We start from the raw sequence: 60,948 nt of genomic DNA on the forward strand, positions 1-60,948 counted from the left end.
AAAAGATGCTGTTATTCTTTATGCATGTCAGGTGATGGATAGAATTCACCAATTTTTAGCAAACAAAAAAAAAACAGTTTGGTGCAGGTAAAACTATTTACCTTGATAATCCCATCAACTCAAAAAATACTTTTTTTAACACACTAAACCTGAGCAGGTGGCAATAGAACTTTTTTTCCCCAGAAACTACAACAAAACTGTTAGATTATGAAACACAAAGTTCATCCTCACACACACAGAGGAGCACAGAGAGACAGTGATTGTCTCCTAAATGTTACAACTGAAGAAGAGAAACTGGAGCACTCTAATCTGGCTTTTTCCAGGGCTGTCACAGGAGGACAACCAGCCTCCTTGTCTGCGTGGTGAAAGCCATTGAGGTCCGTCAAGTGGATGGGCTCTCTGTATCACTTGACAGAATAAGGAGAGTTACGGCCTATGGGATACATCTTGGGATTCTGTAAGACATTGTGAATAAGAGTGCTTTGAATAGGAAGCAGAGACAGGGGGAGGAGGAAATTAAGGTGTTTTGAGGGTGAACAACTCTAAGAAAATAGAGAGAAGATGGTATTTACAGGACCGGTTGCATGTGAACAGGTTGCTGGTCTGCTCATCTGGTCACACCCTTCAGTTGGTCACGGCATTCTGTCCTGTTTTATCAAAATCCATTTTTATTTCCTAGATGAAACTCTCTCTACTCTATACAGTAATGCTTACACAAGTTGTGTAAGCATCCTTTTTATTGTTTCTTGGTACCTTTCTGCAGTCATTGGATAAGTGAGTTTTATGTCCTTGTTAAAACTTCTGTGAATTATTTTTCCCACACCTTGGGATGTAGATCCAGGGTTATTTGTGACTACACCATTTGTCATTTCTACTGCTTTTACACTGAAGGAAATTTTAGTATTAAGATGTCAGTTAAAATTACACATTATAGAGTTATTCTTTGAAAAGATTTATATGTGGGTAGGAATTAAGCATTGGTTATCAGGCAGGTGATATAGGTGTGTGTGCACCTCTCTATGTTATCTTCCTTTGAGGTCAGTTTTACCCATTTCAGTTTTCATTGTTTCTATCATGAGTATTCACAGGCACATACTCAGCACACATAAGGTTTCTCCCCATTCTTAGCTACTCACATCTTAGCAGCATTGAAGTGATCCTTCTGCTTCAGACTTCCTTAATTTTTTCAGTCATGAGTACAGCTATACTGCCTTCCAGGATCCCTTTTCTGCCTGCACACGTGTGCTTCCTGAAAGCACTGCAGTATTCAATGACGGGTCTGAGAAGCCTCTTCCCTTGTTGATAATGCTTGGAGGATCACGATTTAAAATAAACTATAAATACCTCCTAGAGCCAGTTTTCCACTTAGCTTTCCTGAAACTTTGCAGAAACTGATGAAATAATTTTCGAAGACTGGTCAGAACTTTGCTTCTATGATGTTGAATTGCCCCAATCAAGGTACATAATAATAATGAGATGGCATTTGTTGTTTACGTAAATTTTAAATTATAAATCATTGTTATGATTACATCTCTATATATAACTTGACAAAATATATGCCTTTCTGTTCTATGGATGAAAATAGTGGCTTTTAAAGTCAATTGGAATTCTGTCATTGACTACAGTGGACTAGAACTATACAAAAAGTGTTGCAGCTGTCAGAATGAGCCTTGGGAAATCTACCAGTTGCTGTTTTTAATGATTTGTCTTTTATAAATGACATGAATTATCAGCAGCACTCCATTGTCCTTTTAAAGTTTGATTTGGGAGCAGAAATACATACTTCTCAGAAGCCTTGAATGCAAAGTCTTTTCCAAGTGTAATAAATAAATTATTTTCTAAATCACCAAAGCAGTGTGATTCCACCAAAGTGATACAATTTATTGCCAAACTTCTCATTATGATATACTATGAAAACATTTCTATAAAGACATTAGCAGAACAACTTGACTTGTTTAAAAATATATGAAGTAAGTTGACACCTTTTGGAAAGTACACACAAATATCTCCAAACAACAGCACTCCAAAGAGTGACAATTTAAGGCACGTGATTGTTTTGCAATCTTTGTAACATAAATCTCTGACTAGACCATGTATTTGTTAAACATAATTTCATATATTTCAATAACTAGGTTCACAGCTCAGAGAGACAGAATTCACCTCAACACAGGCAACAGTTCTTGGTTTTTTTATCATTGCTAGATCATAGTGCAGCATAATAAACATTGTTAAAAACAACTTTATTCATGGAGCAAAATATGTAGAAGGAACAAAAAATATTTCTTCATTTCATGTTTTTTGCAAGAAGGTAGGCCATAGTTACTTATTAAATAAATAGCAACTGTGGAATGCCAAGTTTTCCTTTTTCTTACAGAGCATGTCACAAAAAAATTTACGGACAGAGTTTTCAGGGAAGTAAGAACTGAACTGGCCTCATCAGAAGTGAATGAGTTGTCAACTGATCATTCCAATCTAATAAACCAGAGCAAAAATAGCTGATACTTATGGCTGTATCCTCAGCAGCTCTGAATTTATATTGCTGTGATAGAAATCAGTGGTGCTTGACTGATTAAAATGTGCTGAAGAAGTAACCAAACACTTTCACCCATATGTACACATACCACAAAAAATGTGAATGTACAATGAAAGAGAATGCAAAAAAAGAAAAAATAGACAAATGATCAACTGTTATAACTTGCTTTTTTCTATTTATCCTGGTAGAGAGAGGGAATGTCTATTTATCAATTGCCCTTGATAAAAAAAAGGAATTATAATCCGCTATTATGTATATTATGAGTTATGAGTACATTCTCAAATGTGGAAACTGGGGACATGAAAGTTTTTTCATCGCATTTCAAACTGAGAAATTATGACAAATAAAACCTAGCTGTAGAATCAGTTCTACTAGAAAACCTCTTCCAGGGGCAGAGGAGCTTCAGGAATTATGCAAGCTATTCCAGACATGCAAGATTCTTCGCTATCAGAATGGCCCATTTTATCCATCATTTGTTCAGCTGTAGTGATGCAACATACAGAACATGCCTAAGGTCCTTGAAACAGAGAGGTAAGCCCTTTGTATATAGTGTTTTTCCCTTTCTGCTGTTTGAAATGGTGTGATATTCCTCTCTTTTATAATACTACAGCCCACACCCCTCTCAAAAACATAAAGGGTCCTGCTGACTTTTCACAGAGACTGCTATGTTTGTAAATATGGTGATGTCTATGGATCCTCTTTTCTGTAGCCTAAAAGCTTACAAGAACAATAAAAACATATGATGTGATTTCCAAAATTGCATACTCTTGTCTGTGCAACAGTTATGTGGTGAAAACTCCCATCTGATGATGTCAACTTACAAATGTTTCTTTGAGGTTCCTACCTTCAAGGTACACGTTTGAGGTGTACAAAAGCAGATTGGTAATGGTCTAACACGCATGCAGAAAACAGTCCACAGTGTGGTTCTCTGCAGCTCAGCAATGACTTCTGTGTCATTGTCACCAATTTGAAATTGTCACAAATAAGAAATGAAAGTTTTATTTAAAAGCCAACACCTGATGAGCATCTTGCCAATTTTGGTATTGGTACTTCAGCATTATGCTATGAGAGGGGTAGATTTTCGGCACATTGCACTTTACCTGTACTAACATTTGGGATCAGTCACAGTTCTGTTACTTATCTATGCCAATTACTAAAATACTTGTTCCAATTATACTATCTGGAATGGTATTAATATGCTCTACTTCATCAAAATAGTATGTTCACATGTACTCAGTTTCACAAAAACTGTATTTATATTATTGAAATTTAATGAGAGTAGCTCTGGGTGACGAAGCTTTTCAGTTAGGGACACTGGTTTGAATCATTGCCTACAACGACAACCAAATAGACAGCTGCTTATGGCAGCTGATACCAAAAGAACCACTTCTCTCCGAGTCTGGTATCTAGAGGCGTACGTTTTGTATCTGTCTAGGTTTGTATATGGAATTTACCATCACATCTCTGCAATTTGCAGCAGCCTAACATACAGATTTTGGATACAGGACAAAGATAGAAAAAGGATGTGGGCATGAGTTTTCACACATTGCTCCACTCTTCTTGGGTGTCTGGGTAAATCTTAGTTTTGATATCTGACACAGAATCATCTCAAACCCATTCAAAATCTGGGTAGGTAGAGTGAAACAATCATTAACTTCTATAGATACAGTAAAATTTACCACATAAAGCCACTGTCCAGGATCCAGTCTTAAACAATTCAGATACCTCCCTGAAGGTGACAGCTCATTTACAAATGGTTTACACTGATATTAAATAGAAAGTAGGAACACATTAAGACCACAGAAGTGGCAAAGTACTCTCCTTCTATTAATGTCATAGAGCATTTACAATTTATACCACTGAAGATTTCAAGCCAAAATTTCAAGACTGGAAGCATCCAAGGCAAAATGGCCAGAGGACTACACATGTAGTATTATACATGTATGAGACGTCTCAGAGTTTTCACTTTCATTTATAGTCTTCATCTGAATTGGCTTTCACTGATGTCTCCATCTGTCTTCAAGATGATGTAGATCTAATTCATATGCAGTAAGTGTCTAGTGCAACCATAACTATCATTTGACAGGAAACCACTTACAAAAATAAAGGACATTCCTAATGCAAGTAGGTATATACATGCACAGTAGCCAAACTGCCTCTGTACAATACTTTGAACCATCAACATCCTGAGTCTTTGTGGCACTTAAATCATGTGGCAAAATGCAGAACATATCTGAGAGACCACTATCCTGATCAGCTATTGAAAGTGATACATGAATTAACAGGATAATCTAACAGTATTTGGAAGGTGTCTTACAAAGCAGCAACAAAAATGACAAATATTTACACTTCTGTCTGAGTGAGGCTATTTAAAATAGAGCAGCTTAATTAAGAATATTAAATTATTTGCTTCTGACCACGAAAATTAAAATTCTGAGCTAATTCTGGATGTTCTTTCTTTCCAGTACTACCAAGTTGAGGGAGTGAAGGTGAATGAAGGAAATGGCCCTCCTGGAGTACTTGATTAAATGTCAAGATTCCAGGACTTTCCTCTCCCTGGAAGGTTTTATATGAGAGTCAATATTCTACAGTTACACAGTGACAAAAATATTCAAGAGCAGGAAAATATTTTTCTGTAGCTTGCACTTATAAAAGGCACTGATCCATTTCAATCAGAGTCAACTTAGCATGGAAGAGACTAACCATTGGCTTCTTCTACTTTAATTTCATATAGTATAAATGCTTAATTCCATTACTGAAGCAGCATATGCAGCCTATTCCTTTAAATGTATCTATGGCATAATGGCATAATAAACCATCTCCATGTCAAAAAACATCAAGGATTTACCATTTGAAAAGATTCTTGGTTAAGCCTTCCAGAAATAATAGATTATTTGTAACAGTCTATGTGAAAAAATAACAAGAAGTCATAATTCCCTCTCGATATGCACCCTTTCATTATGAATAAGAACTTAAAAATGTAAGTGCAGCAGAAAAGCTCAAGTGTTTCTGACATCACAGGACCCCACTCCCTTTCCATCTGAAGCCATCCTAGAGCAGATCCCATGAACCAATAGGTTTGCTCTCTATTTTTACAAAAGCCTTTTCTCAACTTCTTTCAATTAAGTTCTTGCTCACAGCTGTGTTTCCTCCTGTTCCAAGGAATGTGGAGGGACATGGCAAGATGCTGGAAGAGATGCCAGCTTCTGAAGCTTCGGGTGATGCAGAGGTTTTGGCCTGTGGAAAGAACGTCGGCTTTGTACACGTCTGGCTGCAGCAGACCTGTAATTCCCTTCTATATCAAGCAACATTATCTTCTCTTGGGGCTCCTTCATGTAAGAGTCTTCCAGTCCTTCAAACATAAGCAGAGTATTCTCTTCTTGAGAATTTTCTGATTTGAAGCTAACTTCAGAACAATAACCTGAGTTTACTGTGTCTTTGTTTTTCATATCTGTACCCGATTCCCAGAAGAGATCAGGTACATTTGGGTCACATGAAGCAATGTACTCAGAGACAGCAGAAAGAGATATATTCCCTCTGTTTTCCAATGAGGAATAGTTTTGTGTCCAAGGCATTTGAAGACAAGAGGGAAAGAAGTGGAGGGGATTCACTGAAACACTTCCATTTTGGTTGAGTTGATCATCTGAAGAGGAGTATTCTGTCATTTCAACATCGTGGTCCATATCACCTAGAAAGCATAATTAAAGAGAAACATTTGTTTTCTATTTGTACACAGTTTATCTGTTAGTATGCTGGCTATTGGGCTTTGCTTTTGGAGTATGCTGGCTATTGGGCTTTGCTTTTGGCTATTTTTATGAAAGTCTTATGAATGTGGGTGGTTAAAGATTTATTTTTTTTTTTCCTGAAAAACTCTACTCTGTATCCAATTCTATCTTGGACAATCTGAAGTGAGTTAATTAAACTTCTTATCCTTGCTGAATGTCAGGCAAAACTTAGTTCAGTGTTTAGAAGAACAACTGCCTGTTTCAGATAGTTAGGAGATGGAGCCATCATCTGGTCACTAAAGTGTATCTTGAAACAGTCCTGATTCTCAGCAAAGAAATATTTCAGAAGTTTTTGAAACAAATTGTACTCTTTCAATCAAGTAGCAGAGGGTTTTACTCCAGGGAATCAATTTCTTATTGATCAGAACCTATGATCAGTTTTCTGTATACATTAGCTATGTAGAGAAACTTAACATTTCTACTCTTGGCTTCCAGTTTCCATTGTTTTTTAAAACGTTTTAATTGAAATTTTAGCATCATTCTCCTATTGGGAGAATTTTGTTAAGGAGATCATTCAGAGGACTGTTTCAGTGTGTATGCTTATTAGCTTGGGAAATCTAATTTTGCAAAACACTTACTAAGAAACACAGTAGTCAAAAATCCAGTGATTTTGACGTATCAAAGATACCCACAAATGAACTTACACACACCACTTCCTAATAATAAAGTTAATTATAAATAAAGCAATTGAATGGAGGAAAAGAACAAAGACTTGCAAGAAAATGTTCTGCAGGTCATATGTCAGTATTCTGTGACTATGTTCTCAGTGGGGAAGAAAAAGTGAAGAGAATTTCAATGTGGATAAGTGTCAAGGTGAAATTTTCCTTTTGGAATGCTGCTCATTGTTCACACTTTTAATCAGGATATTGGACTGTAATTCACAGTCCTTTAACTAATCCAGTGTTTATTTTAAAACATCATTTTAAAAAATAAACAAAGATGCATCATTAAGAAACTCAGTACTGAAACCAAACACAGACCCACAGGCCACTCCAGTAAAGAAAGTTAATTCCTCTAATTAACCTTGAACTAGCACATCTTCTGAAGGGACAGAAACCAGAACAGAAGAAAAATGGAACTACCTTTTCTACTTCTTCTTAAGAGGTGTGAAATTCTTCTTATGTCAAAATTAGCAGTGTTCACTCTTGGCCTGAGGTGTTTGTCTGAACAAAGTTTCATCAACCAGATACAGAATACTTTCAACTCACTTTTTTTGTTGATGCACACTAAGAGGACACTAAGACACATATTTGTGACCATGGATTCCACAAAAGTGTATTCACGATGACACTGACTTTTGTGTTTCATTGCGCAATCCCTGAAGTGCCCTGTGTTCAATTCAATTACATCTGAACTGTGGACCTGACCCACCTCGTTCGAAGCACTACCTGACTTGGTTATGAAAATGAAAGCTGATTTTATGATGTGGAAAATTTCCACACAGCAGAAGTTAAAGGGCAACTGGGATATTAATTTAAACCCAGAGTCAATTTAATTTTAAGCCTCTAGCACATTAGAAGCAACAAGTTATTCGATGCATCAAAAAGCTAAGCCTTTTTCTAGTTTCAAAATAAGGTATGGATTAAGGTAAATTCACAGTTTAATGATAAAGCTCTAAATGAGATTTTGCTTCTCCACAATTCTGTTGTGTAATTATCCCCACAAGGAGAATATGATGCATTTTAGTAAATACAATTAATTTTAAACCCCTTTCTTATGTAACTTAATGGTACATCAGTAGTGTCACTGAATAGTTGCACTGTAGCAGTGGGGCATTTTTTCTTCCTGGACACTGGATAAATAATCTGGAAAAATGTTCACAGCTAACTCAAGCTTCTTAGCAACAGAGTCAAAAAATTTTATTCCTTTTAGGGAATTCTGTTACAAATTTTATCATCTAGGACTGACTAACCAGGAAACCTGAAGCCACTTGAAAATGTATGCCAAATATTCTGGTACTTGGAATAGTATTTTCTTAGTATTTAAAATATTCAAGTGAAAACAAAGAGAAGGACCCTTATCTGCTGTAAAAGTAGCAAGGCATTGGACCGCAAATAATTGAACAGCTCTTCTGCAGAAGGAAAATAGAGAAGTGCTTTGTTAATTAAGTCAGAGGGAAATAAAAGATGTTTAGTTGTACAAAGAAATCAGGAAAGAAAGACATTTTCTGAAAGAAGAAAAAACAGAAGAATTAGTTTACTTCTCAGGATTGATAAGAAGTCTGGTTAAAAAATAAAGGTGATAATATCTTTTAAAATATTACATATGTGTTGATTCTGGGAGAAAAGATCTGGGTCGGTCCTCTGGGCCATCTGCTAGCAGGAAGGAATCTGTTGATTTATTGCTGAGCCGGAGTGGAGTGAGCCGTTTGAAGTTGTCTGGAGAATATGGGATCTGCACTCGGGCCCTTTGTGAGGGTACCACAGTGTCTTCACTGGATAACCATGGTGAGAACTTCATGTAGATACTTTGGTCATCATCAGCTGAAAATACTGGGTTATCAATTCCTAAAAAATAAATCATAAGTGACAAATAAAAGTAATCAAAATAATTTTTTCATAATACAGCAAGATGCTTTATAAAAGGAGAAAGGCTGTTGGAAAAAATGGGCTGATATACTGGTATGTGTGTGACTAAGTCAATATACAGACCATTACACACACATATATCTTGCTTATAGCTAGACATATACTGGATTCCAATAAAGAGAAAAAAAATTGGTTACCACATCAAATTTGCAATTTTGTTAGGGGTATTTTGACACAAAAAATAAAATCCATAAAAGAATCCATCAGTCCACAAGTGTTGAGCAAGAGGAAGAAAAAAAATAGCACAGCATAAAATAAGTGCAGAAAATTCAAATCAAATACATAAAAAATGTTAAAAAACCCCACCTTCACCACTCCATAAACAGATGAGTGTGAAATAGCTATGGCAAGCCATGAAACAGTCAAAAGTAAGATACAGGAGCCTGTTCATACAGTTATGAAGTTTGACAAGCTTTTACATAAGCATTTTGCATCTTACCATCCACTTATTTCTAGGTGTATTTATACATACTCAAACATAGAATTTGTCACGCATAAACTGCATTTAAGACACAGTGTCATGCATAAACTGCATTTAAGGATGTCTGCCACAAGAGTATGGACACAAGTGTTTTTCTTCACTGTAGATACCAATTACACATGGAGAAAACAGTGGCATGCTGAAAAAACTTAAACACAGAAGGGCTAAAGAGAAATACCAAATTTTATAACTCCATAAATCATAGGATGTGGTTCTTGTTACATATAGTTATAAGCTTTCAATGTAATATTTTGGAGTCTTTCAAGGCTGGAAATCAAGAGCATTGAGTGCTCCAGAAATGCTGCAATCTGCCCTTTTCAGTGACTTCTGTAAGCCTGTAAGGATCTGATGGGACTGTGAACATAAAAGTAGAAATCTTGCCTGAAATAAGAAGAACAAAATTTATCACAACGAAGTTCTAATGCAAATGAAAAACAATTCCAGAGGACTAGTATTGACTGGTCTTGTGAGGTAAGACAATTCTAAAATAACATTTTCTGCTGCTAGAAATAATTAGTGGCTTTAAAACTGGTTTAGGTAGTCATATTCACAACTGCTGTCAGTTTCAAGTGTGGTGCTCTCCATACCTCCAAATATCCAAAAATATGTATGTTGACATTAGTATTAAGCAAATGTATTTTGAGATTGAACACATAAAATCACTCAAAACCAACCAACCAACCAAACAAACAAACAAAAAGCCAGGCTAACTCATCAGCATTTATACTACATTTTGTTATATTTGAGGGGGAAAAAAAATCTTTGTAGGTAATAAATATTTTTACCAGCAGGAGCATCTGTGAAATTTTGTTTTGTCACGTTAGCCAGGAAATCAACTCCTTTGCCTAGATGCAAAGTCTCATAATCATTATTTTCTTCTGATTCAGAAAACTCCAAATCTAGGGGGAAAGAAAAAAAATGCAATTTCATTAGAGATTTGTATCAGTTCTGATAGAAAATGCTATTTCCTGCTGGTTTGATGCTGTCATGGTTATTAAAAATACATCTTTAACAAGGATTTTCATCACGTGACACAGGTGAGCATTAGGATAATGACTAGTTTCAAACCTAATGAGGACATTGCTGCTTTACTGCAGTAGAATAAGTTTTGCAATAGCTGCTAAACCACTTGCTAAGTCTGCCTTCCAATTAAATTTTTTTGGTGTTAAGTAGATGATAACATCTCTATGCAGAGTTCTTTAATAAGACAATATTGAATGACCTAATAATGAGTATTCAGAAGGCTCTTCCGAAGCAACGTAGTTCTAGAATATTACACTTGGGGAGCCAACCTGTACTGCTTCTCTCAGTCAAACAAAAATAACACTTAGTAAAGGATTTAAAGGTACATAAGGAAAAATATATTTACTTGGAGTTACTGAGAAAAGATAAACTCCTCTCTATTTTACTTGAGTTATCTTTGAGATCAAGGAGTTACAGGCGTAAACAGAGGAAAGAACACAAATCAAAGTTAGTCCAGAAGCTTTTAACCACATTTCAGTTTTGAAGTGACACCTATAATTTAAAATTTTATAACAAACATGTTACAACCATGGCATCTGGCAATGCCTGACACCAGTGCCAAAAAAAAATGGCTAAAACAGGAAAGAATTTTGGGCTTTATATGCAAAATCAGCTTTTGCTATGAATAGTCTTCAGGCTGATCAGCTTCCAGTTAGACTTCCAAGCCTGATCCATGTGACAGATCTGTTCAGGGAGGGTGAAGCAGTACTGGAACTGACCTCTGACTACATGTTCCTTCCAAAGCTACACCTTCCTTAAGTTATATCATGCTTGCTTAGCCTCAACTCTGATTCAGACCCTTCTAAAACAGTGGACTTTAACTCAGATAAGAATGCAATCTCAGCTACTGAATTTTATATGGCTGATATCTTATGTAGACATATCCTGCTGTGATGAAAAAAAATTAGCAGCTCTATGTACCTTATCCAAACAGAAGCTGAAATTTCATTTATATTGTAGCCACTGCATTGTTTGGTTTACAGAATATAAATGTGATACTTTTAAAATGTGAGCAAAAAGGACAACTAAAATTTTGCTTGTCATCCAGATTCCTAAAAAAACAACTTCTAAACACTACATTTTCTGAGCTATGACTCAAGTTCTGAGCTAAGACTCAAGTTCTGAGCTATGACTAGAAGTCCCTTTTTAATGCCAGATTTGCTATGGCATATCACAAAATCCTTTAGCGATGCTTTACTGGCAATGTAGCTGGTAAAATTCAGTAAATAAAAACAGCCTAAGTGTCTTTTTACCTTTTTCCTTCAAAGCAAAATCTTGTACTGGATTTTCTGGAGGAATGTTTCCATTTAGTATGACACTGCTATTTCTCTGAAAAGAAAGCAAAAAGTGACCAAAAATGCTAATGTCATCAGATAGCAATGGCAGCGATACCCTTTGAAATGATGAGTTCAGCAGAATAAGCCTAAAATCCATTGTAATCTTTGTTTGAAGCTCAATGTGGATGCCACTAATTTCCCACCTGCACCTGAAGTGTGTACAGACAGAGTATAAAAAGAAACTTTTGCTCTTTTTATACTGTGTGTTCTCTCAGTTTCACACAAATTTGGTTGAATGCTCCATGCTATCCTGCTATCTCTATCCTGCAAAATCTCCCCACAGTGTAGTAGCATGGTTCAGGGTCTGTTGTTTTTCAAGTGATCAGAAATCTCTCACCCAGAAGAAGAGTCCCAAAGCACAGAGAAGTGCAGAATGTGAGAAGAAGCCCCTTGAGTTATCTCCTAGTTTTATCTTTTCTTGCTTAGGTCCTCTAAACTCATTAAGTTCTACAGGACAGAGATAAATGCAGGACATAGGATCCATCAGAGTCCTCTCTACCCTTCCCACCCATTAGTTTGTATAATAGGTGGCTACATCTAGGTCCTTGTGAAAGTATTTTTACCCTTTTTTGGCCCCGGTCTCGTTTGTGGATTTTATTGAGCTTCTTGGAATGGTTTATTCCTAGTTTGGTACTCTTGAAAGATTCTAAGCGCTTCCTCATTGTCCTATGGAAAATCTCCTTGTCTTGTTTGTCATCTTCACTGTGCATGATCTCATGTCGACTGTACAGGTGTTTGTGCTGTGGCCAGGAAGGGAAGACAATATTCATTTACTGAGAAATACAGGTGAAAGCCCTGAATCAATGCATTCAATCAGTGTCACAAAAGTGTAAACAACTCCATAAGAAAGAGTGAACTAAAGATTAGCCTGAAGGCGTTAATGAAATTCCCATTTTTCTTTTTTCTTCATGAAACAAGTCCAGGATTTTTAAGTGTGTAAGAGTGGACTGTCATTCAAAGTAAGCTTCTCCCCTCTAAGTGTCTGAATCCCTTCAGTTGATGCACTTCATTAAATCATGATCAGAACTTTTTCTGGACTCATTTCTGCATACCACTGGCCCCAGTGATTTCAAAGGCACTAGTTATTTTAAAATGACATGTTCTTAAATGAGAAATCACACAAAGAGCCTATCTTCCTCAAGGGTGCAGATTTTGCAGTGGGTTCTCTCCTTTTGAGTGTCACTCGCAAGTTTTGGTTCCTATTTCCTCTTAGTTTTAGATTGGAAAAGAGTCCAATGCTAGCCTCTGGCTCTCACCTCCTGCCTGGGTTTATACAGGTACTGCTGTAAGGTGTGATGAGCGAGGGTGTCCTCTGTGTCCCGTATACTTTTCCTTCTCTGCTCTAAAGCTTGCATGTCAAGGCAAACTGGTCCAGCTTTTTCTCTCCTGAAGAAAAACACAAACAGCAGTTTTTAAAATCAGTAATTGCTGAAAAGGAAGAAAAACCAGGAAGACGAGGAATGAAAATGAAAAAACAAGAAGAAGTTAAAAAAAAAAAAGGAAGAGTAAGAACTGGCTAAATGACAATGAGTAAAAGCCTAATGGGAAATGTGAGAAGACCATTGGTTTTTGTCTTTCAGGGGAATGTGGCATTAATTAATTTCACAGTTCACATGACATATGGTCTGTTCAATAACAGATTGATTGAAAAAGTTAAGGAAGGGGCACTTTTTTTCCTTGCCTCTCTCTTTACTTTTTCTGGAGCAAACACAAAAATAATATCTAGCCCTATATATAACAGTTGGTGAACCAAAGGCAAATTAAACAACTCTAATGTGGATGTCTGCTTTATCTTACCAGCCTTTACCGAAAAAAACTGTGTGCAAAATATGACATTATAAATCCATATATACCCATTTTCTGTGGGAGAAAATATTAATTAAATTTCAAAAAATATTGTGACTGAAACCCCTGTAATTTGCATTTTTCAATTTTTTTAGCAGTGTTTCAATTTCCTCTCATACACCACCCCATCAGTCCACATTACTTACAATAAATAAGAGACAGAGCTTTCCACAGCGCTTGGGAGTGGAGTGCTGAAATCCACATTTACCATGTTGTCTGTACTTGGAGAACGTATAAATGCCAGTGAACCTCTACGTTCTCCCTGGTCAGGGAAAGAAACAAGACATATTAGAGCTGTAAAAACCTAGGACAAAATGCATATCAGAATACAGGTAATTTGTGAGATTGTATTTATGCAAATGGAAAAAGAAGCATGGGAGGAGTTATATTTAAGTAACAAATAAAAACCATTTTTAGATTTTATGGTTTCTTTACGTTGAGTGACATTATTCCAACAAACAAAGCAAAGATAAAATCTACTCCAGTCTTAGAAATTGCTTTTGAAGAAGTGAATGATTTCCTGTGCCTCAATAGATTTGCAATTTTACTTTGTACAATGCTGCAAGCCAAGAGCATAGGAACATACATAAAGTTGTTTATGTTTCAACACATTATTAGTAGCATTTTCAAAGAAAAAACCTTAAGTTTTCTGTTCTCTACTAGACTGGAAGCAGCAAATATTAAGTGGTGATAGAAGCCTACAAGTCTATTAAAAAGAGGTTATGGCATGACAAGATGAGATTTTCTTTCAGTTTTAAAATTGGTGTCATTGAAGTGAACTGCTGGAAAAGCTCAGTTTTATGTCTTAATACTTTTCCCTACACCTTAAGTAATCTCTTGCTTAGCTAATAGGTATCTGTATCATTGTGGTTACACAGGCTGAAAACATCTATGGTTTTGAATCAGTGGAGTGAAATCACATAGCAGGTCTCTAGATTTTAAGCAGTAATAATCAAGAAAAATCACCTCCCTTGCAGAACAGAGATTTTATCTAAATTTCTCCATTTTTAACTGTACTGTGTTCCCTTTACATTTTGATATTCATGGAGCAAACCAAAAACATGTTTTCTTTTGATGTGGTAACCCATATACATATCACAGCATGTGAGTTACCAATGGCATTAAGAAATACACTGTGGCCTCTGCAGGCAGAAAACTTGAGGTTAATACAATTAAATTCTGGGAGAACATTGTCCCATCCATTTTCTGAAGTGAATCTGACTTTCTTTTCAAATCAAGTTTAATGTTTCATACATACATCACACCATATCAGCAGTGAAGGTATTTTAGCCAGAACAAGTTATGAACCATGAGTATTTTAAGTCGCTTGCCTTCAGTTAATCTGGGCTATTTTCATTTTTCTTGGCTTAGGTTCTCCCCTCTCAACTGTAAGGATATACTTAAATAGAGACTGAACTCTCTCAATTCTTATTTATTATACAGATGCACCACAGCAGCAGGTTTGAACAAAGAAAAAGATATAAAATAATTTTTAAGCTTCTCAGTTTCTTGCAAGTAAGAAGAGAGTGAGTAGCTGGGGGAGGCAGGTCTTTACTTGTCCTGGAAGAAATAGCTTCAATTTCAATGTCAGCTTGTAATTCATAGATATTTAGTTCAAATATATATTTGCAAAGTGAAGTTTTCTTTTAATACATTCTTTTGATACATTGCTTTAACAATTTTTTAGTTGTTAAAGCAATGTATCATTGAAGAAAATATTAAAGTGAGAAAGGTGAAATTACTTTAGGATTCACAACTCATAATTAATTTCTACTGGAAGAAAATATGTTGTAAAACTTGGAGAACTTGGAGACTTTTCAATTTCTTTTTCTACTTATATCAGATCAGTAGACATTTGCTCAACAGAATTTATCTGCAAGAAACAATACACACAAATAGGATTTGGACTAAGGTAACAAAAACCAGTTCCCTTGTGTTTCATCTCCTAAAAAATTATTAAACTAACTTTTAGAAATTTGTCTTTACTATATGGAATCAAAGACATTACTGGATAAAAATTCTGACTCTAAATCTGCATGTATTAGTGATCTATAAAGGCCTTCACATCTGTTTCTTAAAGATAAGAAACACTGTAATGAATCTACTGAACAGATTCTGCAATGAATCTGAACATGAGTTTCATGGTCATCCACCTTAAAGTCATTATCCAGCTTTCTTCCTCTGAGGTGTGACCCAGAAAGAATCACAAGAAAGAAAATTAGTTCTTGAGTTCAGATGGTCTGAAACCTATATGGATAATTTTCAAAATCTCAAAAGGAAGAATTTGCTTGTCTTGTTGAACTACTCCCCATCTTCCATACTAACATAATTTCTGAATTTCAACTTGTTTTCCGAATTCAATCTCCAAAATGATATGTTTCATTTGAAGAAGACTGCCTGGCTGTAGCTCATTTAAAAAAAAGAAGCTTATCAGTACAAGTAGTATCAATGATAGTAATAGTTTAATAGTTTTTATTTAAATTAAAGAAATTAACTGATATATCACCTAACTGTGAAAGTTAATTCAATTGGAGATTATGAGTATGGGTAGATTATAATTTCAAAGACCACTTTTGAAGATATTCCATTTAAAACTATCCTTGACATTTCATCAGTACTGCACATTCATGGCTGTTTGAACTGAGGTGACTAGTTTCATACTGATGATTAGGAACACTTACACAAGTGGGCAACATTGCTGCACTACTCCTGCAGAAAGTCAGAAACTTTCTTCAAATCTCCTTTAAAAACTTCTCCTGTTGCAAGTCTTAAGTTTCCCAGTTTCACAACTCTTTGATTGCAATTGATATTTGTAGTATATTCTACCCTAATTACTGAATCCTGGGGGTTATGATTCCATTGAATAAAGTTACTCTTTTCTTTTTTTTTTTTTTTCTTTTGTGTTACAGTGATCTGGCAGATTGAGATTAGCAGTCCCACACTTTGGCCATACATGCACATCATTTGTGATGTGAGAAGTGAGTCCTGTCAACCCTGTTGATGCATTTAGAAAGACAACAACTCTCCAGAATTACAGTATTTTTTTCATGTAATGAATATAAAAACAAAGATATTCAGTAAAATGCCACAGAAACATACATTGAAGTAAGTACAATATACTAGCATTTGGTGATCAGGCGCAATATTGAGAACTACAGTCTCTAAAAGCAGCAATACTGACACTCAAAACACATTAAAAAAATAAATATCCATCTCAGCAGAGCTGAGATGGAAATCGTTTTCCTTTAGGCATCTCCTGCAATAGATCAACTTTTGGTTATAGTACAAATTTAAAAAAAACAAATTCCAAGTGACGCTATAATATGTCAACAAGTGTTCATAAGTACCTCAGCCACATAGCTAATTGCATCCTTCAAGTTGAGCTCATGGAAAACATTAAGGATTTGGTCCCTTGATTTTTGAGCAGACCTTCTCATCAGTATTTTTCTGAGGTATTTCCTATCAAAATTGGACCACCTGATAATTTAAACAAACTGTGTTAATGGCAACAAGCAATTTTAGTTTCAAAGTATTTTTAATTTAGTATAAATTATATGTTTTTTAGCTAAACACTTTGAGAAAAAGGGTGAACAGTGGAATGTGAGGGATTTGTGTCTTGAAGCTCTTCAATTAATGTGTAAAGAAAGTTAAGGAAAAGCCTGCTACAGACTTATGCAGCTGTCACAAAGCATTTAATCAGTTCACTTACCCAACACTACTACAAGAGTGCTATGATTACAGTATCCCATTTCAGAGTCAGTAACACATTTTATATCTTGGGATATTATGCTACCTTATTGTTCTACTTCTGATTATGTTTAATTTTCTTCCCTTGTTGAGAAAGTAATCTGCTTTTTCCCAGGTGTATTGTAAGACAACCAGACCAGAAAACCAGTTCAGAATGACAGTGCCCTTCCAGAAGCTCTACCAGAGGCCCTTACTCATGCCGCTGATGTGCTCTGCTCTGGGGATAGTAGCCATGTGTATTTTCAACTATTTACACTTCCAAGATTGTCTGGTAGTAGAATATCTGCCCTGTCATGTTTAGGGTCCAAAAGATTAAAGGCTGTTGTACTTTCTTCTAGCTTCCTCAACATTGCATTGAAAGGGCATGAGGCAACTTTGGAGACTACTGCTCAGAATTACTCTATCCATCTTGCCCAATGGCCATTTGGAGTTTACAGCTTTTGATTCAGATTGCTTAAACCATTTTTTGTTAAATATTATTCACATAATTGATAACTATTCCTCTTCTCTGGCCAGAACATCTGACCTAAAGGCTCTAATTCAGGTTTCCACAACTGGTGAGGATGCTAGGGGTTGCCATTTCTTTATGGAAGCAGCACTCTCATGTACATAAGAGGCCAAAAGGCAGGCTTAAGATGGTCACATTCGTCATCAAGCTACATACTCAACCATTAATCTACATTAAGCTATTCCTTCTGTTCTTACTCAAGGGGATTGCTTTCTGACATGCAAAAGGTCACATGCTAATCTGCCACTTTAAAAATATAGCTTTATCTTTGAGGCAATATATCAAAACTGGAGACATATTTGCCTATATTATATATAGCCTACTGAAATTTATTCCCAAAAAGTAAACTACAAACTTAGACCAAAATAAAGATGATTTTCTCTCTGTAGTGCCTCATTAAATTTTTTTATTGCATAAACAAATGAAGAGCAAAAGAAAAAGGAGAATTTCTCTATAACTGGATGCAGGTGAGAAATTCTCTTTGAGTTCCAGTACAAGCTAGCTTCAGCCTAAGAATTTTATTGTTTTGCATGATAATGTTAAACCTAAGCTAATAGATTCAGCTTCTCAGAAAGCATTAGTGCTCTGCAGAAAGCTAACACAACCACATAGCTTTTGGATTGGAATTGGCATGTTGACTCAGCAAGAGGTTAGCAGCTCAAAACTGTGACTGCACCTATTAAATGACCTGACTCCAGGGACAGAATGGCCTAACTTGAAATAACAGTCTTAAGGATTTCCAGATTTAATGCCCTTTTTTCCACTTTTATTCATCCAGGTATGGAAGCATGTCCATCACAAGGGTAAATCTTCGCATGTATTTTAAAGGAAATGGTCTTTCAGCTGAGTAATTCTGCTTCTCTCTAGATGAATCAACTATAAACAGATGAGATGGTTCACTATTGGTTTCAGACTAATAGGCTGAAACTGTCAGAGCAATTTCAGAGCACCCTCTGCCATAACTTTCACAGGTGTTGAACACATCCTTGTAGAGATAGGATAAACAGCTAGCACAGTTGTAGCTGAGCTTTTTAGTGCCTCCACACATAAATAGTGTTCATGAAATGTAGTAGTACAAAGAAAGACCAACATTAACATTCTAGGTGAAAACTTCTGCAAAGAGTCAGTTCTCTAATCTTGAGAGAATGAACCCTGTATGTGGACTGAGGCACCTACAAAGGCATAACCTGAAATGTGGAAGAGAAAGGAAAGATTTTAGTTGTAAGGGGACAAAAATACACTGTTTTGACTTTTGCTATATTTCCAGTATTTTCAGTATGCTGCCTCTTTAACATTTAGCATCCTTGCTTTCGCTAAGCTCACAGGCTTAAAAAGTTATAATGTACAGATAATATTTCCTAGCAGTATTTCCAGATTCCAAATCGGTTACTACTTACTTGTCTCTCAGATAATGATGCCCTATTTGTCCAGAAATGTCCTCTATAGCAGAAAGAATGTGATCAAAGGCCTAGGAAAGTGAGAGTGGAATTAATATCTTTACAGAAATAAAAACGCATAATTAGAAAATATCTCTATTTATTGCAAGTTGTACCAGGTGACTATGCAGAATAATTTTATGACTGTTATAAAACTTTTTCCCCATTTAGAGAAGTACTAACTACTATAAGCTTTTCTTCAAAGGTCCTAAACTTTCTAACCAGTTCTTCATAAATTTACTAAGTATTCTTGAATTACAGGGGTCTCAACGAGAAGGTACTTAAACCCCCATTTTAATATTCAATTTTAAAACTTTTATGGACTCATTTTACCATCTCCATTTCTGCCCTATTAAGTACATCTGCCACTATTAGTGTAGGCGATTATTTCAGTTGAGCAGTTTCCACAGTAATTCTTTTTAGATGTTTCAGGAGTTGATATTCCTCTCAGAGTAGAAGTAGGCAATATTCTTTTAATATCCAGGGCAAAATTTCGTACTGAGTATATTATCTGGCTGATAGAAATCTGGAGGCTTAAAACTCTTGAGTCAAACAAAGGCAGCTGCAGGTACAATTTGGCCTTTTTCTGTGTATTGTTATAACATTTCACTCCGAACATTGGAATGATTACTGCAGAATTATACAGGTGCTAGGTTTGGAACAGCAGGACTGACATTTGGCACTGGTGAGGCTGTATCTGTAGTCCTGTGTCCAGTTCTGGGCCCCTCACTTCAGAAAGGACATTGAGGTGCTGGAGCATGTCCAGAGAAGGGCAACAAAGCTGGGGAAAGGTCTGGGACATAAGTCCTGTGGGGAGCAGCCGGGGGAGATGAGGTTGTTAAACCTGGAGAAAAGGAGGCTCACTCTCTAAAACTACCTGGAAGGATGTTGTAGGCAGGAGGGTGTTGGTCTCTTCTGCCATGTTTCAAGTGAAAGGACAAGAGGAAATGGCCCTCAGTTGTGCCAGGGGAAGTTCAGATTAGATTTCAGAAAAAAAAGTTTTCCCTGATACAGTGGTAAGCACTGGAATAATTTGCCCAGGGAGGTGGTGGAGTCACTGTCTCTGGAAGTGTTCAAGAGCTGTCTGGGTGTGGTACTGGGGGATATGATTTAGAGGTGACTATGGTGGTAATGTGTTGATGGTTGGACGGGATGTTCTTGAAGATCTCTTCCAACCTTGATGATTCTGTGATGTCTTATAGTCTCCCATCCTTTAACCTATATTTATATTGAAAAGTTATGTTTTCTTTTACTTAAAGAAAACTTTAAAATGTGGTGTGAAAGTCAATTGGAAGAGTTTGTGTTTCAAAATATTCTAAAAGGGTAAAGAAATCCTGGGACACAACATTCACTCTGAATTAAAACTGTTGCCATTAGTCTGGAATTTCAGTATATAATTATTCTGTACTGGACAGCAGAGTATTTTTCTATGTAATATGCAAACAAAATAGCCTGCTTTCATACCTTTTCCAAAAATTAAACTTTTGAGAAGGAAAAATAATTTTTTTTGGACATGCTTTGCCCTAGCAATTATCAATCATTCTCCTCTTTTAGATGAAGACAAAGAAACATATTCCATCTGTGCTGTTTCCCAAGTACTCCCAGCCCCATTGAATTCTCAAGTGAAAGACCAGAACTTTCATATTAATATCCTTTCACAGGATTTAACCATAGAGAAACAGCAATGTACAAATAAGTTTTGAAATGTTTGAAGGATTTTTTTTTTGGTATTTGACAACCCACTCCCTTACCAAAAAAGATATTTTTAATAACATTTTTTTTTTCTCATAAGGTGTTAAGGTGCTCTGTAAAAATGAAAAAGATACCATGAGGTCTTTTTTAAACATCTTACTCTGCCATGAAGTTTCTCATTCAGTTTTGGTTCTCTGTGTTCAGTTTTCTTCACTTTCAGCCACTGTACCAAAGGTTTGATAGTCAGTCCCTAAGGATTGAAACATGACAATAAATGCTTGGAAGTCCTCTTAGACTTTCCTCCAGCTGGTTAAACAGAAATAAAGCACATATGCGTTTTATTTGGTGGTTCTCATACTTTCTTAGTTGATTTCTATTCCTTCTAGAAGATAAAATAATACAGTACCCTTAGTTCCTATTACAAAGATTTGAAAAGACAACAGTGGAAAAATATATCATCTATAAGAAAAATATGCTAGTAGAAGTGTTTCCTATGCCACTGAATGTGGTCTTTTCTCCACAAATCAGGAGTTTGTGAACACAAGTAAATTTTCTGAAATACACTTCAAAATATATTGTAAGCTGCTATCTACTGACTTATTTTCATTTAAATTACTTTTTTTCATCCAGAAAGTACTATTTTGTTTGGATGTTAAATAGTTTCTTGTCCCACTGCTTGCTACTATATTTTAAAACAAGGGCTGAGGCTCAGCTAGATCAGCTTAATGATTGTATCTGCCCATTAAAAGCACTGTTCCCTATAGTTATTCACATGAGGTGAAGGATGTTTAATCAGATATTAACTTGGTACTATTAATACCAAGCAGGCAAGACTGAACAATTTTTAGCACAGAGGAAATTGTGTTTTGCCCCATGTGGTCCCACATCAAAACATAAAATAGGATCTTTGTTACTAAAATTACAACTTCAATTATGTTTTCAGTTCAGTGAAACAATATGCTACCTTCAGCTGAGAACTGCCTTAAGCATTCAGTACATTTGGGGGACTCCTTCTCCTTGCAAGAAGCATGTTTAAGAAGTTAAATTACCTGGAATATAACAGTAAAAAACACAACAATGATAGTTGTGCTGACAAACAGCTTTCTGTCTTTCACTTTATCCCCATCCAGAAGTGCAACAAGAGCAAAAGCAACTGCTCCTCGTAGCCCACCATAGGACATCACCACTTGGTCTATTATCTCCAGCTGGACGGTTCTGTAGCGGTTAAGAATCCACGTCTGTATAACCACGCCTGTAACAAACAAATTTCAGCATGTCTAGAAATACCCTTATGGAACGTCAATATCCCAGCTGTGAGTAACAGAAATGGTGCCACCAGACTGCCTTTATAACAATCTTCACCATCTAATTCCCCCTCTTATCACTGTGTTGTCCACTTAGTGCCTTCTCATTACATCCAGCCTAAGGAATAAGGTGAACATGCTTCTGTGAGCCAGCAGCTAGCTCTTCTGAGAGTGCTGCCCTCTGGCACAGGCACTCCAGGGAAAGCTCTGACATGTGCTGGCCTTTAGAAATTCAATTTTAGGTTTTCTAGCAGTGTAACCAATGATATGCACAGGGTCAGTTAACAGAAACAGGTTAAAACAGCACTGATCTACGGAGTAGGTGTCGTACCGTTTGCAAGTCACTGAAAATTACATTTTGTAAGACAAGTCATAGTCTTATGAAGGGTTGTTTAGTTATGCTAACACTGTCTCCACACCTACAGGTGAGATGCTGCCTGCTGCAGGAGACCTAAGGCTCAAGCTATCTCAGTGTATCCCAGAACTCCCTCCATACATAGGGAAAACAGCTTCACCACTCCTGTGATTGGCATGGCATGTGATTCCCACTGCAGCAGGCCAGGGCTGTTAACCAGTGCAAAACAGTTTCTTCTCTTTTTAGAGAACTTTGAACTTGTGCCAAGAGAAGTGTCTTGTCACTGTAAGGAGGGCCTCCGGAGGAGGGGACCTTGGAAATTCTGCCAATCTGACTCCTCCAGGCAATGAGAACTGCAATTATGTAAGGCCCAATATCATCCAGTATTTAATAATTTGTCAATGTCCAAGATCAATTACTTTAGTGGGTGCTTATTGTTATTGCTGAATATTTACTATTTACTTATCATCACATCTGTTACAGGATTGTTAACCACTCATTTGACAAATACAAAAAGTGTCAAAGACCCAGAAAACTCTTTTAAAACACCTCAGGCACATTTGCAGTTACTGAGAGGCAGCTAAACGAACAATACTTGCAGAATATTTAGAAAAGGAGGGCAAGGAGGTAGGCACTTCATTCAGCTCTGGAGCTTCTAGAGAGAATAAGAGCACAGAATCTAGGAAAATCACCAGCTAGATGGATGTGTGACCTGTCATTTGAATTTAAGTCAAGGCAAACAGGCAAATAAGCTGGTTTAATTTTTCACAGGCGTAAGTACATACACCAAATTGCCATGTGTATTACTCTCTACAAGTATTTCATTCTACATCTCTTTTGGGATTTTAGCAAAATTACAGCAGAACTATGTAGATGGGCAAATCATCATTGGTATTTTGAAATGTTTGCAAACTTATATAAACCCAGTAAATTGACAGTAGGTAATCTCTACCTACCGCAGCCTTACTTATTCAGTTTTTCATCAGTCCCTGAGAATTATTTCTTAAGCCAGAGAACCTGCAATGTTATTATGTATGGTCTGATATCACTGTGTGCCCAAAACCTGAAGTCAACCATAACATTAGTTTAAGACAATCTCTTTAGTGCCAAATTGAAAGAGCTGGAAGAAAGATATGGTTGACAAGAGTCACATCTTTTGTTAGGCTGCAAATTAAAGAACAAAGTCCATTTTACTGGGAGATTTTGCCAGTACCATTTGCTGAGTCAACAAAGGTTAGCCACTGAATGATTCGTGTTAACTGCTGGGCTACTCATGTTCTCAAACATCATCAGAAATTAAATCCTGCTATATTTTCAGCGTATGACAGAACTTACTGTAGAGCTTACTCTACTACTCTAATCCAATTCCAACAATAAATTCAACTAAAATAAATGGAATGTTTTAAAAGGAGCAAAGCTAGAACTCCAAATATTTTTTGGGGAGAGGGCTAAAGAATATGTGATTGCATCAGCAGTACAATGCAAGAACAGGAAGGTCACTCTCTTACCAATAACTCTATATACTGAGATGAAGACCAGAGTCAACAGAATAAAAGCCGTATTCCAAGTCCAGATATCTGGATCCACAGCTGAAATACCCAGGAACATGAAGATAATAGTTTCTGCTCCACTGGCTAGCATTTTCATAGTATATCTTACAGTTGTAGAAGACTGTTCAGATATGTTAGCTTTGACATATTTCTGACAGCAAATGCCACAGAAGGTTATCCTAGAAAAAGAAGCAATTGTTCAGAAAATATGTGTTGCAATATTTAATATTATTTCCATCTGTCTGTCACATAGTGATAAAAACCCACTATTAATTCCTAAGAAAAGATATATTCATGAACACTTGTGGCGTCTACCCTTGGTAAAAAGCATATCACAAACACACATGCTGATGTAACCTCAAGTGGCCTGAAGACAGCACATATTAGAACATAATAGAATGCAATTCTCTTCAGATTACCATACTGCTTTCAATGCAAATTTCTAAACCTTGTTTACATTAGATATAATCTTAAACTAATGATCTGTTTGCAGAAAGATTTTCAGAACTTGAATACACTTACTATATCATCTACAAACATGACAAAACTGAGAAGAAAGGCATGCTGGGAATCAATGGAGACTAAGAGAAGAAAGACCACAGAAGTACTCAAGCCAAAACAGGCAACATTTAGGCAAATCTTAATGTCCAGCCAAGACAGAGAGAGAGGACATAGTGACATTTACACAGTGGCTTAGAAAAATATTGCTTTAGTCTCAAGTTATCAGGAAAGATCTCAGCACAAATGGACAACTGTTAAGTCTGAAATATCATTAATAACAGAGAGGAAAGAGTCATGTCTGTATTTTGCAAAAGAGTTCTTGTGTTTTGCTCAGCAGATACTGAAAAACTTGCATTCCTTTTCAAGGCTCAATGACAGGATTGGCAAATTATAATCTAGTGCAGTGTGAACATAGTATTATCCAGCATAAACTTAATGTCATATTCTACAGTTGTCCCATATAATTTAGGTTTTTTCCTTTCAACGTTTTAAAAACCATATTCCCTTCTCATCCCCTTCATAGGCAGTAATAAAAAGAGACTTACGCTAAGATGGCAGAAAGAGAAAGCATCTCTGCTGTGAGGTAGGACAGGTAGGAAATGATAAACACAAATCCGGGTTCAATGATCCTCACGTGCTTGGTGAAACGACTGACCAATGAGAGCAGGAATGCAAAGATAATACCAACCAGTGTCCCACCGAGGCTCACCACAAAGAATGACACTGAAAAACAAAACACCTAACACAACTTAAACCATAGAAATAGAATGGTTTGAACTAGTTCTCTTCCAGAGACAGGACAGCAAATGACCAGTAAATCACAGAAAAATTTGGAGGACATGTCAAATTCATTTCTAGGCTCAAGGCTTTTGAGCACTTGGTACATGAATGTAGAATTCTGTAGAAAAACAAGGCTACTTCTGTTAAGCCTCACCATTTTACTTTTATTTAAACCCACTGCATTTCTATATACTATTTTTTCCATGTTCTGTAAACAATTGTTTTTTACAAAAACATATTGTAGAATATGACAAAGTCACTATCAAAACATTTATTCATAAGATAATTCAATTTTGTTTCATGTAATGCTTGGAATGGGAAATAGTGACTCATTTTTCAGGGAAAATTTCTTGAGAGTTACTGGCAAACATTGCTTGATGGTGATCAGTGATAGGGAGCGGCAATGCCTGTATGCAGTATGGACTTTCCTGGAATGCAGGGAGAGCATAGGCTGAAATCTGGGAAACACTATTAAATACAAAGAAAAGCTGTATATCTGTCAGGTTTCGTGTTCTCAACAACTGAACTCCGCATCAGTCTCCTCAAAAGAAAACAGATCTGATTAAGTTTCCCAAATATTCAGGAATGTTTATTTATTTATTTTCTTAAGACATTTGCCTATGCCATAATATGCCATAAGAGTGTGTGAATATGAGTAATAATGAAAAGGGCTGAAAAATAAGTTACCAATAGCATAATAGTAATATTTTGTTTAAAGTACTGCATATATACACCAATTGTGTGATACAGAATTCACTTCTACGCACCTATGCCTTTGAGACATTCAATCCCCGTCACATTTGTTTCACCTATCGCAACAAAAGAGTCAAACACATTGTACAGCACCTGGAAAGAAAAGTAGACTAATTTAATAATTGCTCCTGAATTGAGCCTATTAAAATAATCTCCATAGGAGCCTCAACATTATGAAGCCTGAAATTGAGTTTGACTGAAGGAAATCCTGTCTCGAAGAAGAATTTTATATTTTCTCAAAATAAAAGAAATGCAGTAGGCCAAGAAAAAACAAATTTTTTAAAATTAAAAAATAACACCTCACAGCAATACATTTCTCCCTTCAATATGTCCCCTATGAATAAGAAGCATTGTTACATGTAGATGTATTTTCTAAAGTACTTCTCACTGTAAAATCCAGGTATTTGAAAGATTCATTTGCTCACATGTATAAGATAAATAAGATATTTAATAAGACAATAATAAGATGCTAATAATAAGATACTGAATTGAAATATGATGAATAAGTTGAACAAAAAAGAGAATATAATGTTTGTGCTAAAACTTTTAAAATAATTGACTAACAGTGATTGAGCTGAAAGAAATGAATTCACCTTATCCATACCTGTGCCTAAGGAGGTTTATGAGTATCATTTTTGAGACATATCAATTTTATCTGTGCTTAGTTCCTCCAGTGGTGAATGAGGACTTTACTATGGCTTTCTCAGCTTTCCTTCTTGCAGCTAAACTTGATAAATCTTATCATGTTCACCCAGTCATGGGATACAGGTTACTTTACTTCTGTAACAGTAGTCTTTTACATATTTATGTTTAAAGAAAGCTATACCATCCACTTTCTTCTGTCTTCCAGTCTTTCATTTTTCAAAGTAGTAACTCCACTGTTTCAAATTTCCTCATAGGCTGTGCTTTCTACCTCTGGATGATACTTGCTCTTCTGTTTTTTCATCAATGAACAATCAAACTTTTTTTTTATTTGTATACTGTTTGTGTTCATTTCACAGTAACAAAATCTCCTTTCCTTTTGAAAGCCAGCGATGTTGATACTTGAGTTCATCAGAGGTTTATTTTAATTTTGGCAATACCTCAGAAGTACTAATGATACCGATATCCAAGGGCAATTAGGTTTCTCTGGAAGCCATAATGTCATCTTCAAACTCATATTAACAGTTAGACTGCTGCCAATGAACTTGGAATGCTTTATCTCCTTGGCTGCAAAAAGTTAAGTCACTGAGCCTCATGAACATCTCTTACCCTCTCTTGCAGATAGGCAGGAGGAGGAATTGTAAATGATTCAAAAGCGAACTGAAGCTGCACAGCAACCTGGTTGCATAGCATCTTTCTGCCTTAGGACTTCCTGGTCCCTGACCACTAGTACTCCACTACAAAATTATTCAGGGAAAACTACAATTTTATTCAGGGGGAAAAAATTGTGTGATAAGGTGTTTCAATCAAAATAAAAATCAGTAGAAGTCTGGGATTCTGCTACATCTATTAAAGCTTTTCTAAATTTAAAAAAATGTTTGCAAAAAAAAACATTAGAAACTTTCTAAAATGTCACACTTTTTTTCCCCAGATTGGCTCTTTGTTATATATGTGTTTGATAAACATCTGATCAAAGTAAAACTAAGGGAGCAGGAATAAACACTTTGGAGAGTATTCTCTCTCTCACTGGCTGAGGTATGCATATAAATGTATGTGCATTAAAAAATAAGAGCAAAGGAAGGTTTAAAATCCCTGGAACTGATTTCATTAAGTCATGAAAGCCCTACTTAAACAGCAAAGGAAAATAAAACATGCACCCTTGAAACTTCATTTGGAGTGTCTAACCCAGGACTGTGTGTTTTATGTCACTTACCATCTCCAAATAACTTTCCTGCTCAAATATCTGATATTTGTAAGCAAGACAGAAAACACCATGAGCTGCATTGCAGTAGCCCATGAGTAGATACACTTAGAGAGTACAGTGTTTCTTTAAAGGGGAAAATGCACTTCAGAAGAAATCCCCTTGAGTTACGTTGACTTTGGGATTTATAATTTACTTACCACAGTTACAGCATCATTCAGAAGTGATTCTCCAAAAACAATAATGAATAGAACTTCATTGACATGGACTTCTTCAAACACTGCCAGAACAGCTACAGGATCCACAGCAGCAATTAAGCTGCCAAAAAGGAGGAAGTCCAGCAGCCCAGACTGCAGTTCACCTTCAAAAACAAAGCAAACAAATTATAAGCAGAATAATCTCTGTATTATCATTAGCAATGACAGACTGGGATGTTACACATAATGCCAAATACTGGAAAATAGAGATGCCAAGGTATCAACTTGAAAGCATGTTACAGTGACTCTTTAAAAAGTTCTGCACTGAGTCATGTTTTATCCTGCAAGTTTTGTTGGATTCAGCGTTGACCCATGTGGATCAAAGTTACTTCTGGGAGCAGGACCAGTACTGCCCTGTTCTTGTTACAAGACAGTTCCAGATCTAAACCAGCTTTCTATTTGTGTGTGGCATGGTTTGTCTAACTTGACTGAATTACCCCAAGACAACTGAGAACTCACAAGATGTTAAGAGGACCATACCCCAGCACTTTTAAAGTAAATGTCCCAATATATTTCATGTCACAGGTCAAATTTGAGTTTTGGTTACTAAGAACTGCTACAGTGGTGATTAACTGCACTCAGTACAACTGAACACCAATTGTGGCCTCCTTACTCACTGGTAGTTGTGGTTAAGCTACTTGTTCCCAAATTAGGATTCATGAGGCTGTTAAATCGTCTGCAAATAGACCATAAAAATAGATGAAGGACCAAAATGTACCTCAACATATTTGTGTTGAGGTACATGTAGCCCCTAAGGAATTTTGGCAATGATTTCAAAAGTGTTGAAGGTACAAAACTCTGGTGACTGTGTAACCTAGTATTTTTTTAACCTGCTTTTAGTTATTAATGTTATTTTGTTCAGTTATGCAAAGACACAAAGGCAAGCATTCACTCTCATTTTAAAAGTAGCAGAAAAAGAAAAGTAGCATAGCCACAAAAAATGCTTTGCTCAGCTTCCTAAATACCTAGCAAAATCTACCATCCTCATCAAATCAAAAGTGGAAACCTAGTCATTGTTTTCTAGAGAAAAGATTTCTGAGCAGTAAAATTCCCCTTGCGTTCATCAATGGATGGAGGAAGCAAGGTTCATGAAGAAGTGACGTTGCCAAAAATTATTTAAGGAACAGCAAGGAAGGAACGGGTTGAGAATTCATCCATTAAAACACAATGCAGAGGCCCATGCCCAAAATTATCAGGCATGATTTCTACAGGTAAAGAATAAATTCATCTAATTAAATGGTTTTGAAACATGAGTCAGCCAATGACAGTCAGTAGCCATAGCCACAGAATCAATAGTGCCTGTAAAGTACTTCCAGAACAACATGGATACCCCTCTAGAAAGAACACTGAAAAGTAATTTTTCAAATTCAAAATGGTTTGGGCTTAGAATGTAAATGAAATAGAAACCAGATTCCAAATAGTTTTGATACAAAATGTCATAGGCTTATTTACTCAAGAAAAGGATACTTGTATGGGCAGTCAGAGGCAGGAGTAAACAACATCCTGTTATATGTGACAATGCCCAATATTTCTGGTGGAGCTGCAGATGTATATATTCTCTTAGCTACTATCTGCCAATCAGAATATCTACAAGATTTCTGTACAGTTTGTAGAGATCTTGGTATGGCCCTGAAAACAGAAATTCATAGCTTGCACAGATGTATAACTACCTTATTTTTTCAAGAGGATAAATAGTCTTGTTCACACTTGGACTTATGGGGCTGTGAACAAGGACTGAGCCTATCAGTTTTAGTGTGCGAGTGGGGTTGAGGCAGTGACCTTACGTCTGTGCCAAAAATTCTGAAAACTGCCTTGAACCTAAATCTAAGCAATGGTTCCACCAAATGTTGTCCTCCTCAAGCAGGCTTAAGGAAGGAACAAGCCCAATGACAATAAATATCAGATATCAGGGTATAATAGAACATAAGGTTTGAAAATAAATTGGCTCACTGAGATTGCTTATCTTTTTTATGTGTTACCAATTATAATCATTGGTACATTCTTTGAAGACTTGCAAATCTAGTAAGTAAACATTTATGAGGAGATTAGGACACATCTATAAATTCTACAAAGCACTGCCAAGAGGCCTGTAGTTTCTAAATCAGTCTTTCATTTAGAGTAATAACAGCAGTTATTTTCAATTGGTACATGACCATGGCTTCCTCTAGCTTATCAGTGACACCTAAGATATGTTCACTGGGCCCAGTTTAAGACTTCTAGACACACTCAGCATATTGCAGCTATGACTCTAGATTGTACAGGAAAAACTGTTCTAAGAACTAGTCACAACCACAATACTGCAAGTGTTAATTCTCCAGTGGACAGTGAACAGTTCACTGCAATCAGCAATTATGTAATTCTTCCTATTCTGTGGAAGCAGACTGAATGGTTAACAATTAATGTGCTAATCTTTTTATTTCAGTTCCAAATAAGGATTTCTTCATCATTATCACCTTCTCCATTTTCCTCCTGCAAATTATTATATCTCAAGGGTATTGAATGCCAACAAAGAGCTGATTTTATGTTCATTTATGTAGGAAATCTATGCAATACATTTTGGATTATGCATTCTTATATTGATGGACAGTACTACAAGCCCACTAAATGTCAAAGCTAGAAGTCATTTGGTTTTAGTTTATCTTAGTTTGTAGCAGATTTACATTTTTACATTTTAATGATATTACTTCTATCATTATTCACTTCAACTGTAGAACAAATGGGATAGAAATAAATATGGAGCCATGGAGCTTCAACTAGAAGGTACTATGAACTCTTCTAGAAACTGAGCAACTCAGCGTTCTCCTATCTTCAGCAAGTAACAACATAAAGGTTTTTCAGAGTGTGGTGCTTAGATCTTGTTGACCTCTTGGAGGTTAACACAATTGATTTAGTAGATTAGTAAGTCTGTGTCATGTTGATATTTTACACTCCTACTCAGCTTTGCTGGAGAATGACATTGTTTGAATCAGGGACAGCCTTGTCTGGCCTTTTTCACAGCTGGAATTAGAACCCTCGTAGGTCTTCATGGCAAACACAGGTCCCCACAGTACACAAATAATGCTCTTTCTAAACATTAAAGTTTGCCAGACATGTCAATTTATCGTTCTCCTTATTTATTAACATCCCCATATTTATCTTGTAGAGCTTTAGCTGTGACCTGTGGTAGGGGCTGATTGCCCTGTGTAGATGTAAGCTCAGAGTTCTAGTATGCATTGTCACTAAAAGATTCTGATACTGATGAAGCAGAACATATAACTATCAAACCCAGCTTTTGCAGTTAGTCATGAGTTGTTTACAGATTGGGAGGAGAAGAATAATTTAAGTGAATTTTCCTGCTAAAATAGTTCTTTTGGGAAAAGAATCAACTTTTCCATTTCACACGTTGTAAGGAAATCAATCCTTTCCATTTAATGACTTATAGCAACATATTTTTAAAGTAATTATCATACATTATATTTCCAAGAACAGTTTTTTTAAGAAAATATTTTGGTCCTATTTTTAAATTGTTCCAAGCATCTTGGATATTTAATAAAGAAATCCTTTTCCAATTTGCAGTAGAAATATCCCTGTCATACATTTTCTTTTTGAACATCTGATTTTAATTATAAACGTGATATTGTGGATTAAATATGTCGCTTAAAGCACAGTAAACCTCTTATCTACCAAAAAAATGTCAAAGATTTTTGCATCTGAGCTGTCTCCTCTGTATCTTCTTAAGAAAATATTACTGCTTCTAAAATAAGAGTTATAATAAGGTAGATATCTAAAATGTATCCATCATAGCTGTCTATATTACAAACATCTGCAATTACATAACATGAGTCTTAAATGAAAGTAGAGATTAAATACTGCTGTTCTGTGCCTCCTCCAACAGCCCTGTGCCCTTACATCACAGTGTAATTAAGCCAAAGGTATCTTGGAATCACAGAATGGTTTGTGCTGGAAGGAACTTCTTACACCCTCCAGTTCTGGGGCACCTTTCACTAGACCAGGTTGCTCAGAGCCTCATCCAACCTGGCCTTGAACACTGCCAGGGATGGCTCATCCACAGCTTTCCAGTGACCACAGTGACCACCCTCACTTTTTGGATTTGTGGTCTAGGAAATTGTGCGTCAGCCACCCTTTCAAGCCCCTTTGAACTGCTCCCATTAAAATGGCTTCCTTTTATTCTTTTTTTTAGTAAGACATCTGCTACTTCATTCTGTAAAACTTCTATATCTTGTTACAATTTCCAGACTCAGAAAATGCAAAAGAGATGTGTAGATGGGTCAGGCATATATATCCATTCAGTAGCCACTTAATATTGGATAACACTTACTATAAATAGCACTTAATTGCATGAATAATATTAAATACAATAATAACATTCAATATTAAATAGCAGTAAAAATAACACATAATACTAAGGCTGACTTCAGGAAGACACTTTTATTTCAGAGTAACTTTTAAGGTTTCTATAACAGCAGAAAGAAACAAGCCCTTTATTGTGTATTTTTTCCAGATGTCCATTAGAGAAAGAATCCTGAGCTTTATCCTGAGAGTGTGCACACACATTTGGAGCAGGACATCACAAGAGACATGGCTTAAAGTAGTTTTTATACTTTTGTTAGGGAAGATTTTTCCCTAAAATGTCGTTTTAAAATTTGATAAAGATATCACAAATTGCTCCCATTAAAATAATTTTTTCTGCTAGAAAGAGTTGTTACATTGTAACTTATCACCCACCTAACAGTATATGCAATGGCATTCATAATTGTCTTCACAGATCAAACTCACCCATTATTCCGGTCAGATAGACACCGTAGAGAGATAAACCAGTTGTGGCAGCATTCCAGACTGTCCCAATGACAGCATACAAAAGGATGGAGCCAAGATTTCCAAAAAACAATCTATTTGGCATAAAATATCCAGCATCCAAAACAATGGGGGGCAGCAAATAGAAGAAAAATACAGTTGGTGTCAGGGAGAAGGAGGCAAGGTGATCTGCTGCCCAAACAATGCCACCAAGGAAAAGACCAAGGACAATCAGCAGAGCACTTTCTGGAACCACACGAGTGACTTTGTGGGACAAGTGGAAAACTGCAAGGAAACACAAAAACAGCGAGTCAGAAATGAAATGGAGGAACAATTTGAGCAACTAATGTTGTTAGCTGGCAATTTTGAATACACACAATCTTTTTGCTTTCACTGTCATTAGACGCAAAAGTGTGCATGGAATGTTTGGGAAACAGACACTTATAGAATAAAAAAAAAGGAGTCGATCTTCAGATTTTATCCAGCATATTTTAACTTATATGAAGCCAATATTCCATGACATTTATATCCTTCATTGAATTATCTTCTCTTAACTAGATCTGTTTAGGGAAAGATGATAGTCTGTGCAAAGCAGTAAGTGAAAGGCTGAAAAGCAATGGAGAAGTCCTGGAAATGTATGATACTATGGTTTATTTCTGTAACTAAAAATAAACATCCAGCCTCCTAATTATTATCTTTTAAAATTATCAGTTTATTAACAGGCTTATTGGAAGATATGATACGAAGGCTGCAAGAACTAGTTTCAAGACAACTCTTTTTAAATGTGTAAATATTCTGATAATGTCACCTGCGGCAGGAAAAATTTGAAGCTTATGATGGGAGATCCCTTTTGAGCCTTTTCCTCAAGACATCCCTAATAAGGATTTCTTATAATTCAGAAGTTTTCTGAAGGAATTGAGGCTTTGGTGGTTCCTTCAAATATGTATTTGTGCTAAATGGTTCTGCAGTAGGCTGCTTTCTTTTGTATAAGGTGTCACAAAATTTGTATATTATAATAGTCTGTAAGACAAAGAATATATGGTGTCTATTACAGTAAAACATGTAACAGCATGGTGTGGTCAAACTGTATAAACTAGCCAATGATTAGAAGGAGGGAAAATTACTGAGCTTCATGAGCAAATCTAAAGAGACAGAGAGATGGCACAACCAAACAGAAAAAACAAACTGTTCAAGGTGACAGAAACACAACTAAGACTGCAAACATATGTGGCAACATATATTTATAGTGCATTTGATAAGTATCAGATAAAAAGAAAATAAAAAAGCAGAGAGAAGAACAGAGAGAAGTCAAGTCTACAAAGAAAGATGGAACATAGAATAGGAGGAAGAGGCAGAAGTGTTTGATAATAAGTAAGGACGAGTGGTTTAATTTACTTTCTTGGGATTTCTGTAAGCTTGTCCTTCAGTTTATCTTAAGTAATGATGTGCCTCAGATGGCCTGAACCCTGGTACTTTGTGAAACTGATCCAATAAATATGGCTTTACTTACATAGCTTTGTGTTGAAAATGTGAGTTACACTTCAGGAAAAAAATTTTAGCAAAAGCCACCAAGTTTCTCCTGGTTTGAACATCAACTGTGTTGAAGCTGTTACTATGCTAACACAATTTAGCTAAGAACTAGCTTGGACAAAAATCCATCATTAGAATTCCAGACTCTTAAGCCATAGTGGAAGAATCTTTCCAATGACCACACAGAGATCTTAGACCAGGTTACTTTACTGAGAGAGCATTGTTTTTCTTCCCATCCAAGTATTTGTCCTTGTCAAACATTTACTAGTTACCTTTTAGAGTGTTTTAAGGGCCTCACTGCTAAACTGGCAGCTTTTGCCTTGGCTGCATCCACACAGGCACCATCCATCATTACAGCAGCCCCACAATAATGTGCTTCCTTAAGCTATAGAACCTTCATGGTCTCATCAGAATAGAAAACATAAAAGTGACCACAGCCTCCCTATGCCAGTAATGAGCATGAATGTAGATGTTCCTTAGTGTTTGCAGACAAGACTTGAAAACATGTTGGAACACAGCTAAAAAGTGGGATTAATACAAATGCAATCAGACATGAAAGCAAACTGCATTTAGTGAAGCTGACTAAACCATGCCAGATTTCTATGTCATTGGTGTCATGTAATGAAGAGATGAATGACACTTCACAGAAACAAACACTGGTTTTTCTGTCAAGTTTCCTCTCTTTGTTATAAAATCCCTTGGGTTTACACTAGAAAAGAAGGAGAGAGAGGAAATTAAATGAAGAAAAATAAACTAGCTACTATTCCATGGATACAAATTGAGGCATTTAGCTTCTCAAAAGTCCTTCCCACTAGTCATTCTTGATTCCTTGAATTTCCAGTCAGTGAATTATCAACTAATTTATCACCTCACAGAGAGGGATTATCTCCTTATCCCTGAAAATGAATGTTGCTGAGCTAGTCTTACTAACCAAAGTCTGTTTTTCCTACTCTTACATTAGCAGATAAGCCATGACTACGAGAAGTTAAAGTTAAAAATTTAAAAGGAACCTGTGAAGACTTTTCAAAACTAGGCATTTGGAAAAAAAAAAACAAAAACAATATCCAGCTAAAATTTCGTATTTTGTAGAATTCTCCCCTTTACAACCAAAACCAGTTTTGAATGCTGGGAAGCCAATCTGATTTTGGTTATAACATTGTCTCCTCCTAAAAGTTGCATTTTCCCAGTGAATCAGCTCTGTCTTATCTGTCTTGGTCCCCTTTAACTCCAATCCACTGACTCTCTGTGCCAGATTTTAATACTATCAGCAATAAATTCTTCTACTCTGTTATTTTAAGAATGCAGGCCATGGGCAGGAAAGTTATTGCATGAATGGGGTCTAGAGAAGCCTCTTTTCATTTTTGTATATGGCCCAAGCAAAATCTGAAAAATCAGACTGTATTTGGTTTAAGATAATTGCCTAGCTAACTCTTCAGGCAGATAGCATGCTATATGATTAACGGAAATATGTCTATAAGCATAGAAATAAATAAAAAGAAAATACCACAACTGATGAAATTCAATAAAATAGCTTTGGACTGAGATGCAATTGGAACTTAGATTAACGTTTCAGCTCATATTTGTACCTACACAGATTGATTTTTTTTTTTCTGGCTATGTGTAAAAAATATATTTAATCAAGCTTGTACATTATGAGTAGTTATTCCATTTGTGGAATTTGATAGAGATAGGTTAATTCCAAATTCATTCCTTAATGTTTATTTTTGTAATTCATTATTCTGAAGCAACTTCTCTGATATATTCTGAGAGTATTACAAACTCACACAGTGATAGCACTTCTGTTTCATAAAGTTTGCCTTTACTTGTCTAAAAGAGATCCAAAAACTGTCCCAAAAAATAAATAGTGTCCCTATGACAAAGTAGAACTGGAAGCTTTAATTACACCTAAATGTCTAGCATGACTAGGTGTTTCACCTGACTGAGGAGGAAAATATAATCTGGTAAGGTTTGTAAACTCCTAATGGACAAAGAGTTTAGTTTGATTCTGATGTGAAAGAAGTTTCAGCTATCAGGAAGGAGTGCTGCTCAGATAAAGTGCTCTGTTACAGACCCAGAGATGAAATTGTCTACTTTCACCGCTGTTAATATATTTTAATGAGGGAAAGGGTAAAGGAAGAACACCTGTAGACAGTTCATGGCATAAAAGAAATAACTGTGCACAGGACAATTTTGTGATCAATAAATTTTAACATTTAACTTTTTAATATTTAGCATCTGGAATTCTTCTACCTATGTCTAGATACAGCATTAAAGAAAAAGTTAAACAACTGCCTCACTTCTAGTACATGCTACACCTGGTTTGAAAGTGAGTTGGACTGGCTACTGGGTAAACTGGGTTTAAATTCAAGCTGAGTGTCATCAAATTAGAAGCTTTCTACAAAATTAAGAAACAGTTGCACAGTATAAACATCCTGTGATTTTTTTTCAGATGCTTCCTTTGAGATCCAGGAAAAGGGTCTGTGGCATTTACACTATCTGATGAGAACGACAAAACAAATTAGCAATCTGTGATGTGGTGGCTGGAACCACTTTCTTTTGACACAAATAATAAAACATACTTAAAGAAGCAAATTGACATTTATTGCCTTTTATAAATGCATTAACTTAGATTAAATCCTTCAGTGGAATTTATAGCATTCAGTGAATTATCTCTTGCTTTCTAAGGCCATCTGTGACTGGTTTGGAAGATGTGATTCAACAGAATAAGCTTTTTCTCACTTAAAGAAATGAAGTCAGGAAGACTGGTTAAAAGAAAGAAAAAATTAATTTAAACAAAATAAAGAAGAGATACCGTACAATTCATCTTCAAGTTGTAATGTTTGTAGACACGTAAAAAATTTTCTGAAGTAGGGTTTTCACTTCTTTTTTTAAATTATCTCTAACAAAACCTATTTTTAATCAATACTGATTTTTTTCTTATCAAAGGAAATGTTTTAATTTAGCTAGAGCTAGGATATTTTTTGTATTATTGCCAGCCAAAATTAACAATTCAAGATAGATTTGCAACCTTTTGAAAATACACCACTGCAAAAACAAAAATCTAAAAGTACCTATTTAAAATACTGATAAATTTCAGGATTTATGCAGTCATTTCAAATGAATAATTACATTTCTATTAAATTTGATAGTGTAAATTCAAGTCTCTGAAAACAGTGAAATTATTTTTGCAGCTAGTATTACTGTTCCAGTGAATCACAAACCTACCACACGTGTACAGTACACTATGTGTCATCCAGAGAAATCAAGAACTGACCTATAATAGTGATGATAATTCTCTGATTATTTTTTTCCATGTATCTTAGGATAAAATCCAAGGACACATAAAATAATTCAGAAAATTAAAATATGATTAGCCTCTCATAGTTTCCATAGTTTCTGTGAAAGCATAGATATGAATCCACAAACATTTTCTAAGCTACTCCTATCAGGGTTAGTGGCAGGCATGAGGTCTCCCACATGCATTTTTAGTAGTGGTTCAAATATGCACTGACACTCCCTTATTAGCCTGTTTTCCAGTTTTGACTTTTTATTTTCACTTATTAAGTTGAAGTTAACATACTTCATCAAGCCATGGGTGCTTCTAATTCGAGCTCCAAGACTTGATTCTCTGCAGCTGGTGAAAACCCTTGCCATTGACCAAAGTGAGAGCAAAACACAGCAAGCTCCTTAGCACTTCTTTACTTTTCAGAGATGCAAATAACTGGATCTCCAAGGCAGCACACAATAAGATTTTTCTTAATAGCACAAGAACCTTCTTAAGACATGGCATAATAAATCACACAGAAGAATATTCTGCCCAAAGAGAACTCTTCCCTCTAAATATCTTCCAGTAGTTGGAAACTGACCGGCAAGCATGAAATTTTTGTATCTTACCTTATGTACCTGTTCACATTCTCCTTAGCATTATAAAGGAATTCAATTCAAAAACTGTTAAATTCTACCATTTTTGCAATTTTTCAGTGGTGCCTTCTGCAGATATATGTTATTATTTAACACCAAACAAACACAAAAACAAAAACAAAAACAAAAACAAAAACAAAAACAAAAACACCCCAAAAAATATTAAAAAAAAACTCCTATAGCATACCTGGAGAAAAATCTGGTTTATCTTGCCTGTATAATAGCTTAAAGTATAGTCAAATACCAGTTTGTGACCTAAATTGTATCAACTCTAGTTGGTCATAATGTAGGTCAAAAGAATCCATTGCTATTATGTTGGTCCACGAGACTAAGACATGGCCAAACCCTCTAAAATATAATATACAGTATGCCTTTTCAAGAAAGGATCATTTTGCTTCTCCCATGTCTAGAAGTCATGGATCCCTGGGCATGCTCTTGCTCCCTAGCCCCACACTTTAGTTGCAGCCACATAGTGGGTCACAGCTCAGACCGACCAGCTGCATCTGCCGCACCAAGAAAGAAGCAGCAGTGCTGTAGAAATACATACAGCCAATACACACCCCTGCAAGAGATTGCAGCATTCATGGTGTAGGAACTGTGTGTAGATGCTGAGATAGAGACAATTGTGTATTTTCTATGTTTGTTTGGGTTTTTTTGTTTTTTTTAGTCTGCAAACTCCTTTAACAGACTAATGTAGATTAGATTAGATTAGATTAGATTAGATTAGATTAGATTAGATTAGATTAGATTAGATTAGATTAGATTAGATTAGATTAGATTAGATTAGATTAGATTAGATTGTTTGGAGATTGGTTCTCATTAAAGTAGGAGCCCTGACATCTAAAAAGCAGCTGAGCACTCACTGTTCTAAAATTACTTCTCACTCTTGGTTTACCAAGAATCTCATATAATCACTGAGTTTAATTAGCTTCCTCTGGTGTGTGCTGTGGTCCTCTCATGACACTGAGGGCAGTGTATGTCATGCACATCACCTCATCCAGTCTAACAGTGAATTTTTCTTATAAATGGACAGCATAAAATCCTTAGCAAACTTCCCCATAGCAACAGTTTAGAAAATTGCTTAACAATAATGACCATTTTTGGTTTCAGTTTTAATCATGTTGGCAGTTTCTAAAAGTAGTTCTTGTCAATACTACTTTCGTTTCTGTTTATTGGGCAATTTTATTTATACTACCAATTTAATCTCAAATTTCTCCAGAAGTTTTGCTGATAAATCTAATCTCTACTTACTCCACTCTTTACTAAGAGAAGGTTTTTGATACCATTTTCTGTTTAAGAAGTTTTACTTGTTTATAATTCTCCTATCTTTTATTATGACTCCCTTTACTTCTCAAGAGTCATACCCACCTACTAGTTCCCCAATAAACTTCCTGCACATGCTATACATGATTTCTTTATAATCTCAGGTCTTCCATTTTCTGTTCTATCCTTGTAATTTTTGTTCTTTTCACAGTTTTGCATCCTTCAGTGCATTGACCTCAGTTGTACTGGATCTTTTTGTTAACATATCCTACATGACTTGACTTCCCGAGTTTCCTACTTTAGCAAACATAGCATTTATTACCTACATAGTCATAGACACACCTTTCAAGTAATCACAGCTGCTTATGCAGCCTGCACAGAGTATCTGGGAATTCTCATTAAGAACCAAATACTAGAAGGGCTATTTGGCTGTTTATCCAGACCTTCATTGCCACACCATCATAATTATTGATCCTCATCTCAGAGGATTATTGCCCCAGCTAAGTCTGTGTGAAGGTATACCACCAGCCCTTATCACATTCTGATGAGACTTCATTCTGATTTCTAGCCTGAACTTGTTCATAGGTATTTTATGTTCCTTTTCTTTTGCAGAAGTGATATCAATTTTCTTAACTGGCTGGTTTTCCCTAATATTAATTCCTTAATTTCCTCTTATATAAGCAGAGAAAAACCCATGTTTTGTTGCTTGTCTTTGATTTTTGAAAGTAAACCACTGCTTTTCAGTCTTCAGTTCTGTCTATTTCAATCTGAGTTCACCTCTGTGGATTCAGAGCCATCAGAAATATAGATTGCCTTGTGCATGAGTCATAGTAGAAGCGGGTCAAACAGCATTAATAATTTCCTATTACAATCTATAGTTCAGTTACATCCTGGATTCTTTATGACACTGGTGACTCACAGTCACCTTGTATTCACTTTGTACAGATGTATCTCTCTTCCCCTTCCCATTCTCATGTCAATTCCTGTCATGGCCTCTGAGTCAAACTGCCCTTTCTATTACTGTATTGCATACCTTCCCCTAGTATCAGAACTATATATTTTTTCCCTGTACAATAGTCAGATCTACATGAATACTGATAATGTCTGCAGAAATGAGTAATCAGAAAGCTTCAGTAGGAAGGCCCACATCTGTGTAGTGGTAAATCTAAAAAAGAGCAAAACCAATGCCCTGCATAACAACTGTCCAAAAACTAAATTCTAGTGACTTCCGGTGGCTGAAAAATAATCCTCTTGTAGTTTCATACTTTTATCTCATCTTTTCTTTATCTACACGAAAACTATTTTACCCTGTTTTATTTGTAGATGAATTTAGATTTAAATTAAAAAAAAAATCTTTCATTGTGTTTTAAGAGTGGTTCAGTGGAAGCAAAGATTCAAAGCATTAGGGAATTGTGTTTCAAGTTTGTCCAGGAAGTGTTTGGGCAGACTTGTCAGAACTGAAGCTGATCATTATTATTCTATATTTGCCTTTCTAATCTTTATCAACAAAGTGTGCTCAGTTCTTTTTTCCCTGCTCAAAGGACTGATAGCATATTTTATAGTCTTTTGGATTCTGTTCTGTGGACCTTGCAATAACAAAGCAAGTGTTGTGAATTGATGTTGCCATTTTGAATTGTTTATATACAACAGACAAAAATCTCTTAAGAAAACAGATTTTAAGGATTTCTTGTATCAACAGTCCATAGACAGACATGAAATTATTTTATTAATCAATACTTTATGCTTTTACCCAATCTAGAAAAAAATGAGAGATTTATTGAAAAAAAAATTCAAGCTATTTTATATCTGAAGAAACTCAGAGATGTAATATACTTATATTGTACAAGACGTAAAATCCACTTTTAGTATTGGATCTTGGTACTGCCTTAAAATATAGTACATGAACATGTCTATTAATATGATTTATACTTAATCTTGAACATATTTTTCCTAAGCAAGGCACAAAAGTCCTTCATATGGAAGGACTCATTTGAGTTTGGTTTAATCCAGCTCAAGAAACCTTGTTTTATTTGTCGCACATGTAATGGTCACCATTTACAAAGTGCACAGCATTGTAATGAGCTAATTAAGGAGGAAATTTTAGGTAGCTGGTCTCTGTAGGTGAACAATTAACAAAATATCCTAGCAATTAAAAATGTAACCAACATACAGGTCAAGGTTCCCAGGTGATAGGTCATAACATAGTAAGATAGCCTTGAGCTAAACTCAAAGAAGTGTGTGAGTAAGCAACTATTACCTCTATAAGCACTTAGAACATAATGAAGTTTAAACAGCCAGGCACAATTTATCATAATTATGCTAAATAGTTCTTTTTTGAAGGGGCAGTCCCACTGCAGTGCAAGTGTGGTAGCATTTGGCCCTTATGGAACTGAATGACACTGAAAAAAAATGGGAACAGTCAAAAATAATATTTCAAAATGAGAGCAAAGTACACATTAGAAACACCTTGAAGTATAGTAGAGGATATAAAACAGGACAGTAAAAGAATCATAAAACTGCTTCACTTGCTATGTAAAGGTATTATAATTAAACTGCAATACATTGCAGCTGCTCCAGCTTTAAAACAGTCTTCAAAGATTCACTGAAAGTTATTGACAGACAGTGGAAGCATTGTTTTAGTTTTAAAATACCGAACTATTTTCCAGCAACATGGGTTAAATAAAGAAATGGCAAGAGCTGAGTTTCACACTATGAATTTTAATTTTTTTTTTCCTTTCAACCTTCATTTTAATATGATAAATTAATTGAAACTAAGACATCCTCATGGGAATCTTTTGGCATCCACTCATAAAGATAAAAAACTGCACGGAAATGGGTTACTAGTAATATAGGAACCAGTTGTTCTGTTGTATAATAAATTGTGTAAGGATGTACCAAAGCCTGAATAAAAACCAGAATTAGTTCTCCCTGACTGAGGTCTACAGTAAATGAAGAAAAAGAAGATGAGGAAGAAATCATTTAATGAATACCAATAGTAGGCTGAAACTCTGTAAATGTCCTTATATGGTAGGGACTTTGTCTTCCCCTGTACTGCTTCCAGCAAGGCATAGTAAGGATTGTTGCTGCTAGGAAGGGCATGAGGTACATAATTAAACCCTAAGGGCTAGAGCAAATAGCTATGAAGGCTGATGCAAGTCATGGGGTAGGAAAGTACTTTTTTTCAGGCACTGGCAGACTGGCTTGCTTCCTGCCCCTTACATTCCACCCCAGCAAGATTTTAATTAATACAAGTGGAATGGCATGGAATTACAGTGGAAGTATTCCTGATTACAGCAGTAAATTAAATAAGCATTATGGTATTCAAATTCCCTAGCGATGCCCACAGACAAAATAAAAAAAAACCAATGAAGCAAACACATATGTCAAGTAGCTCTTGCTTAAAACTGAAAATATGTTTGAGAGAATTAACAAAACATGCTAGGCTATTTTCCATTGAAAATAAATACTACTGCACGCCCTGAAAAGCTTCAAAGTTTTGCCAGTCATATGTTGGAGGAGAGTCTCCAGCAGCTTGATAAGAGTTTCATGGTGGACTACAACTCCTATACAAAATTTCAGAAACTCAAATATACTGTTTATATGCGCCAGAAATTTGGTCATTTCAGATTTTCTAGGTGAGATTTTTAACCAAAAAGTTAGAAACACTTTTAAGATAAACACTCCCTATTGACATAAGTTGTCCAGAATGACAACAGATGAAGTCTCTTCCCAAGCTCAACACAATTCAGCAGTGCGCGCTCACAGCCTAGAAATCCACTTGTATCCCAGGCTGCATCCAGAGCAGCGTGGACAGCAGGACAAGGGAGGACATTCTGCCCCTCCACTCTGCTATGGTGAGACCCCACCTGGAGTTCTGCATCCAGCTGTGAGGTCCCTGGCAGAGGAAAGGGCATGGATCTGCTGTAACAAGTTCAGAGCAGGCAACAAAGTTGATCACAGGACTGGAGAACCTCTGCTATGAAGACAGAATGGGACACTTGGAGTTGTTCAGCTGGAGAAGAGAAGGTTCCAGGAAGACCTCATAGCAACCTTACCGTAGCTAAAGGTGGACTGCAAGAAGGCTGGAGAGGGACTGTTCCCATGGACACACAGTGAAAGGACAAGGGAAAAATTACCTTAAACCAAAGGAGGGTAGATACTAGGAAGAAACTCTTTGGTGTAAGGATGGTGAGGCACTGGAACAGGTTTCCAGAGAGGTTGTGGACTCCCAATGCCTGGAGGTGTTCAAGACCAGGCTGGATGCAGTTGTGGGCAACCTGGTCTAGGGGAAGATGTGTTTGCCCACACAGGAGACCTGGGACAAGATGATCTTTAAGGTCCCTTCCAACCCAAACTATTCTACGATTCCACGATTCTCTAATTTATTAGGGCTTTGGAAATATCTTTGTAGAGCTTTGAAATGGTTTATGATCCAAGAGCTTTTTCAGAAAATGGAGAAGCACGTAAAAACTTTAGTCTTTAAGAATGCTCTAGACATAATGTGTCACTTACCTGTTTCTCCATGTACTATTATGGAGAATACATGATAGAATTTACTTCATGACCAAATAGCTCTTTTAACATTACTAGCACTAGTCAGAAAGAATATGGTAGAGAACTGAGCAAGGTGATCAGTGGGAAAGAAAGAGGAAACAATTCTCATGTTACAAGAGTTACACAGTACTCTGTCTATTAAGAAAACACCATTTTCACCAATCAAGCCTGTAAGTTTCTGGGTTAGTCAACAGAAAACAGAAAATGTGACATGCTTTGTTATTGAATGCACTCATTCCTGCCCATAAGGAAGTAAATTTGCTCAGAAATCCAGATATGTGATTTATTTTCCCTTGGACTTAAGGGCAAGATGCATTTTAATTTATATCACTCTGATTTTATCCTGCAAATGGCTCTGAGATACTGCTATCATTCAATGTGCTTTAGCTTGACTTTTGATTTTTGTCCCTACAGTTTCTCCAGTTAAGTAACACGTTAACTTTCATACCTTCATTATCTCATTTGAGAGGTGATGTACATGATGGTAGCAGAAGGAGGAACTGTAGTTTAATTAGGGTCCTTGTACTGCAAAATTTAGTGCCTGGAAAATAGCTTTGATGCTTTGAAATGCAGTAGGAAGGTGGTAAGACAGCTGGTTTTTTCAACCATGCATTTGTGTTTTGTAGTGCATGCGCAGGCAAAATGAGAAAGGACAGTGTGCAAAAAGAAGTTCACAAGGAGATTAGTTTAACATTACTTTCCACATTTGAGAAATAAAAAGGAAAGGAACAAAACAACTGGCTAAAGCTGTATTTGAAGGCTAGCTCACAACTCAAATATTTTGGGTACTTAAGATGACTCTGTATTACAAGGAAAAAGAAAGGTAGAAACCAGACACAAATCCCTTCCTAAGTAAAAAAAATCCCAGAATGCCACATACCTAGACTAAGCATGATTCTATTGTATGATATATAGCAAAAAGTCATATCAACATAGGATTCTTTTCATTGTAAAATATAGTTAGATCCCTTCCAACATGGGAAAGATTTTGCATATATTCCCAAAAATATCTGTGCAGAAATTAAACTTTGGGAGCAGTAAGAATTCAGTATGAAACAAATATTACTAAACTATCCACAGTAGTGCCTCCTTTTTACTTTTATTACCACATATATAAGAATTAAACTTCAATTGAATCCTAAAGTAGTTACAATTTGAAGAGACATTTGAAGGTCATCTACTCCAATCCCCCTGCAATGAGCAAAGACATCTTCAACTAGACCAGATTGCTCAAAGACCCATCCAACCTGGCTTTGAATATTTCCAGAGACTGAGCATCTATCACCTCTCTGGGTAATCTACTCCACTGTTTCACCACCCTAGTAATTTCTTCTTTCTATGTATCCTGAATCTTTTAGTTTATAACCACTAGTCCTAGTCCTATCCCAGCAGGCCCTGCTAAAAATTCTGCCCCAGTCTTTGTTTTAGGCACCCTTTAAGTACTGAGAGACAACAATGAGGTGTCCCCAGAGCCTTCTCTTCTCAAACAACCTGAATGCTCTCAGCTTGTCTTAATAGGAAAGGTGCTCTCACCTTCTGGTCTTCTGGGTGTCTTCCTCAGGACCTGCTCCAACAGGTCCCTTTCCTTCCTGTGCTGAGGACCCCAGAGCGGGATACAGTACTCCAGGCAGGCTCTCACCAGAGCAAAGCAGAGGGAGAATTGCCCCATTTTTGGCTGGCCATGCAGCTTTTGATGCAGCCCAGGAAGCAACAATAAAATAAAGCAAGGAGCAGTACCAATGCAGTAAAAGAAAAACAGTCATTGATTCATACATTATTGTCCACTCCTCACAGAAAGCCCTTGTCAATATCCTGACTCCCCTCTGCCTCACAACCCAGCCCAGAGTGGGAACCCTCCCAACCTCCCCAGAAAATGACTTAAGGGATACAGAATCACCTCCTCGCTATGCCTCTCCTGGCTGCTGCAAAAATTAATCCTGTCCTGGCTGGATCCAGGATTCTGTGTTTTAGGCACTAAAACAGAAACCTTACCATTGGCAGTAGTACTTCTTCATCTCCCTATAATCAGAAAGCATTTATCACATGATGGCATATCGACAAGATTCTACTAACTTTCAACACATTGGGGTCCTCCAAAATGCAACAAATAACACATGCTAGACCAGGCAGCAAGAGGAAAATGTAAGACCATTCTCCTTTACATTTGCATGGATCTTTCCTGACACAAGCACTTCAGTACCGCCACAGAAGTTGAATTTCCACTTGCAGTGGCAGATTTATCTTGGACTGCTTTTAATCTTTACTCATAAATCACAATAAACAGAAGGAAACTTCATACTTCCTCCTGCTGTTTTTACATCCTCATACTTTCAAACACCAAACAGCATTATTCAAGTGAAAATGCCTTAAAAATTATGGTTTTTAGTAAGATCAACTGTGCAGTGTTCCTTAAGAAAGGCTAAAGAATTAAGATGCCTTATTGAGTGCTCGAAAGTAATAATTTTGGTTCAAAAAAAATTTAGCTTATCCCTTAATTATAATTTCCTTCAGTACAAGTATTCAAGACATGAGAACAACATATTCTTCTGTTTACTGAAAGGCTAGGGTACATAAGGTTCAAATAAGATTAATGTATTGTGTACTAAGGAATTGCTGCTCTCCTTAAGTCCACAGTAAATGTGAGTCCTTTTTTTTAACCTCATGTAAATTGTAATAACCTCACCCTTAAATCAGAGAATGTCTGAAAATTGAATTAATTTGAGCAGAGGAGGGGGAAAGTGAATTACAAAATCTTACTTTTCACTGACTTCAGTGATATATCTATCATACTAAAAAAATTTGAATTTTCTGAATTTATATTCTTCATTTCTAACAAAAATTTTGGAGGATTGTTGACTTTTTTTCTAAATTTTGTCACAGAGAAAGTAATAAAACCTGCCTTCCTTTTCCAGGCACTTCTATTGCATAAGAAAGTGTAAGTTTTCACTGGTACAAGTTTCAGACTCTGTTAAAGATGCTACACAGCCACTTAGATATCTGGCCTGAGTGGGCCACTAACCTATCTTTTATTCTTGCTTTGGATCATAAGACTTTGCTCCATGCAGCAATTGGCAGATCCAGCTTCAAATATCCCAGAAGATTTATAGAATTTCGGGGAGCAGGTGGAAAAGTGGCTCCCTCATTTGAAAGAATACTTAGCATGACAGCGAACTGAAAAAAAATTATATTCAGTAATTTGATGCCTATTCATCTTCTCTAAGAAATGTTGCCTTTACAGCAGATACCCTGTATTCCATAGGATAACATGGAGAGCTACTGGATGAGTCCTCTTGAGGATAGATTGCCCAAGAGCAAAAGCAATCTCCTTGAAGCTCTGTAGAGCAAAGTTCCAAAAAATCTTACATTGCTAACTCATGATAAGACATTATGATTAACAGAAGTCTTGATAGAATCTGTCAGGCAGTAGTTTATGACAAAATCCTTTCAATGAATAGAAAATATTTTAACAGAAAACCTTTAATGACAGTCAAATGCTTTTCTTTGTCATACCAAAGCAACAAAAATTGAGAAATTAATTAATACATTTATTTGTTTGTTAGGCTTTGAATGTAAATATGGAGATTCCTTCTGCAGTTTTTCTTGTTCTTTCACAATCTAATTCCAATGTTTTTATGCTTATGTAACAGCACACTCATCTGTAGCTTCCATTCTGCCCTTCATCTCATACCTTTTATCATACTTTTTCATTCTTGATTAGGGCACTGCTCAGTTCAAAAGTATTCATTTTTTTAGACATAGACTATCTTTCTCAGTTCATTACACCAGAAAGATTGTGCATGCAACTTCAAATACTTTTTTGCCTATAAAGTTATTTGTGATTTCTTTTCTACATGACTTCTATGGTAGCAAGTGAAACAATGGAGAAGCATGAGAATAAACACAGCATTTAAGCAGTAGTTCTACTTAGAAAAAAAAATTACACTATTCTCCACTAATGGTCATCCATAGCAACTTATCTGACCAACTGAGTCCAAAATATCTTTATCTACGATTCAATAATGCTTCTCGACAAAATACCAGTTCAATAGTTGCAATGTCCTCCTATCCAGAGTCAAGAGTTTTCACAGTGCTTTGTGAAGTTAAATGAAGTTAGCTAAATGAGTTTATTTCTGGAAGGAATAGAAGACCATTATGGCCATAATTTAGGGTCCTTTTTTTAGAAGGACAAAGGCAGTCTTCTTGAGAAAAGCCCATTAAAAATGGACAAACTGAGACAAAGTTGCAAACTGCCAGTGCTCCAAGTCGAAGATGCAGAAGTAATAGCTGCATAAGTACGGAGAGCCACAGAGGTGTGCTTTTCTGGCATACAGCTTGTGTGCAGGAAAGGGATTAGTAGGAAACAGGGTACGCTACAAACACCACCTCTGAGTTTACACGTGTTCCTGCTGACTCATTTAGCTGCTGCTTGAGCTTGGTACTACCGGTGAACAGATCTCACTGCACGTTCCCATCAAGTAATAATGATAATTCTCATTAGAATATAAATTCATCCTGGGGAAAGGCTTGGCTAAAACAAGAGATGAAACTCACAGTGTTTCAGGTAAGAGAAGGCAGAAGGGTGAGTGATATATGAATGAAAGCCATTCATAACAAAAAATTGAAGCCACTCTAATCAGAGAGCACCTAGCTTAGAGTAAACTATTCTGGTACTTTGTCATTCCTTTATTGAATTCATGATGGCATGATCATGTGGCTACTATATGATCACATTGTATTCCTCTCTTCTCTGTAGTGTGCAATTTTGTGCTAACCAAAGTGTACCAACTGCATACACAAATGTTGCTTTCTTTGACCAGGTAAGATGCAGATGAAGGTCTATCCATGTATGACCATTGCAAATCCAAGGTTCTGCAGATCTGACAGAGCAACTAATTCGGCAAACAGACTCATGAGGGACAAGAAATTTCCCAGGAGTCAGCATGGTTCACTACATGAAAGTGCTTGACCAACCTGTTAACAATAAGTGATTCACATGGAAGATGAGGGGAGAGCAGTGCCTGACGAGTTTCTAATGAGCCGTCAATAAGGCCTTTGACGCTGCCTCCCAGAACAGCCTCAGGCTGTTGCTGTAGGGGTTGGATGGGCCGCTCTGGGATGGATTGAAAACTGGATGAATGGACAGACCTTGAGGGTGGTGATCAGTGGTGCAAAGTATAGTCGGAGGCTGGTAACTACCAGTAAACCCCGGGGGGTCTGAACTGAGTCCAGTCCTGTTTAACATCTTCATTAATGGTCTGAACGATGTGGCAGAGAGCAATTCAGCTGTTTGGCTGACGACACAAATTTGGAGGAGTAGCTGATAGGCCAGAGGGACCTTGACAGGCTGGAGAAATGAGCTGACAGGAACCTTGTATAGAGTTTGGCAAAGAGAAGTGCAGTCCTGCAACTGATGAGGAACAACCCTCCACACCAGTATATGTCGGGGGCCACCCAGCTGCAGAGCAGCTTAGCAGAGGTGTGAGGGTGGCCAAATACTGGCAGAGGCTGCCCTGAAGGGTTGTTGTAAATAATCAAAAGCTGTCTGGACATGATCATGGCAATGAGCTGTAGGTCACCTTGGGTGAGCTGGAGCATAGGACCAGGTTGCACCTTCCAACCTCAACAAGCCTATGACACTATTATTTTATGATTCTGTGAACTCCATAGGAGACTCAGTATCAAACGGTTTTCCCCCACTTCACTACTGTCCCGAATTCATTCCGAGAGCTAAATAGGATGGAATAGCTTAGAGGCAGAATTATTTCAACAGAAAATCTGGATATTTAATTCAAACCAGGTCTTAGAGCACTTCAAACTCTAGACTGTGCACAGACAGAAGAGCAAGCATTCAAAAACTGCTTCAGTCATTCTGGAACGAATATTTTAGCCACTTAAGCCACTAAGTAGCATTTATTAACTGAATTTCCTAAGCATATATCTAAGCTGCCAAGGTCTGAAAATTTACATCTAGATATTCACCAGTTTGGTATTTCACTGAAGTAGGATTGTAATATCGCCAAACTATATCTATATTTAGTTTTATGTAAGATCACATAACTCTACCTCCATTAACAGTACAACTGTTAATGTATCATTAACATAACATTAACATAAAGCTATCTTATACTAACTGGTATCACCTAGTCCCTGGAATATTATTATATCACCAAACCATCAGTTTACAATCTATTTGCACCTGGGAGATTTTCATTGTGGAATCTCACTGTCTCAAGACCTTTACTGGTTTCTTAATATTTAATATTTTCCTCAAAGCTTAACTTATGAAACTGGCTGAATCCATAAAGATACTAGTTCAAACTTCCCCCCCCCCCCCATTTTTAAAAAGCAGAAATAACCATAGCAATATGTTTTTGAAAAATCAATCTACAATCTACACTGAGATTTTTCTTCCCTGGTATGTGACTACTGCTATTTTACAATTGGCTTTGGCAAAAACCAAGGCATTTTTTCTTTCAACAGATAAATGCAGAACTTCTCTCCTAGACACATTTTAATGAATCCAGAATTACTGCTTCTATTTTCGTTTAATGGAAGGAGAAAACCCTCCAGATCCAGCTACTTAAAACCCCTGTTATTGTGCAGGTCTTTCAGAATACCTTCCATTCACCTTCCATGAATGAACTTAAAATATTCGTGTCTTAATTAAAAGTGTTTCCACTTGATGTCCTGCATTCCATCTTGGTCAGCTCTTCCTTGTCAGCCTGTAGTTTCAGTATTTATGACTTCACAGTGCTTTACATAGCAGCCAATTGGGTATCAAGTCATTCCTTCCACAGGGGTAAATACTCTGCAAATTGCTTTACAAAAGGAAACAAAGTATTGCAACACAGCAAATCCACCATGCTCTGTGGTTTACCAAGACATTTTTAATGGTGTCTAGTTTTAAAGGCTTGCCACTTGTCAACAAACCAAATAACAATTAAAGACTCTAGTTGTTCAGGCCATTAGTCTAACTTCATTGCTGCAGGGAGGAGAGAAAAATCAGAGACATTTTGCTGAAAGAAAAAAGAATACTCAGATAAGAAATATTCTTTTTTTACTTGGGACTCAACATTTCATCTTGGAACAGAGTGAGACATATGATACAGAAGAACTAAATAGTACACTAGCCCGTTAATTCAGAGCAATTAAATCTCAGGTAAATAGAAGTGGGAACTCTTTCAGTTGGATTCCAAACATTTCTTAAAGTAAACTTGTGGTAAAACTACTGATTTTTGACAGGCTTCTGGTTGTACGTGTCAAACAAAATAATAATTCAGGATTTCCAGTACCAGCTTCCCTACTAAGCATCGTTAACACACAAAGGTCCACAAGAAACAAAGGGGGACCTCAGAACCTTTCCTTTGAAGAACAAATGTACACCTCCTCTATACACCCAGAAGGTTTTTCTGCTTGGTCTTATTCCTTGTGGGGATGTGGTCTGCTGCATTACCACAGAAGAGATTTACAGTCACTTCAGGGGTTTTTAGATCACTCTTGGTAATAAGTGGCTTGAGCTCTGAAGACAGTAAATCAATGGTTTCAACAATCCTAAGACTACAGTATTAAAAGGATTCCATTGTTCTGCAGAGAACGCCGAGCACTTTGCACACAGGTGCCTGAAAGTAATTGATGGCAGAGATCCTTCCTTAGGTATGCATGCCTGAACTGTATTCAATTCAGGGCCATTCTCAAAATGCCATTGTTTTCTTATGTAATTCACACAAGTTGCCATTGTACATTTGCTATTTGCCTGGGCATGTAATCTGAATCTTGTCAAATTATACTATCCTGATATCTTCTTCCCTGCTCTAAATAATTAAGACTTGAGACTTGTGAGACTTGGAGGGGGAGGGGGAAGAAGATAGATGTGTGTTACAGGGAGACAGGAAGTACAGGAAAATTATGAATAAGGCACAAGACTAAAATGGAATTTAAATGTGGGAATAGGCAGTCAGTTAAAAATATGGCTCACACATTATCACTAAAATATATGGCTCACACGATTGTTCCTAGCATTGGAAAGGCAAAGCAATTATTCAGTTTTGGAAATATTCTTTTCAGATGCCTAAAACTTATAAAATGTTAGATATAAAAGGTAAGAGATTTTTTTAAAAGATAAGATTTTTTTAAAAGATAAGAGATTTTACAGTACTTAACATTCTTAGTTCACAGATATTTTAAACAGCACTTTGGAAAAGAAAATACAGCATCATACAAAAATGAAGACACTGCAGATATGAAACAATTGCCAGCACAATTTTATAGTGTTTCTGTGACTATCTGGGGAGAAAATGCATATGCCTCTGTTCTAAGTGTGCTAACATGTTTCAGCTTCTACTGACTTCACAATAAAGGTAAAAGAAGCATTTTCCCCTTCTTATCTTTGTCAGAACATGGGGGAAGACAGCTAACTCCAGACTTCTTAAGTCACAATGTAAAGACTTTTTCCATATTATCATTTGCTAATGAAGGCAACTTTTAACGAGATCTACAATCATGAGGAGGTTTTAAACTTTGCAGGATCTGGTGATATCATCACCTTTGAATCTCTGACTCCATTTTCAGTCAAATACACCCAGTAAAATTCTGCTAAGCACTCTTCAACATTTTTTCCAACTATGTCATTTACTGAAGAACTGCCAACAGAAGAGCTAGTCTCACATTTTTTATTTTATTAAAACAATACCCTAAATCACTTTCTCTACATAACTGACACTTTTCAGTAGCTAGAGTGCCAGGAGGAGAAACTTTGGAGTCAAATGGGCTTTTGTTATGACAGTTTGCTTTGGAAGGAGGGTTATTGATTTCTTCAAAGAAAATATTGCCTCAGGAGTCTAAGTTAGATGGGTGGTTAGACCTGCCTTTCACTGTTCCTTCCCCAGCCCATCCCTAACATGCTTAAAATTCTCCACAGCAATTGTTTGTGTTAACAAAATATTCTAAAGTGCTCCTTTTTCAGGGTAGTTTGAGACAATGTGAAGGAGCCCAGGCATGCAGAAACTAGACTGTTTGTGGGGAGCCATATCTCTAAGCTTAGAGATGCATTGTGCTCTGAAGCTCGCGGTCCTTCTGGGGTCTCAAGAGCTGATGGACTCAACAAGTCCATCTGACACAGTGTCTTCACCAGCCTTCTCCTATGTGTTTGCTCACTGTTATTGAATCATTTCTTCCCCCTCCTACAAAGCACTGTGGCATTCCTGAGGACAGATTTACCAGCTGCTCTGGATTCAAATTTCACTCCCACTTTTTAATTTCTTATATAAAAGCCTTTAGAATTTGTATGCAACTACACAGAAATTAAGGGGGGAAAAAAAGCTTTTGTGACATTCTTAGACTCAGCATAACCTATATCAACAAAAATGGTTGGCAAGAGGTTTGACTAAGATAATGAAAAGGCTGTGTATCCTTCCTCATTCCTGTTCATAGTCACTTACTCTCCCATTATTTCATCCAGTTGCTTATCTGCATACACTGAGAAAACCCAGGGGGCCAGACAGACAGAAAGGCTGCTTTGAAGGGCTTTTTTTTTTTTACTTTGGAACAATTACCTAATCTTCTGTAAAATGTTGAAAAAATGTTATAAAAATATTAGAGTACAGAAAGGGATTTAAACTGCAAGAAGGAATTTCACAATTTCCCCAGTATAAACTCCAGTGAAGATATAAATACAATCTCTCTGTGTTTCCTAGGATTCTGAACAAGGTAGAAACATGTATTACATATCCCTCAAGTAGAAAGCATACTTTTTTTTTTTGCATTGACATAGTCTGAGAAATACCATCACAAAATTGTATATAATGTTCAGTGTTAAAAAAATTCTTCTCAGCCATTTTTAGCTTCTGAGCTCATTATTCCTTCCCTTCTTCTACTTCCAAAGTTTTCTGATCTTCCACCTGTTCCTACCTCTTTCTGAGGAGACTTTCCTGCTGAAATATTTTGTGTCTTCTATGCATCTATTTATTCAAAGTTTATTTCCAAGAGTTATCAATGACAGACATATAAGAAGAAGAAGAGCACATGGCCAAGTGAGCTTGGAAAGAATGTGAGAGTCTGGTCAGCGTACAAGTGTCTTTCATCTTAAACTAGAACTATACTGTGTGAGTATGTTGTTTAAAAATGGTACATCCTTTACCTACAGCAGGAAATATTTGTACTGTCTGTAGCTATAAATGCACACATGTGTGCATTTGGAGGTTATTCTTTTTTAGTGGTATTGCTTATTTCTTCTGGAGCACTGAGATAACCAGGACGTGGACTCCTGAAATCCACTAGGAGGGTCCTCAGCTGTACCTCATGTACTTCTTCATGTAGATAAGACGATTTTCTGGCTTAGATTTACAAATGTAAGTAGTTTATTGGCCCTATCCCACAAAGATACTCCTCTGTAGTGATAAGACAGCCTACCAAAAGAAGAAATAAAGATCATTAGCCAAAACAGAACATTGTGAACCTTAAGAATGTTTCATGTGAAGTGGAAGAATGAAAAGTCAGAGTATCTCAGATGAAGAGGGTCAAACTAAATAAATTTGAATATGTTAAGCAGTAGATCAAGATGCATCAGAAGTTTCATGGAAGGCACATATTTTTTTTATTTTCTATAATGAATGAAAGCCAATTGTATGAAGATTCTTTTCTACAGTTTCATTTGTAGCAATATTTAGAGTTAACCAGTAACTAGACCAAACTAAAACTAAATAAGCAGTTTCCTTCTCCAAAAGCCCAAAACACTAGTCACTTCCTCACGTATTGGGATACTTATGAGAGTTAACATACAGTAGTTTATGTTGCAGAATACCTTGTACACAATATGAACATCAAGCCCCAGAAAATCTGCAAAAATCTCCTAATACAAAATGCTCCCCCCAGTCATATAATATCATGAACTGAAACTTGTTATTTTACTAAAACTCTGAAATTCCACACAAATAAAACAAAACAAATCTAAAAAACCCCGAAAGCAACAAAAATCCAAATAAGCACTAAACCAGTAATGATATTCCAATTCAAGAGAAAGTATTCTCATACACCTTTATCCCCAGGTACCAACTGCAATTCCTAGAACACTTTCTGCTGACCCAATTGTCTATCATCCATCAGTAAAATAACTCCCAATCCCTGTAGCCATGGAGAAGAGAGCTTGCATGTGTAAGAACAGCTCCTTCCCTGCTGAAAAACCCACAGCAAAACCAGCACTTTCACTCCACTACAACTGACCTGCTTCGGGTAGCAAAGAAACCCAAGGATATATGTTCTGTATTTTCTTTCTCGGTTCTTTTCTGTCTGCTTTTTGAATATGTAAACTTTCTTTGATGCAGCACAGGACTTTTGCAATTCAAAATTTTCTCATAGATTTCTGACCCATTTTCCAGAACCCTTGACACACAAAGACAGACAGAAGGCTGAAAAGTTATTTTTTTCTGTTCCCTTTCTCACAGACTTATATGAACACCTTCACGATTTCTTCATTAAGAACAGATTTCTTCATGTGTTGAACAGTGAGTGTACATTCTTGCTTTTGTCTGTGTTATTTGTAACTGATGGAGAAAGCAGAGACATTCACAGGCTCTCAGGGGACTACAGCAGTTATCCACTACTTCTCCAGAAATTATGTCCAGAGAAGTATAGGATCAAAAATACAAATGTGAAGAGAGAAACATACAAAGCTTGAGAGCTCTGGGGAGGAAAAGTGATGGAGTCAATGATAGGTATGATCTACTAATAAGTGACATGCTCTGTGCAGCTATGAAAGAAGTACAAAGAATTTAAAAACAGAATCAGCACCACTTGGCTCCTGACAGTAAGCGCTTTATCAAGAGTTTATATCAAGGACTTCATGGTAAAATGGCTCATATTAAACTCAACTAATCTCAATCCAGGCAATTGCAATTTAAATATAGTACAATCTAACTGTCCTGTTCTTGGGTTCAGTGGCTTTAGACACAAACTGATATGGTTGTGCACCACTAATATTACACTGTACAACTGGGCCACATGTACAGAACAGCAAAGCCTAAATAGCACAAGGCCTTAATAACTGTACTTACTTAGAAGACTATCTCAAAAAGAAGGTTCAAACAAGCAGCCTGTTTATTACTTTGTTCAGTACAATTTTATAGGTACTCAATGTTGTCAGTTATTTTCTGTATATGGTTTCCCCAGCTTTCTAATTGCTATAACTCATCAATAAAAGTAGATTAAAACAAAATTGTCTGTTATGTAAACTGTGATGTAGCAACTCTCTAAAGACAAACTATTTGCATAGTGTAGTCAAACAGGTTCAAAGAAAGGTATTTAGTTATATATATATATGGTTAATCAAGTAAAAGCTAAGATGCAAATACTGCTGGAAAACTATGTACAATATCACCCCAACCTCTAACACACTCCTTTTTAAAATACTTTTTTGGAGTTTGGAGACAGCATTTTCCATCCAGGTCTTACTATGCTTCTCTTATGTGCTAGACAGAATATACCCAAGTATACCTTTTTACACCTTTCATTCTCTGCGGCATGAAAAATCTATGGGATGTGATTCTGGTGTACCAAATTAGTATTAACAGTACAAGTCCAGAAAAATCTTCAGTAGGATTTTCAGCTGACCTTGTGAGAGGAGACTGATTATAGAAAACATTTATTTTAAATTAAAATGGTATTTACAGTGTCAGCCAAACTGAAGGTGTGTTTTTAGGCAAAAGGTCTGAAAGTAATAGCCTTAATCAAGTAAAATGCATTCTAATTAAACACTGACTTTTCTCATTCCGCAAACTGCATTACTGATACAAGATCGCTTTTGGAAAAAGTCACAAAGTTCAGAACACAAGAGTTGGAGCATTCATATAAATTCATTTAAACTACACCGAAGTTAGGCTAAGTCCTGGCTTTTCACTTGTTCCAATTTCTTGAAGAAAATTCTGGGTGGTCTAAAGCTTGTATTTTTTTCAGCTACATGAGATGGTCTGATAATATGTGTTGCCTTTCTCTATAAACGATGCTCTTTCACTAATCCAGCAATGCACTTCAAAGCAGAAAACGCTAAGTTCATATGTGCAGTTTGCACTGGTTAGTTTTGAGATTACGAGCTGATTTAGTTAACAATCATAGGCAGGAGAAGAGAATATCATAAAGTGCGATAGATAGAGTGTAAGCAGTAAGACCCGATTTTTGTTTCACTTTTGCAAAAAAGTTTTTCCTGGGAGCAAGGGGAATGCAAGGTCTCAAGGAATTGAAAGGGTTTTCAAGGAGTCAGATGCAGAAGCCACACTCGTGGTCGGTGAAAATGAACCAAGTAACCCTTCGAGGCTGGTGAAAATCACACTGCTAAGCACTGCGTAGGGCAGTATTATGAAATCAGGACAGACTGCAGTAAACCCCCTGAAAACGGGTCAGCGGACCTATGATAAGCTTTCTTCATTTACGTTGGGTGGGAGAAGGGCAAGGGGGGAGGGAAAGGCAGAGGACATGTATTAATATGTAACTCCAGACTCACCGATTTTGGCCAAGCTGGCCACAAGTATCCAGAGTGCAATGATATACGGCTCCTTGACGTGATCCCATTTGAAAGAGACGATGGCAAAGCTTTCGTTGCTATTTTTATGGCTTTCCGAGCTTCTCTGTCCCAGCACCGCTGGGAGAGCCATCAGCCCCAGGAGAAGCGCCACTCCAGATACCGGCCTCATCTTCAAACCACACAACAAAATCCTGCTTCCCCTTCCCGGAGAGATCCCGCCTCTCCGGAGGTCCTTGGGGGCGAGGTCCTTGTCCCTGCGCCCGAAGGCTCAGGACGGCGGGACAGCGGCGCGCGCGGCCGAGGGCGGCAGGTCCCCTCCTGTCCCGTCCCGCACCGGCTGCCCCAGGCGTCGCCTCGCGCGGGGTGGCAAAGGACGGGTCAGAGGCTCCGCGCACACGCAGATGCTTCGAGCTGGGGTCCCGCTGCTCGCCCGCACCTGCCTTTATCAGGCTGTTCCCGATCGGGAGGAGGCGGAGCTTTCCGCCGCTCCTGCAGAGGCTGCCGTGCGGGGACGGGGACGGCGATGCCCCGACTGACGGAGCACCCGGGGGTCGGCGGGCAGCTCCGCAGGCTCTGGCCTGTGTCCGTGCGGCCCTGGGCTGCTGGGCAGCGAACAGCAGCGGCCCGGATCTGCTGGCGCTCGGAGCCGGCGCTGGGAGCGCTCCCGCGGGTATGTCCTAGGGGAGCCCGGCGTCCGCGCCCGCACCGGAGCCGTGTGCGCGGGACATCCACAGGCCTCCGTTCAGGCGCTCTGGATGCTTTTGTATCGGCCTCCCTCCCTCAGCCTCGCTCTCCCGACAGGTTGTCACAGAGGAAACGCACTCTTTTGCGCTTCTCAGCCTCGAGTCCCCTTCTGAGCTCGATCGAGCTCACCGAGGGCACAGCAGCACGTTCCTCAGACCAGCTTTTCCTTCTGTCCACCAGAGAGCACCTCTTCCCACGGTGCTCGGGGAAAGGACAGCACCGTGCAACATTCGGCTTTCCACTTAGGTCTGCTTATAGCTGCTTGTTAAGATGTACTGTATTAAAAAAGCTATGTGGCTTGGTTTACTTTTTTTTTTTTTTTTTTTTTTTTTTTTTTTTTTTTTTTTTTTTTCTTACACCTTGACACCTTTTAGGAGATTCTACTCTCTCCCTAAAGCCTGTTAGCCTGTTTGCTATCTTGCGTGGTTCATGATATCACGGGACCATGGTGCTGCAAGCAGACGGACCCATGATAATCATCACCTTGCAGTAAAAGGACAGCAAAGCATCCTGTTCCCGACGGGCAGAGCTGAGGGCGCCCTTCCACATGCCTCAGCAACAGCAGCAGCAACTCCACTCTTGTGTGCTCCAAAACAATGTGTGCAGTCCGCTCCTTCTGTGACTTTCTGCAGAAAAACACTACCTTTTTGTTTTCCTAACATAACAGCTGGTTTTATTAGAGGTAAAAAATGAACAGGACTCCTTTAAAATTATTGGAAGACAAAGAAATTAATTTTTATTATTTCAATCACTAAGGAGAAAACCCACACACTTTTTCATAGTCATCTGTCCTGCACAGACACTCCATAAATAAATTAGCTGGTTAATTAAATCTATAAATTTCCATGGCATGTTATTGTCATTATTACCTCAAAGCAAGTGCAGGCCCCAAATTGGACCAACTGTCTTCAAACAATGAAACATCTTGCAGACTTTCTTTCCTTCTTCATTATTTAAGTGAAAGGGAATTATGTGGGAAGTTTTTTAAGAGGGAGCAAATCTGAAGACAGAATTGGCAACTCTTTTTTGGAAGCATGACAGACAGCAAAATATGTCCACATTCAGTAAATGTAGACAAAGACCTGAAGAATTCTTCAGTATCTAACAACAAATTCTCTCTACATTTTTTATCTTTTTCAGAGCATGACTTGGGCACTCAAATGTTGTTTAGAATTTGCTCCTAAGTTCTGCGACTGTTCTACAGGTGGCTGTAGCCAATGCCTAAGTAACATTTTTGTGGTTAGCCAGTTGAGAGAGAAAACTGTAGCTGGAATTAGGTAGCTGCTGATCATCCATGTAAACTGTTGCTGAGCCCCGTGGAGAGTATTAGCTCCTAGCCATGAACATGAATTCTGTTTGCTACTATTAGGAGAACCACGAACTGCAGTGGAGACAAGATGTCAGCAGTGTTTTCACTGTCACAACTTATTCCAAGTATGCTCATACCACAATTAAACATTTCAGCTGCAGCTAATGAAAGGTACCAGTGCTGCCAGTGTTCCATCTTATATTCATGATTTTTCCCAAATCTAATTCCAAAAAATGCTGACTGATTAGAAAAAACCATGTTGTCCAGATGGTTATTATTAAATGTGTCTTAGATCAAGAATACCTGCAGCAGGGCTAGAAAAATGGGAAAGCCTTCTCCAGTAGATCCTTTCTAGATATAAGCAAAGGCTTGGAGGAGCACCAGTTAAGATCACACCTCTGATTGCCTGTAGACAATGTTCTGCACATGGCAACAGTAACCAAAGTTACATGCCAATTCTGAGTTTGCTGGTGGAAGAAAACAGTATTAAGGAAAAAATGTTGCCAGTACCATCTTGTAAAAACAAGGTTTAAAACACTGTTAAAATGCCAACACTGTATTTCTTTTAACAACAAGAAGTTAATAGTTCAAAGTGCACTTGTGACTGCTTGGAATTTTTTAAAGTTGACAGGGTATCAAATGACTGTAGATATCAGGGGATTGTGGTGTGATTCATTAATATTTCAGCAGGACACAGAGAGGACAGAAGAAGGGACTGACAATCGTGAATTTCCTATAGGTACACAAATACATGTACAATAAACCAAGAATCCACTGAGTATACATGAGTTCATGTACAAAATATGTATTTGTACAAGAATACAGTTGCATATATGCATTTATTATGAGTCCATTTTCCTGTATGTTCTTTATGGAAGCCCTTACATAGTTTCCAATAACCAACTCTGTATCAGTAACAAAAACCATTGGTTGAGTATCCTGCTTGCAATAAAGATATCACACAACAGCTGATGCTTCCTGACTTCCAGAAAGACTGCAGAAGGA

At 37.0% G+C, this 60,948-nt stretch overlaps 1 protein-coding gene across 3 annotated transcripts; it reads right to left on the reverse strand.

Annotated features, from left to right (window-relative positions):
* Positions 1 to 6,082: 6,082 nt before the first annotated feature.
* Positions 6,083 to 58,167, reverse strand: SLC9A3 (solute carrier family 9 member A3). Of its 3 annotated transcripts, XM_063159096.1 has the most exons (17): positions 57,870 to 58,167; positions 33,095 to 33,397; positions 28,262 to 28,422; positions 26,233 to 26,311; positions 25,231 to 25,408; positions 24,143 to 24,363; positions 22,025 to 22,227; positions 21,136 to 21,225; positions 19,245 to 19,315; positions 16,940 to 17,069; positions 13,739 to 13,854; positions 13,004 to 13,133; positions 12,311 to 12,487; positions 11,664 to 11,739; positions 10,173 to 10,286; positions 8,582 to 8,825; positions 6,083 to 6,221 (listed from the first exon to the last, which is right to left on the reverse strand). In XM_063159096.1, exons 1-17 carry the CDS (start codon positions 58,057 to 58,059, stop codon positions 6,218 to 6,220), a joined length of 2,487 nt encoding a protein of 828 aa, XP_063015166.1. In that variant the 5' UTR covers positions 58,060 to 58,167; the 3' UTR covers positions 6,083 to 6,217. The 3 variants fall into 3 exon arrangements, with proteins under 3 accessions (XP_063015166.1, XP_063015184.1, XP_063015175.1); XM_063159114.1 differs by lacking the exon at positions 12,311 to 12,487; XM_063159105.1 differs by lacking the exon at positions 6,083 to 6,221 and having other exon boundaries at positions 8,578 to 8,825.
* Between the last annotated feature and the right edge of the window lie 2,781 nt (positions 58,168 to 60,948).

The sequence above is a fragment of the Melospiza melodia genome, chromosome 1 (assembly GCF_035770615.1).
Source record: "Melospiza melodia melodia isolate bMelMel2 chromosome 1, bMelMel2.pri, whole genome shotgun sequence".
Lineage (NCBI taxonomy): Eukaryota > Metazoa > Chordata > Aves > Passeriformes > Passerellidae > Melospiza > Melospiza melodia.

Excerpts from the sequence above, each read along its gene's own strand:
- SLC9A3 (XM_063159096.1), bottom strand. The coding sequence starts at position 58,059 with ATGAGGCCGGTATCTGGAGTGGCGCTTCTCCTGGGGCTGATGGCTCTC. Across the intron at positions 21,226-22,024 it reads TTTTTACTGTTATATTCCAG|GGACTGACTATCAAACCTTT; the intron begins GTAATTTAACTT and ends TTCAATCCTTAG. Across the intron at positions 13,134-13,738 it reads AGCTCTGTCTCTTATTTATT|GAGAGAAAAAGCTGGACCAG; the intron begins GTAAGTAATGTG and ends GTTTTTCTTCAG.